General features: G+C 34.6%; 3 protein-coding genes and 2 long non-coding RNA genes across 11 annotated transcripts; 4 read left to right on the top strand and 1 right to left on the bottom strand.

Annotated features, from left to right (window-relative positions):
* Nucleotides 1–14,262: 14,262 nt before the first annotated feature.
* On the bottom strand, nucleotides 14,263–19,306 carry LOC103485774 (probable methyltransferase PMT2). 3 transcript variants are annotated; one of them, XM_008443478.3, is made up of 7 exons: nucleotides 18,994–19,306; nucleotides 17,719–18,370; nucleotides 17,392–17,602; nucleotides 16,972–17,266; nucleotides 16,477–16,866; nucleotides 15,958–16,035; nucleotides 14,263–14,875 (listed from the first exon to the last, which is right to left on the bottom strand). In XM_008443478.3, the coding sequence occupies exons 2-7, from the start codon at nucleotides 18,361–18,363 to the stop codon at nucleotides 14,644–14,646; spliced, it is 1,851 nt and encodes a 616-aa protein (XP_008441700.1). In that variant the 5' UTR covers nucleotides 18,364–18,370; nucleotides 18,994–19,306; the 3' UTR covers nucleotides 14,263–14,643. The 3 variants fall into 3 exon arrangements, with proteins under 3 accessions (XP_008441700.1, XP_008441701.1, XP_050940472.1); XM_008443479.3 differs by lacking the exon at nucleotides 18,994–19,306 and adding an exon at nucleotides 18,660–18,793; XM_051084515.1 differs by lacking the exon at nucleotides 18,994–19,306 and adding an exon at nucleotides 18,573–18,718.
* A 492-nt stretch (nucleotides 19,307–19,798) lies between these two features.
* On the top strand, nucleotides 19,799–21,421 carry LOC127149332 (uncharacterized). Its single transcript, XM_051084514.1, has 2 exons — nucleotides 19,799–20,912; nucleotides 21,176–21,421. The coding sequence occupies exons 1-2, from the start codon at nucleotides 20,199–20,201 to the stop codon at nucleotides 21,335–21,337; spliced, it is 876 nt and encodes a 291-aa protein (XP_050940471.1). The 5' UTR covers nucleotides 19,799–20,198; the 3' UTR covers nucleotides 21,338–21,421.
* Nucleotides 21,417–23,221, top strand: LOC127149331 (uncharacterized). The gene is made up of 5 exons (XM_051084513.1): nucleotides 21,417–21,738; nucleotides 21,827–21,892; nucleotides 21,971–22,360; nucleotides 22,448–22,543; nucleotides 22,635–23,221. The coding sequence occupies exons 1-5, from the start codon at nucleotides 21,436–21,438 to the stop codon at nucleotides 23,190–23,192; spliced, it is 1,413 nt and encodes a 470-aa protein (XP_050940470.1). The 5' UTR covers nucleotides 21,417–21,435; the 3' UTR covers nucleotides 23,193–23,221.
* Nucleotides 23,222–53,792: 30,571 nt separating this feature from the next.
* LOC127149330 (uncharacterized) lies at nucleotides 53,793–56,753 on the top strand. 4 transcript variants are annotated; one of them, XR_007820803.1, is made up of 5 exons: nucleotides 53,793–53,926; nucleotides 54,226–54,404; nucleotides 55,177–55,241; nucleotides 56,036–56,109; nucleotides 56,648–56,753. It is a non-coding gene; the product is annotated as an uncharacterized LOC127149330 (long non-coding RNA). The 4 variants fall into 4 exon arrangements; XR_007820801.1 differs by lacking the exon at nucleotides 53,793–53,926 and having other exon boundaries at nucleotides 54,034–54,404; XR_007820804.1 differs by lacking the exon at nucleotides 53,793–53,926 and having other exon boundaries at nucleotides 54,034–54,404; nucleotides 55,915–56,109.
* Nucleotides 56,754–68,145: 11,392 nt separating this feature from the next.
* Nucleotides 68,146–71,177, top strand: LOC127149329 (uncharacterized). Of its 2 annotated transcripts, none has more exons than XR_007820800.1 (7): nucleotides 68,146–68,238; nucleotides 68,383–68,510; nucleotides 68,602–68,696; nucleotides 68,794–69,044; nucleotides 69,124–69,503; nucleotides 70,838–70,930; nucleotides 71,033–71,177. It is a non-coding gene; the product is annotated as an uncharacterized LOC127149329 (long non-coding RNA). The 2 variants fall into 2 exon arrangements; XR_007820799.1 differs by having other exon boundaries at nucleotides 68,602–68,712.
* Nucleotides 71,178–72,089: the final 912 nt, after the last annotated feature.

Here is a 72,089-nt window from a genome sequence, read left to right as displayed (position 1 = left end):
TCGTCAACAACGCGCGTAATATATTTGCGATCGTTTATATTTGGCTATTGTTTGGTACACGATTGTTTAGATATGGCTACAATTTATTTTTCAATTCTATCGTTTAATTTTGTTACATGATCGTTTAATTTGGTTACATTTAAATTTGGTTATACGATTATTTAGATTTGGATTTGGCTATTGTTTGGTATAGGATCCTTTAGATATGGCTAAAATTTATTTTTTCAATTCTATCGTTTAATTTTGTTACACGATTGTTTAATTTGGTTACATTTAAATTTGGTTACACGATCGTTTAGATTTGGGTTTCGATTTTTTTTTTCAAATTTTGGTACACGATCGTTTAAATTTGGCTAAATGATTTTTTAAAATTCTTTTGCTACATGATCGTTTATTTTTTTTATACGATAGTTTAGATTTGTCTACACAATCGTTTAGATTTGGTTACACGATCGTTTAGATTTGACTAAACGATTTTTTTAAAATTATTTTACTACACGATCATTTTTTTTATACGATCGTTTAGATTTGTCTACCGATGATTTTTTTTTTTACACGATCGTTTACATTTGGCTACTTCAATCTGAATTATTTTTTTTCAAGATTTTTTATACACGATTTTTTAGATTTGCTATTTTTTTGTACACGGTCGTTTCGATTGATTATCCACATTCAAACGACGTAAAAAAAAAAAGAAAAGAAGAAAGATAATGGAAAGAAATCACAGCAAAAAGAAAAAGAGAAAAAGAAAGACGATGGAAAGATTAAACGACGTAAAAAGAATTAGAAAAGAAAAAAGACGAAGAAAATATTAAACAATGTAAAAAAGAATCAAAAAAGAAAAAAGGCATTGAAAGAATCACAAAATCAGAAAAGAAGAAAGACGATGGAAAGAAATCGCAGCGAAAAAAAAAGAAAAAAAAACGATGGAAAGATTTAACGAATTAAAAAAAGAATTGAAAAATAAGAAAGATTATGGAAAGAAATCGCAGAAAAAAAAAAAAAAGAAGAAAAGAAGAAAGACGATGAAAGAAATCGCAGGAGGAAGAATATGAAAGAAATCGCAGAAGGAAGAAGACGATTTCATCGCGAGGAAGAGAAAAAGATGGAAGGGCAAACCTAGAATATTTAAAAAATGGCTAACTTTATGGGCTTTGTTACCCGAGTTGTAAATACTTTGGTATTTTGTTACATGTATGTAAGTTTTCCATTATTTAAGGTTATTATATATTTTCTAGAAGATAAAGTGAGGGGGATTTGAGTTTTAAAAAATGAAGATTTGGTGGATTTTAAAGAAGAGAGAGACTAGAAGAATTTTTTTTGGAAAAGGATTGGGGGAAAAGAAAAGATGATAATAATAATAATTTATTATTATTAAGGCATTAAATAGGCTCCTTGGGAAGAGCACTATTCATCATGTAACGCCCCGAAAATTTAAGGTAAAATTTTCTCGTTTTATGCAAATTTTTCGGAATTCTAAAATGTTGGTGTAAGTTGATATAATAATAATATAATATTAATTATATTATTATTATTAATATTTATTTTATTTGTTATAATATTAATATTTGAATTATTATTATTATTGAATATTATAGTAATATTATTATTTTAAAACAATAAACATTATTATTACATAATATTAATTTATTATTTATTTAATATTAATATTATTAATATATTATTATTATTACTTTATTATTATTATTATTTATATTTAATATATATATTATTATTTATTTTAAATTATTAATATTATATAATTATTAAGAATTATATATATATATATATATATATATAATAAAAATTATTTTTTTTTTAAACAAACCCTAACGCGCGCCGTCTCTCTTCTCCCCCGATTTTTTTTTCTTTCTTTCTTCACTTTCGCTTCCTCCTTCTTCTCCACCGCGCGCCGCCCATCCATTTCCTCTTCTTCCTCCATCCTTCGCCCGACCACCGCCGCCCGTTCGCGCACAGCCCATCTCTCCCTCTTTTCTTCTCCTTCTTCTTCTTCTTTACAGCCCATCACCGACGACAGCAGACGTTCGTCCGCCGCGGCCTCCATCCATTTCCGTTTCGCCTCCAACCGCCGGCAGCCGATAACTCCCTCTCTCTCTCCGTTTCTGCCACCACCGTCATCCTCTCCGTCATCAGCTCGTGTTTCCGACGCCGACACGCCGTCGTTCGCCGGAAGGAAGAAGCCCCAGAACCGTGCTGCCGTTTTTCGTCCAACCCGACCCGGTTCCAAGCTGAACCGAACCCGTTCCCGGTCCGAGCCACACAAATCCGGGTGAGCCGAGCTGAGTGAGCCGAGCCGCGAGCCGAGCCGCGAGCCGAGCCGCGAGCCGAGCCGAGCCGAGCCACAAGCCGAGCCGAGCCGAGACCAAGCCGAGCCGAGCCGAGGTGGAGCCGAGCCGAGCCGAGCCGAGCGCCTTCAAGCCGAGCCGAGCTCCTTGTTTCACCAAGCCACCTAAGCCTTCCTTCCTCCGCTCCGGGTCACGGTGAGTCTTCGGTAAGGATTGTTTTCGATGAATCCCCTAATGTTGCTACATCCGATTAGAGTTTGAATATTGGAATAAGTTATGGCCCTACTTTTCTCCCTTGAAGGTAGTTCAGAGTTGACACTTGGGTTCTCGGGTCTCGCGGTAGGCCTGGTTGGAGATAGCTTCCTTTCCTTGGGTAAGTCAACGGATGTCGCTTCCGACCTTTTTAAACGACTTCTACTAAAGTCATCAACTAAAACTTTCGTGTTTCGTTAGGTGGATCTGTCGAGCGTAGATTTCGATCGAGGGGCATAACCGAGTATCAGGTAAGGGTGTTCCTACTACTGGACCCCGAGTCCAGGCTGAAACCGTAGTAATCCACAGGAGATTACACGTTAGTGACTGTACTGAATAACTGTATGCGTGTTGACTGTTAAGTACTGATATTATATTTTGTCTGATGTAAATATACTGTGACTGCTATTTGTGGATTGAGATTTTATGTTGATGGACCTTAAAGTTACGGTTCAGTATGTAATAAAACACTGGTCTGGATGTGGTTCATGGAGTTTGGACGGGGAAGGACAGTGAGTCTGGTTTTTGGTTGGTTAGTCGATTGGATCTAGGGTTTTCCCTAATGGGGTGCGAGTTGGTAATGCATATAGCAACTGAGGGTGTAGATGTTTAAACCTATACTATCTGACTGACAAAGCCTATGGCGGAACTGTAATATGAATGCCGTTGAGATGTGACTGATGTAGACAGTTTAGTATGGACTGAGGGGTAACGGTTAGCTTCGTCTATGGGGTAGTGTGCCTTACGGATATGTGCATCCTTCGGGAGCACTAGACTGATACGTGCATCCTTCGGGAGCACTAGACTGATACGTGCATCCTTCGGGAGCACTAGACTGATACGTGCATCCTTCGGGAGCACTAGACTGATACGTGCATCCTTCGGGAGCACTAGACTGATATGTGCATCCTTCGGGAGCACTAGACTGATATGTGCGTTCTACGGAACCACTAGACTGTTATGTAGGGTACCCCCGCATAGGAAGTTAACTGTTGTTCCCTAACGGGCCCAGTAGTGGGTCCCTTACTGGGTATGTTTATACTCACCCTTTCTCTTCTTTAACTTTTCAGGTAGGGGTACAGCGAGGGGCAGACCGACGAGAGGCAGGAAGGATGCGTGAAGGCCATATGGACGCGTTTGGTTTTCTTATCGCTTCCGCTATGTATTTTGTCAGAATATTTTGACTTGTGATTTTGAACTGGTGACTTGACATTTTTATTTTGTGAATTTTTGATTATTTAAAATAGGGCCCGAAACTGTCTTTTGTAAGATTTTTAATGTTTTTAATGAATCGCAACTGGTCCGTTTTAAATTTTATGTTGAATGGTCGAGTTTTGGTGTTTGGTAGTGACCTCAGCTTAGTCCGGAAAGTTGGGTCGTTACAGTTGGTATCAGAGCCTAAGTTTTAGGTTCTGTAGACTGACTTATAATGTGAGTCTGGGTTTTGTGTCCTTATGGCTGAAACGATCCTTGCCGCTCGTCAGGTACGCTCTCATGAAAGTATATGTATAACTCTACATGCATTACCTTACCTAAGTTAAACTGCAAATTCAATTACCATTTATGACTAAAGGAATCGTTTGGTGGTTGTTAGGGAAAATGCCACCAAGGAGAGGTGCACGTAGGGGTGGCCGAGGAGGCCGAGGAAGGGGAGCAGGACGCGTTCAACCTGAGGTGCAGCCTGTAGCCCAAGCCCCTGACCCGACTGCGCCAGTTACTCATGCGGACCTAGCCGCCATGGAGCAGAGGTTTAGAGATATGATTATGCAGATGCGGGAGCAGCAGAAGCCTGCCTCGCCAACTCCGGCGCCAGCTCCAGCGCCAGCTCCAGCACCAGTTCCTGCTCCAGCTCCGGCTCCGGTACCAGTTGCGCCCCAGTTTGTGCCGGATCAGTTGTCAGCAGAGGCTAAGCATCTGAGGGATTTCATGAAGTATAATCCCACGACGTTCGATGGGTCTTTGGAGGACCCCACCAGGGCTCAGATGTGGTTATCGTCCTTGGAAACCATATTCCGTTACATGAAATGCCCTGAGGATCAGAAGGTTCAGTGTGCTGTTTTTATGTTGACTGACAGAGGTACTGCATGGTGGGAGACTACAGAGAGGATGCTAGGTGGTGATGTGAGTCAGATCACGTGGCAGCAGTTCAAGGAGAGTTTCTATGCGAAATTCTTCTCTGCCAGTTTGAGAGATGCCAAGCGGCAGGAGTTTCTGAACTTAGAGCAGGGTGACATGACAGTGGAGCAGTATGATGCGGAGTTTGACATGTTATCCCGCTTCGCTCCCGAGATGATAGCGACCGAGGCGGCCAGAGCTGATAAGTTTGTTAGAGGCCTCCGACTGGACATTCAGGGTTTGGTCCGAGCTTTCAGACCCGCTAATCATGCCGATGCACTGCGCCTGGCAGTGGATCTCAGTTTACAGGAGAGGGCTAACTCGTCTAAGACCGCTGGTAGAGGTTCGACATCGGGACAGAAGAGGAAGGCTGAGCAGCAGCCTGTTCCAGTGCCACAGCGGAATTTCAGACCAGGTGGTGAGTTTCGCAGCTTCCAGCAGAAACCTTTTGAGGCAGGGGAGGCTGCCAGAGGAAAGCCGTTGTGTACCACTTGTGGGAAGCACCATCTGGGCCGTTGCTTATTCGGGACCAGGACCTGCTTTAAGTGCAGGCAAGAGGGTCATACAGCTGATAGATGCCCGTTGAGACTCACGGGGATCGCGCAGAATCAGGGAGCAGGTGCTCCACATCAGGGTAGAGTCTTTGCTACCAACAGGACTGAGGCTGAGAAGGCAGGCACAGTAGTGACAGGTACGCTCCCAGTGTTGGGGCATTACGCCTTAGTTTTGTTTGATTCGGGTTCGTCGCATTCTTTTATCTCGTCCGCATTTGTGTCGCATGCCCGCTTAGAGGTAGAACCCTTACACCATGTTCTATCAGTATCTACTCCTTCCGGGGAATGTATGTTGTCGAGGGAAAAGGTGAAAGCATGCCAGATTGAGATAGCAGGCCATGTGATTGAGGTAACGCTGATAGTCCTGGATATGCTGAACTTTGATGTAATCCTGGGTATGGATTGGTTGGCCGCTAACCACGCCAGCATAGATTGTTCACGTAAGGAGGTAACGTTTAACCCTCCCTCGATGGCCAGTTTTAAATTTAAGGGAGGAGGGTCAAAGTCGTTGCCTCAGGTAATCTCAGCCATCAGGGCCATGCTCAGTCAGGGTACTTGGGGTATCTTAGCGAGTGTGGTGGATACTAGAGAGGCGGATGTATCCCTGTCATCAGAACCAGTAGTGAGGGACTATCCGGACGTTTTTCCTGAGGAACTTCCAGGGTTACCTCCGCACAGAGAGGTTGAGTTTGCCATAGAGTTGGAGCCGGGCACGGTTCCTATATCCAGAGCCCCTTACAGGATGGCCCCCGCAGAACTGAAAGAACTGAAGGTACAGTTACAGGAATTGCTTGATAAGGGATTCATTCGACCGAGCGTGTCACCTTGGGGTGCGCCAGTTTTATTTGTTAAGAAGAAGGATGGATCGATGCGCCTATGCATTGACTATAGGGAGTTGAACAAAGTAACCGTCAAGAACAGATATCCCTTGCCCAGGATTGACGATCTATTTGACCAGTTACAGGGAGCCACAGTGTTCTCTAAGATTGATCTTCGGTCGGGATACCATCAGCTGAGAATTAAGGATGAGGATGTACCGAAGACAGCATTTCGTTCCAGATATGGACACTACGAGTTTATTGTGATGTCTTTTGGTTTGACGAATGCTCCGGCAGTATTTATGGACTTGATGAACAGAGTGTTTAGGGAGTTCCTAGATACTTTTGTGATCGTGTTTATCGACGATATCTTGATATACTCCAAGACGGAGGCCGAACATGAGGAGTATTTACGCATGGTTTTGCAGAAACTTCGGGATAATAAGTTGTATGCAAAGTTCTCGAAATGCGAGTTTTGGCTGAAGCAGGTGTCCTTTCTGGGCCACGTGGTTTCTAAGGCTGGAGTCTCTGTAGATCCAGCTAAGATAGAGGCAGTCACTGGTTGGACCCGACCTTCCACAGTCAGTGAGGTTCGTAGCTTTCTGGGTTTAGCAGGCTATTATCGACGGTTTGTGGAGAACTTTTCTCGTATAGCTACTCCTCTTACTCAGTTGACCAGAAAGGGAGTTCCTTTTGTTTGGAGCAAGGCATGTGAGGACAGTTTCCAGAACCTTAAACAGAAGCTAGTTACCGCGCCGGTTCTTACTGTACCTGATGGTTCTGGCAGTTTCGTGATTTATAGTGATGCTTCCAAGAAGGGTCTGGGTTGTGTTTTGATGCAGCAGGGTAAGGTGGTCGCTTATGCGTCTCGTCAGTTGAAGAGTCATGAGCAGAACTACCCTACACATGATCTAGAGTTGGCAGCAGTGGTTTTTGCTTTGAAAATATGGAGGCATTATTTATATGGTGAAAAGATACAGATATTCACAGATCATAAGAGCTTGAAATACTTCTTTACTCAGAAAGAATTGAATATGAGACAGCGAAGGTGGCTTGAGTTAGTGAAGGATTACGATTGTGAGATACTGTATCATCCAGGCAAGGCAAATGTGGTAGTTGATGCTCTTAGTAGGAAGGTATCACATTCAGCAGCACTTATTACCCGACAGGCCCCATTGCATCGGGATCTCGAGCGGGCTGAGATTGCAGTGTCAGTGGGGGCAGTTACTATGCAGTTAGCCCAGTTGATGGTACAGCCGACCTTGAGGCAAAGGATCATCGATGCTCAGAGTAACGATCCTTATCTGGTTGAGAAACGTGGCCTAGCAAAGGCAGGGCAAGCGGCTGAGTTCTCGTTATCCTCTGACGGTGGACTGTTGTTTGAAAGACGCCTCTGTGTTCCGTCAGATAGTGCGGTTAAGACAGAATTATTAACTGAGGCTCACAGTTCCCCATTTTCCATGCACCCAGGTAGTACGAAAATGTATCAGGACCTGAAGCGGGTTTATTGGTGGCGTAACATGAAGAGAGAAGTAGCAGAATTTGTTAGTAAATGCTTGGTGTGTCAGCAGGTTAAGGCACCAAGGCAGAAACCAGCGGGTTTATTACAACCCTTGAGCATACCGGAATGGAAGTGGGAGAACGTGTTCATGGATTTCATTACAGGGCTACCGAGAACTCTGAGGGGATTTACAGTGATTTGGGTTGTGATGGACAGACTTACTAAATCAGCGCACTTCGTTCCGGGTAAATCCACCTATACTGCTAGTAAGTGGGCACAGTTGTACATGTCTGAGATAGTGAGATTACACGGAGTGCCAGTGTCGATTGTTTATGATAGAGATGCCTGTTTCACTTCCAAATTTTGGAAGGGTTTGCAGACTGCTATGGGCACGAGGTTGGACTTTAGTACGGCTTTCCATCCACAGACTGACGGTCAGACTGAGCGTCTGAACCAGGTTTTAGAGGATATGTTGCGAGCGTGTGCATTGGAATTTCCAGGTAGCTGGGACTCCCACCTACATTTGATGGAATTTGCTTATAATAACAGTTATCAGGCTACTATTGGCATGGCACCGTTTGAGGCCCTGTACGGCAAATGTTGTAGATCCCCGGTTTGCTGGGGTGAGGTAGGTGAGCAGAGATTGATGGGTCCTGAGTTAGTTCAGTCTACTAACGAAGCGATTCAGAAGATTAGATCACGCATGCATACCGCTCAGAGTAGACAGAAGAGTTATGCAGATGTGAGGCGGAAGGACCTTGAGTTTGAGATAGGGGATAAGGTGTTCTTAAATGTAGCACCTATGAAAGGTGTCTTGCGTTTTGAAAGGAGGGGAAAGTTGAGTCCCCGTTTTGTTGGGCCGTTTGAGATTCTGGAGCGGATTGGCCCTGTAGCTTACCGCTTGGCGTTGCCTCCATCACTCTCGACAGTCCATGATGTGTTTCACGTTTCTATGTTGAGGAAGTACGTGCCAGATCCATCCCATGTAGTGGATTACGAGCCACTAGAGATTGATGAAAACTTGAGCTATGTTGAAAAACCTGTTGAGGTGCTTGCTAGAGAGGTGAAGACGTTGAGAAATAAAGAAATTCCCCTAGTTAAAGTCTTATGGCGGAATCACCGGGTAGAAGAGGCTACATGGGAGCGTGAAGATGACATGAGGTCCCGTTATCCCGAGCTGTTCGAGGAATAAAACTTTCGAGGACGAAAGTTCCCTAAGGAGGGAAGAATGTAACGCCCCGAAAATTTAAGGTAAAATTTTCTCGTTTTATGCAAATTTTTCGGAATTCTAAAATGTTGGTGTAAGTTGATATAATAATAATATAATATTAATTATATTATTATTATTAATATTTATTTTATTTGTTATAATATTAATATTTGAATTATTATTATTATTGAATATTATAGTAATATTATTATTTTAAAACAATAAACATTATTATTACATAATATTAATTTATTATTTATTTAATATTAATATTATTAATATATTATTATTATTACTTTATTATTATTATTATTTATATTTCATATATATTATTATTTATTTTAAATTATTAATATTATATAATTATTAAGAATTATATATATATATATATAATAAAAAATTTTTTTTTAAACAAACCCTAACGCGCGCCGTCTCTCTTCTCCCCCGATTTTTTTTTCTTTCTTTCTTCACTTTCGCTTCCTCCTTCTTCTCCACCGCGCGCCGCCCATCCATTTCCTCTTCTTCCTCCATCCTTCGCCCGACCACCGCCGCCCGTTCGCGCACAGCCCATCTCTCCTTCTTTTCTTCTCCTTCTTCTTCTTCTTTACAGCCCCTCACCGACGACAGCAGACGTTCGTCCGCCGCGGCCTCCATCCATTTCCGTTTCGCCTCCAACCGCCGGCAGCCGATAACTCCCTCTCTCTCTCCGTTTCTGCCACCACCGTCATCAGCTCGTGTTTCCGACGCCGACACGCCGTCGTTCGCCGGAAGGAAGAAGCCCCAGAACCGTGCTGCCGTTTTTCGTCCAACCCGACCCGGTTCCAAGCTGACCCGAACCCGTTCCCGGTCCGAGCCACACAAATCCGGGTGAGCCGAGCTGAGTGAGCCGAGCCGAGTGAGCCGCGAGCCGAGTGAGCCGAGCCGCGAGCCGAGTGAGCCGAGCCGAGTGAGCCGAGCCGCGAGCCGAGCCGAGCCGAGCCACAAGCCGAGCCGAGCCGAGACCAAGCCGAGCCGAGCCGAGGTGGAGCCGAGCCGAGCCGAGCCGAGCGCCTTCAAGCCGAGCCGAGCTCCTTGTTTCACCAAGCCACCTAAGCCTTCCTTCCTCCGCTCCGGGTCACGGTGAGTCTTCGGTAAGGATTGTTTTCGATGAATCCCCTAATGTTGCTACATCCGATTAGAGTTTGAATATTGGAATAAGTTATGGCCCTACTTTTCTCCCTTGAAGGTAGTTCAGAGTTGACACTTGGGTTCTCGGGTCTCGCGGTAGGCCTGGTTGGAGATAGCTTCCTTTCCTTGGGTAAGTCAACGGATGTCGCTTCCGACCTTTTTAAACGACTTCTACTAAAGTCATCAACTAAAACTTTCGTGTTTCGTTAGGTGGATCTGTCGAGCGTAGATTTCGATCGAGGGGCATAACCGAGTATCAGGTAAGGGTGTTCCTACTACTGGACCCCGAGTCCAGGCTGAAACCGTAGTAATCCACAGGGGATTACACGTTAGTGACTGTACTGAATAACTGTATGCGTGTTGACTGTTAAGTACTGATATTATATTTTGTCTGATGTAAATATACTGTGACTGCTATTTGTGGATTGAGATTTTATGTTGATGGACCTTAAAGTTACGGTTCAGTATGTAATAAAACACTGGTCTGGATGTGGTTCATGGAGTTTGGACGGGGAAGGACAGTGAGTCTGGTTTTTGGTTGGTTAGTCGATTGGATCTAGGGTTTTCCCTAATGGGGTGCGAGTTGGTAATGCATATAGCAACTGAGGGTGTAGATGTTTAAACCTATACTATCTGACTGACAAAGCCTATGGCAGAACTGTAATATGAATGCCGTTGAGATGTGACTGATGTAGACAGTTTAGTATGGACTGAGGGGTAACGGTTAGCTTCGTCTATGGGGTAGTGTGCCTTACGGATATGTGCATCCTTCGGGAGCACTAGACTGATACGTGCATCCTTCGGGAGCACTAGACTGATACGTGCATCCTTCGGGAGCACTAGACTGATACGTGCATCCTTCGGGAGCACTAGACTGATACGTGCATCCTTCGGGAGCACTAGACTGATATGTGCATCCTTCGGGAGCACTAGACTGATATGTGCATCCTTCGGGAGCACTAGACTGATATGTGCGTTCTACGGAACCACTAGACTGTTATGTAGGGTACCCCCGCATAGGAAGTTAACTGTTGTTCCCTAACGGGCCCAGTAGTGGGTCCCTTACTGGGTATGTTTATACTCACCCTTTCTCTTCTTTAACTTTTCAGGTAGGGGTACAGCGAGGGGCAGACCGACGAGAGGCAGGAAGGATGCGTGAAGGCCATATGGACGCGTCTGGTTTTCTTATCGCTTCCGCTATGTATTTTGTCAGAATATTTTGACTTGTGATTTTGAACTGGTGACTTGACATTTTTATTTTGTGAATTTTTGATTATTTAAAATAGGGCCCGAAACTGTCTTTTGTAAGATTTTTAATGTTTTTAATGAATCGCAACTGGTCCGTTTTAAATTTTATGTTGAATGGTCGAGTTTTGGTGTTTGGTAGTGACCTCAGCTTAGTCCGGAAAGTTGGGTCGTTACAGTTGGTATCAGAGCCTAAGTTTTAGGTTCTGTAGACTGACTTATAATGTGAGTCTGGGTTTTGTGTCCTTATGGCTGAAACGATCCTTGCCGCTCGTCAGGTACGCTCTCATGAAAGTATATGTATAACTCTACATGCATTACCTTACCTAAGTTAAACTGCAAATTCAATTACCATTTATGACTAAAGGAATCATTTATGACTGCAAATTGAGTTATTTACTTAGTATTCTACCCTTACTGTTTAGGATTATTCCTTGGAAGCTTGACCTAGCTGTTAGAATTACATTTGGTTAAGTTAATCTTCAGGTAAGAAATTCTCCTACTAGACCTTTGTATTGAAATGAGAGCTTGTATGAAATTCTTCTATTAAGCTGTGATGTAGCTGGTATGCATAATATGATCATATGTATGGTGATTGGTAGTCAGGATTATTTCACAGTTATGATGATTGATAAATCCAATTGAGATATGTTATGATGATAATATTTGAATATGAATGCTATGATTGATACTTATGCTATGTTTATGATGATGTGATGATATGTTCATGCTACAGATAGGGTGTACTGTTATCTTTAGCTATTAGAGTCGTACCCACATGGGTGTCTCTCAGGATCATCGCCTTTTTATGACTGTGTAGTCCGACGGGATCACTAGTCCAGTATGACATAGACATCATTATGAGTCATTCGACGGGATCACTCACAACCCGATTGTCTTAGTATTTCCCTCGGGTATACTAAAGACCATTTTGTCCTAGGTGTTCCTTTGGGTTTACCGATAACTAGAGATGTTCCTACGGGATCATAGATTGCACGTGTTCAGGAACGTGCCAGTTTAGGGGTACCATTTTACAGGACTCTACCAATAGGAAGTTAACAGGCACCTAACGAAACTAGTAGTGGGTCCCTTACTGAGTATATTTTTATACTCACTCTTTCTTGTTTAATTTTACAAGTAGAGGTAGAGGTAAGAGCAGAGGAAAGCTGGTAAATGACAAGAAGTGACTGTGGCAAACCATAGGAAACACTTTTGCTTCCACCTTATGTTATTTGTTCAAATTTCAATATTTATGAGTTTTTTTTCTCGTTTTAAACCTAGATAGGATTCGAGTTAGAATTTTATTTAAATTTATTTCTACATACATTTGTTTACGAGTTTAATGAGTAGTTAGAGGTTTTGTTTTATTTTCTATTTTTCATTTAAGAAAATTTATTTATCTTTTAATTAGTAATGGCATCGACTTAGTATAAAGAGTTGGGTCATTACGATCCTAATAGAGATTATAATAAAGGGGACACAATTTATCATCAAATTCTTTGGCATTATGTCATATCTAGCATTAGCCTTATTACTGTATATGCACCTTATCACCACTTTTTTTAATTGTCCTATTTTATTAACACTGCCGTGAATTACAATTCGTTATTTCTTTTTTCCAAACTATAATTCTATCGGCTGAGTAGTTTTACGCATTCTTCCAACTGTCCCATTATTTTACTAAACTAATTAGGTGGATAGTCATTTTAGAAAAGTCAAATCAAATGGAGGGCATTATAATAATCAGTCTGAGTTTATTGTGATGTTTTCTCATAACCATATGGCATTTATGAAAAATAACAGAGAAATTGGATAACATTTAAAAAGGGAAACTTATATAAAATAAATGTAATAAAACACCAAAATATTTACGATATAACAAAGCCCATAAAGTTAGTTATTTTTTAAATATTTCAGGTTTGTCCTTCTCTTATCGCGATTTCTCTGTCATTTCTTTTATCGTTTTCCTCTTCGATTTCTTTCATCATATTTCTTCTTTTCCTCTTCTTTTTTTATACGATTTATTTTCATCATCTTTCTTATTTTTTAATTAATTTTTTACGTCGTTAAATCTTTTCATCGTATTTCTTCTTCTTTTTTCACTGCAATTTCTTTTCATCATATTTCTTCTTTTCTGATTTTGTGATTTCTTTCAACCGTCTTTCTTTTTTTTTTATTCTTTTTTACATCATTTAATATTTACATCATCTTCTTTTCTGATTCTTTTTAACGTCATTTAATCTTTCTATCGTCTTTCTTTTCTTCTTTTCTTTTTTTACGCGTTTACACTTGAGTAATCAAATCCTAACGACTGTGATAAGACAAATAATCTTGAAAAACAAAATCATTTAAATTGAAGTAGTCAAATGTAAACGATCATATAAAAAAAATAAAAGATTGTGTATAAAGATTCTTGAAACAAAAATCATTTAGATTGAAGTAGCCAAATGTAAACGATAGTATGAAAAAATAAAAAATTGTATATAAAGAATCTTGAGAAAAAGTCATTTAGATTAAAGTAGTCAAATGTAAACGATCATATAAAAAAATAAACGATCGTGTACCAAAAGAATTTTAAAAAATTGTATACCAAATTTAAAGAAAAAACATTTAGTCCCCAAATCTAAACATCGTATAACAAAAGTAAACGATCAAATTAAAAAAAATAAATTGTAATCATATTTAAACAATTGCATATAAATTATAGTCATATCTAAACGATCGCGTATAAATTATAACCATATATAAAAGATCGTTTTGTAGTCCTATCTAAACAATCGCGTATAAATTATAGTCATATCTAAACGATCGCATATATATTAAACCATATCTAAATGATCGCGTATATATTAAACTATATCTAAACGATCGCATATATATTACGTGCGCGTTATTGACGACATAGTTGACAGGACATTTTTAGTATTTTACATGGTAGACCTCTAGGCTTTTTTCGTTTTTAAAATTGTTCTGTAAAGTGTAAATATTTTGCCACTATTTTATATTTTTGATAATTAGGTATTAAGACCTTTTCAAAAAGGTTGACCTACAACCCAAATTTCAACTCCAATAATGCTTTTAGCCAAATGGGCGGTTTTCCGTAACTTGAAAGATATAGGCATTAAATAAATTAGTGACATAATAAAATTACACAACCCGACTTGGATGGTTTTTGAACCGGACTTGGATGTTTCTCTCTTTTCGGAAAGGGGGGTATATGGATAATAAATTATGAGTACAAAATAAGGACATAAAAATGGGAGGTAAGGCATTGATTGTCTTTTGTCCATAAAAGGCTCAAAAAAAGAGGACCTAAATTGAAACAAAGCGCACCTGCAGCTAGTTGGGTCCGTGTATCCTCCACTTCCCTCCGTGGTGTGCGGCAAAAAAGACTACATTCGTGAGAGAAAAAGGCGCGGTTTGTTTGAGTGAGTGAGGGAATTTTGTAAGCAGCCATAGGTTTGAATAAGAGATTTCAGTGTGATGTGGAGTTGTTTCCACCTACAACCCAGTATTGTTTCACAGCAATCAGAACCTTCTCGGGCACAAGGGGGCCGTCCTCATGATCGACCATTTTTGCGTCCCATCTCATTCCTCCTATCATCTTCTTTACCTTAACAAGTACATCAACTTCGTCTCGGAATATCACCGCTCCTTCGGGTCTTAAAATCCTGTCCATCTCCAGAAGAATGTCCTCCATGTTGCACCTAACATAGATTACAACCAGACTTAATGGCTAGGCACAAATAAGAAAGCAAAAGATAGAGAACATTACATAAAATATATACGCACGCAGAGCAGATATATATTCTCGAATATATATGTTTCTCTAATTAATCCAACCATACAGTTTATTTAAAGAAAATATATATAACGGTTTATATCCAACAAAGCAAGGCACTCGATCTAGCTTAGGTATGAAGTGTGTGCGTGCTCAAGCATGGACCTTTTAGTGCACTTCCTTAAAACAATGCTAAAATGACCAAGGTCTATATTTGGAGTTCCCTAGATGGCAAGCATCACTCCTCTTTTTGGGCTCCAAATAATAAGATAGTCAACGGAAGTTCCAGAACTGGGCTAGTTCTTACATTACATATAGAAAGGAGACCATCTTACTATTATTATTCAAGCTATCTACTTTAATTTTTTAAATTGTGATATGTTAATGTGACTAACCTTCTTGCTCCTTGAAACTATCTATATGGCTGACAAAAACACATAATCAAATTCCTCGATTTCCATATCTATAAATGCCGCCTGTTGATGCTTAATGATATATGATGTGAAACATAATACACATACTAACGGTTAGTTCTGTTAGATTCGGTTTATTTTCTAAGAAAACCCAAAATCAACAGAATATCATCGATTTTCTCTAAACGCAAACCGGAACTGTCAAACTCAACAAGTTCCAACCCAAACCAATGACAGTATCAGTTGGTTTGAGTGGAACTATAAAAGTGAACGTTAAATTGGGTATATTTATTGTAAATTTGATCAGTAACACTTTAGCATGAAAAAGACATGATCGGAGTCCAAACACATTAAATTATCAATTAACCCAAAAGCTTAAGTTGATCTACTAGGGTGAATTAATAATATCAATATTTTATCATTTTGTTTAAAAAAAGAAAAAAGAAAAAAAAGCACGAATTGTAATAATAATAATAATTTGTGTAAAGTGCAATCTCATCCAACACCACCAATTATGTGTTAAATGTAAATTACGGAGGAAAAAAGAAAGATCACACATTTCAAAATTGATGCATATTCAAATTCAAGTACTTACTTGTCCTTGTACAAACTGAAAAGGCCATGGGCATGAATGAGATCATACGTCCTAGGATAAGTGGAGAAAGCTTCACACCTGAACCATAAAACAAAAAAGAAAACAGAGCACGTCTTCAAAATGCTAAACACCAGTAGAATGTAATAGGGAAATATTTTAAATAATTGAGAAACTAATTAATATAATGAAGTTCTGAAAAACCAGAACTTGAAAACAAATTCCTTTAAAAAATATCAGACGAATATGATAAAAGTTTTATGTTGGCTTATTATTTATTACCACATATATGTTTTGTGAAACTAGCAAGTAGTAAACAAGTCACTAAATGAAAAATATGAGAAATGCTTATTAGTTATTACCACATACAGTTTTTGTCATCTTATTATTCTAAAATGCTTAACCTGTATTGTCCTGGACTGTTAAGAAAAGCATTACGGTCTGAAATCATAAGTTTAAAAAATTGAACAATAAAATTATATAGACTACTAATGAAATAAGATGCATAAAGGAGAGAGATACCAGTCATGGTAGATGCCAATTAATCCTCGTTCAAAGATGGCACCAAGAGTATTTTTCTCAGCTATGGTGGGGACAACATTCATTACCCATAGTTTAGAAGATTCAAGGGCTGCAGCAAAGCTTCCCAAACCAGCATTCATATCCATAATATTACGATATCTTCCAGTATCAATAAGTTTATTGATCTTCTTATAAGCCTTCACATGCCTCTTCCATTTGTTGTTGTCCTCGTGATAGGCCTCGACAGAAATTCCAGGAACAGATCCACTAGAAATTCTGGGAGGTACATCATAAAGTCTTGAAGGAAATGTCTTCAGTTCACCACCAGCAACCTCATCAGAACTCTCAACAGTAGGATATGGAGTGACACAGGTCTCCATTTTTTCATACCTAAGTTGATCAAAGTAATTAGTAAACATCAAAGAACAGTTCAGTCAAAAGTAACGATTAGTTTTAGTTAAAGAGTTTTTTTATAAATAGAAATTGCAATTATACCAGACATCATCTGATACAGGAGATTTGCAAAAGATATCACGAGAATCATCCTGTCGATCAGGGCAGGAATCAGTATTTACTCTCTTCTGCCAAATAGCAATTTCACCCTTCTCAAACTTCTTTTCCCAGCAAAGAAGCTTGGCAATATCCTCAATCTTTCTCTGCTCCTCCTCAAGCTCATCTCTAGGACGCTGCCATGACTTATAATTGGTCTTCCAGTTGATTGGGGGACCTGAAAGCACCCAATACCCACCTGGCCTCAGAACTCGATCAACTTCCATTAGGTATGTTCCATCTGCAATGAAAGATATCACCTATAAAATTATCGACACTGATTGCCTTTCGTAAGGTACATTTTATAAGTTACAATTAACAGGAAAGGTCGAAAAAGAAACTAAATGCTCTAATTATAATTCTCACCGTTTCCACCCCAAGGAATTAAGCATCGAGAACAGTGAGCCATGTCAAAGGCTCTAGATGGGTAAGGCAGCTTAATAGTACCCAGAACACCAATAACTGCCGGCACTCCTCTTTCAAGAGCAAATTGAACCTGTGCTTCATGAGAATCTCGTGGTGCAAATGACATGGCTAGTACATTTCTACTTAGAAGATACGCACCCCAACTGGCAACCTAAGGGAACAGCCAATAGAAGAATAATAAACAAATGCATAAACCTAAGAGAATTTGAAGTGCATCACAGGAAAGTAAGAAAAAAGAAAGCATAAAGCATAACTAGAATAGCATACCCCGCAGCCAGTATCAAGAGCAGTCCTAACTGTCCCATTTTTAATAGGAATCACTGCAGCAAGTTGATCAATATACTTATCGGCCCCTTGAGGAAACTGAGTTCCCCCACCAGGAAATCTAAATACATTGCCTTCATACTGAATCCAGTTCTGTACAGCCTTCTCAACGGTCAAACTCTTATATGGGGCATTTGCAAATGGAACATAATCTCGACTTTTTGGCCAAGGGAAGGGAGTTACATATCCTTTGGGGGCTGGTATTAGGCAATGCAACTTCTCTTCCTCAGCTGGGCAATGTCTCTCACGATAAATCATGTTATTCCTGGGGAAAGTCATTGCACGCCTCTGATCTTGACAAGGGGTATAATCAGTGTATTGAGCATCACATGGCTCAAATATTTTCAATTGTGATTCCGAATCATTAGTCTCAGCCTCACCACCATGATGCGTCTCAAAATTTAAATTCGAAACAATATTACAATCCGATCCACTCTTAGTAATCTCCATAGCTATACTATCTCCCTTCCCGAACCCACTCCGTTGCCATGCGCCTAGTATGTAGAAGAAAAGACACAAACCTACAACTATAAAAATTTGGACAGAGCTCCTAGTCCTACCATCCGCTGAACTTGGTTTGGGTGCCATGATGCGCCTGCATGGTTTCCACACAATTGCTTCGTTACAAATGAGCATCAAAACAACCAAAGAAAAATATTCATACAAAGAAGATCCCCCACACAAATCGATGAAAATTCATACGGCAACAAAAAAAAATTCATTCATAAACATGTTCCATGCTTCTAACAGCTGTAGATTGTAATAGTAAATCCAAAGCAATTATTAGGTAGTATTACGTTTAGTAAGATGAAACAAACAAACCCTCGATCGACCCAGATCCGTAACAAGAGTGATGAAAAAGACAGGAAATACGAAAAATTCACCTTGTAAATCTCGCATCCCTAAAACTACCTTAACCCCTAAGAAACGAAAAAGTGAAAAAGGATACAAGTGTAGTATAATTAAAAGAGTGAAACACAATCCAACTACATATGCAATTAAATTCGAGGAGCCCCAGCAACGGAAATACACCCCGCAACCCACCCACCGACAACAAACAATAAATAAAAGAAAAAATTAAAAGGATTATCATTAAACACACAGATCAAGAAGAAAACAAGGAAAAGTAAATGGAAGAAGCATTAGAGATGGAAATGAGTAAAAAAGAAAAAGAATGAAAAGAAAGATGAATTAAGAAAGAAGAAGGAGAAGTCTGACCAATGGCAGGAAGTGGAGGGCAATGGAGGCCAGGTCAGAAAATCAGAATCAGAAGAAACAAGAGTTTGGGAAGATTAGAAAGTGGAATGTAAATGGAAATGGAGATGGAAAAGGAAGAGAGAATGGAAGAATAAGTAAGTAAGGAGGAAGCTAGAAGGAGAAAGGGATAGATAGATCTGTGGGAACTTCGAATTGTTCGGAGTATGTGTTATGACCGAAATAGAAGCGTACTGTCCTCCGAAACACACACGTCTCCGCCTTTCTCTCTCTATTTCTACCCCAACACAAATGACCGTATTTATTTATTTAATATAATTTTCCAATTAAATTAACAAATAAATGGGGTGTACTACTAATTAATTAAGCAAATAGAAGACAAATAATTGGAGTGGAGATCTCGGTCTAGTATACTGTTCCAACTTCAAAGCAAAACGACGTCGGATATGTGGGGGAGTGGGCCCGCACGCGCTTTGATTTGAACGAGTTGATTACGGACAAAACACTAAGATTGAGAGCTTTTGTGGGGCCTATCTTATCATTCATACACACCAATTGAATTGACGGCCACGATCACTTCCTCTATTTATCTGATCTGAATCTACACTCTCCTTTCTTTCTTCTCTTTTCTTTTCTTTTCTTTTCTCTTTTTTTTTTTTTTTCTTTTTTTCTTTATTTCTTTTTATTTCCGGATCTGGGTATGTCCATTATATTAGAGTACAAAACTCAACTTTCACTTTTTCATCTATATTTAAGGTTAACTTAAATATTTGAAAAACATGGAGTAACCCAATGAAAATGGGGAAATTGCCAAAAATAGGTTAAAAAAAGAGATTTAAATGAATTTTGGGACAAGTTTTCAAAAGAAAGACTTTTAGGACAATTTGGGTGTGAATAGACAAAAATGCCCTTCATTAAATTTCTATCGCTCTCTATTGATTGTTTCGCCTACCCACGTTCGCTTTCCCTTCTCTTTCGCATAGAACACCTGAAGTAAAAAAAAAAAAACATCTCCTTTCTTTGGCTTTTCAAATTTCCCGCTCTGCTCTTCGAAGATACTCCGACTGTTCGTCTGTCGTCGGTCCTCCAGTGCATTTCGTCGCTTCTCCTTTTCGAACCTAAGAATCAACTTTGAGCGTGTTCTCTTATTTCAGTGAGTTTTATCTGTAACCCATTTTCAATATATTTGCTTTTTCTTGGCTTGAATCATGACATCGACTTCAACATCGACCGACGGACCCTTCTACAAGATTAATCCTTCCCATCATTTTTATTCCCTAGTAAGCTGTTTGTCTCATTTGGAAAAGACAACACATAATATTAAGGCCAAACTCAAACCCGATCAATTAGCCTTATTTAGGAAAACAAAGTTTGGGCACTTTTTGGACCTAAATATTGTCTTCAATGGGCCACTCATCCACTACTTACTGTTAAGGGAGGTGGAAGATGAAGGAAAGGATTCTATAAGTTTCCTACTAGGGGGCGTTGTTTGTACTTTCGGTAGGAGAGAGTTTAACATCGTAACTGGACTATGGGGTCCTAAAGAGGACTATATTCAGTTGGGTGGGAACAGTCGACTGTTGGAGAAGTTTTTCAAAGACAAGGACTGTGTTTACGTTAGCGACTTAGAAGATATATTTTTGGAATACGAGGGTGATGACGATGATATCGTCAAATTAGCTTTAGTCTACTTTATAGAGATATCTTTGTTGGGAAAAGATAGGCGAACCAAAGTGGACATTGGTTTTTTGAAGATTGCTGATGATTGGAATTCATTTAATAATTATGATTGGGGTCGGATTGTTTTTGTACGCACGCTAAGTGCATTGAAAAGAGCCTTGGACAAGCAATATGCCAAGGGAAAGAAGAAATCAACACAGACAAAAAAATATACTATCAATGGATTTCCGCATGCATTACAGGTATTTGACTTCTTACTTCTTACTTCAAAACTTTAAAAAGATCGTTTAGTTATTTGAAACGATCGTTTAGTTATTTTAAACGATCGTTTAGTTATTTTAAACGATCGTTTAGTTATTTAAACGATCGTTTAGTTCTTTTTAACGATCGTTTAGTTATGTTAAATGATCGTATAGTTGTTTTCAAACGATTGTATAACCACTTGTTTATATATCTATATATATCTTGTGGCACTTTCTAAACTTGTTTGTCAAATGTGGAATAGGTTTGGGCATATGAGTCTATACCAACCATCATTGGATGTGGTGTAGATAAAGTAAACGATCATGCCATACCACGAATGCTGAGGTGGGTGTGCCAACAATCACCAAAGTCCCAAACTATAAGCCAGGTGTTTGACTCGCCAATGGTAAGTAGCAAGCAATAGTAACTTACTTAAGGATCGCGTGATTTTGTGCTTATTTCTTTGTCCTAAATACATTTGCCTTTTTCTATTTGCAGTTTATAATTAAGGCGGTCATTGAGATGACACCTGAAGAGGAGCAATTGAAAATTGCTTCAGGTGAACTTTTTGAAAACTTCCGCTCATCTACCATTATTCAGTCGAAGAATGGTGGTTCAAAAAGAGTACGAGAAGTTGTTAACGATGAAGATGAGTTGAAAAAGAGTAAGAAACAGAAGTCCAAGATTAAGATGAAAAAGGCTATTCGAAATCTCCAAGATCGAGTAGCGGTTGTTGAAGGCCAACTTAATACTATAAAATCCGATATTGACGAATTGAAGGGCCTGATGTCAACCATATTGAAGCACATTGGACTTCAAAGAAAGGTTAGGAATGAAACTGTTAAGTGTATTCACGTTAGTTGTTTCATATTTGGTAACCATGTTCTCGCTAATTCATTTTGAGGTTCCATAGGGTGACGAAGGGGACCACAAGGTGTCCGAAGGCTTGGAGGATGAACACATTGAAGTTAAAAAGAAGGTTTGGTTCCATGTTCATGCTAATATTGATGTTTAATTTCTATCATTATATACACTAATGCATTATGAGCTTCCATAGGGTGACGAAGATGTGTTGGAGAAGAAGGTTGATATTGGTTTAGAGGAGCCAATAGATGTCGTTGACGATGAGGACGTCATAGAGATAGAACCATTTCTCACTCAACGACCACACGTTCGGCCCGCCCGTAGGAAGCGTGCAAGTGTTTACCTATCAACCCCATTCACAACTCTACCTAAACGGTCTCTGACATCAACCACCAGCACCTCTGAGTCTGAAGCAATTGTTTATGATCCTATGCACAAAATACTTGACGTCCATTTAGATAGACTTCGAGCGTGGATTACAGACAAGCGTACAGACGATGAGCTGCGTGAAACCTTTCATGGGAAAAAATCGAAGGCTTTTTTCAGAGACTTGTTTATGTGTCGCCGGTGGTTGTCGGATGAGGTATGGGATTATCTTATCATTTATGCAATTATAATTTTATCATTGTTATGGTTCTATACATTTACTGCTTACTTTTGTTTGTATTAGCATTTGGATGCACTTTTTCTTTTCATTCGCTTGAAGATTAAGGCAGCCGGGATACCTTCTTCTCAGAACTTCACAACTGCGGACACAATCTTTATGGTTTGTAATCGTCTCGTTACTTTATGTATGTATTTGCGTTTGATATTTGTCTTTCGGTCTGATATTTGCGTTTGTATGTTTTTCTTTGCAGCGCATTTTAGTTTCGAAGTGGCCCCTATACAAAGAATGTATTAAAGAGAATCGCCCGTTTGACTGGGACGAAGAGTATAGGTTGGTTGACTATGTTGTCGGGTCAAAAGTGGACTTCCAAGATCCTTGGGCAAGTGTTGATTACGTTTACTCTCCATTCAATGTCCATGGCAACCATTGGGTTCTATTATGCTTGGATTTGGTAAGTTGTCAAGTGAAGGTATGGGATTCGCTTCCGTCACTTACAACTGCCGAAGAGATGACAAACATATTACTGCCCATTCGACAGTTGGTGCCAAAGTTGTTAGATAGTACTGGCTTCTTTGATAGGAGAGGTAGATCATCGACATACAAGGAACCTTGGCCAGTTGTCATTGTTGACCCAATTCCACTTCAACGAAATAATTGTGATTGTGGCGTATTCGCAATTAAGTATTTTGAGTACATAGCTGCTGGTGTTGGTTTAGATACATTATGTCAAGAAAACATGTCATACTTTAGAAAACAATTAGCATTTCAAGTATGGACCAACCAACACTCCTATGTATTGAAATATTAACATAAATCACAAGTATCAATTGGCTGTTCTATTATTGTGTATGTTGCATTTCAATTAGTAGTATCGATTATTCTCTATGTTGCAAAACTACTTGTAGCTAAACGATCGCTGAATTTTTTTATGATTTTAAGAATATCGTTTAGACTTTACCAAACGATCGTTTAGACTGTACCAAACGATCGTTTAGACTTTACCAAACGATCGTTTAGACTTTACTAAACGATCGCTTAATATTTTGACGTTTATTAAGAAGATCGTTTAGACATCGTTTATTAAGAAGATCGTTTACACTTACCGAACGATCGTTTAGACTTTACCAAACGATCGTTTAGACTTTACTAAACGATCGCTTAATATTTTGACATTTATTAAGAAGATCGTTTAGACATCGTTTATTAAGAAGATCGTTTATACATATGTGCGCGATGAGTATTTCTCTACACGAATATTTTGTGATATGTATCTAAACGAATACAAATATTAACTCAAATATTCTTTCTCAATTTTGGTCGCGTTTAATTGAAAATATCACAAAGTATTTATTTTATAACAAAGTTTAAAATTATAATATGTTATTCTCTCTATAAAAATTACATAAAAAAATTATATAAACGAATACAAATATTAACAAAAGTATTTATTGGCCCAAAGTTCCAGCACATGTTGTTGTCTAAACAGTTTCATGTTTGGCACAGTTAGACAACCAAGGTCACTAGCAGTTACAAGGCATTCAACAAATTTGGTACAGAAAATTCCACAATCCAATGAACGCCCTTTCTGTAATGTGGCCTTCGATCTGCGTATTGGCCAAGGGCCATATGTGAAACGATCTGAATGGAGGTTGACTCCAATTGCAATCGCGAGTGAGGCAATGCATCGTGCAGGCATTTGAAGAGCTTCATCAACAAGTTTCTGCTCAACATAATTTGGCATTGAGTCGAACACGTAGATCCTGCATTTTCTCATATCAGCTGCAATAGCCAACCAGTGTTCTTTTATGTTGATGCAGGTAATCACGTAGTTGACATCTCCCCACCCTGGTATGTCGTTGTAATCACCAACAGCAGTGTTGAAATAGTATTCGACATCTTTTTCTGTCCATATACTTAGGTGTGCTGTTGGGTCTGTCCATTCAGCTTTCTTATTATCTGGTGTCACCAGATGAGTATCAAAAATGTGGTTCCAAACAATGCAGTCTGGTTTATTGATTCCAGTCTTCAAGAACAAGTCAAAATTTAATCAGAATATAATGATGCAGTTTAACTTGTATACAAAAAAAAAAATTAAAGAATAACAACTTACCAGAAAAGAGGAATGTAATATTCTAAAAGAACGCTTGCAATGGTGCTTGAGATGCAACATTTTATTCTGCAAGTGGGCGAATAGCAGATCCAATGTCTACAAAGAAAAAATAAACGATCGTTTAATGAATGAAAGGAGAGGATAAGCGATCGCATAAGAAATGTACATGTGATCGTTTACGTAGTAAGCGATCGTGTAATATTAACTTAACGATCGTTTAGTTAATAGAAGCGATCGTTTAGTTAATAGAAGCGATCGTATATCAAATATAAGCGATCGTTTGGGAAGAGTACTTACGTCTCCATGTACCCATGTGTTTTCTTCAAGCTGTCTGAAAAAGTCTTTCTTTCTGGTTGTGGAGACTACTTTCCTTTCTTCATGGGTTGTTTTTCTTGATTTTTTCCATTGCAAGTATTCCTTCCATAATTTTGGATCCACTTTCCACATCGGATTATATGGATCTACTTCTCTGATTTCCACATCTGGGACAGGTGTTGTAGATACTGATATGATCTGAGCAGATGTTGTGGGTGGATTACCTTGTTCATCTTCATGTTGCACCTCTTTATTTGCTATTTTACATAGCTTTCTTCTCTTTATTGGTTTTTCTTCCACATCTTTATCAGGCACAGTTACTGGTTCTTTTTCAACCAAAGTAACTGCTTCATCATTTTTTTTCATCTCAACCTGTTTTTTTGTTGTTTCCTGCAATGTAATCGTATTAAACAAGTAACAAACTATTCATTCAAACGACTACAAATTTGTTGTGTATACATACCAGTTGAGATTCTTCATTTACAATTTGTACAGTTTGATCCATTGGAGCCAATTCACAAAGTGCAAGAGGTTGGCTCACATATGGAAGGGTAGTAATCATCTGTGGCAGGTCTGATTCTTTCTGAATTTGATGACTTAGACTATCCGATATATCTCTTATAGTCATTAGCAAGTCTGCATCCCTACCGTCTATGCTTATATCACTACCACGTTCCTCTTCATGTTCCCTAAACAAAATGAGAAGAAACATGAGAATAAGAAAAAAAAATACAATTGTTAGGTATTTATAAACTAGTAAACAATGAATGAAATGTTAACCTTTGGGTTTCCTCTTGACGTTCAGTATGTTGTTCTTCAGTAGGTTGTTGTTGAGTATGTTGTTCTTGAACAACATACTCATTGTCATTCTGATCAGTATGATCATTCCCTTGATTTTCAGTTTGATTCTAACAAACAAATAAAAACGAACATAAAATTAAAAAAATAATGTATTGTTAAACCATCGTGTATATAAAAGTAAACGATCGCGTAACTTTGATAAACGATCGTCTATCGAAGTTAAACGATCGAGTAACTTTGATAAACGATCGTCTATCAAAGTTATACGATCGTTTATCTAATGTATGATGAAAACAAATTTTACCTGGACCAATCTCTCCAGCATCTGCTTCATTTCATACAGCTCCAATGACTGCTTTGTGATTGTGTCATCCATCCTACAGACTATAGAAGTCAGTGTGGATAAATCCTTACGAACTTCTTTTATTTCCTTCTTCAGTTTCTTGTAGGATTTTGAATGACTTCGTTCTTCTTTGTCATTGGACTTCTTTGATCTGAAATGTTTCTTCTTGGTGATTGGATGCATTTCAGACTCCTCAGCCACTGTTTGACTTTGTTCCCTTTGGGGTGAGAGTTGTTCTCTTTGTGGAGATGAGTCTGATTGCTCCAATGATTTGTTGTTCATTGCTCCAATGGATTCATCCTCCTCCATTTGCATGTTATCATCCCCTCGAATTCGACTCTCCATGAAAGCCTTCTCTTGGGTTGACATCTTGAGTTTAGGTTGAACAACAGTCTGCAATGTAATTGTATTATTGGATTGTGTAATTATATTAAACGATGACTGACAGGTTTTACTTACATTTTTGTTGTCGAATATGTTATTCTGCAGCATTTTGTAAGATGGAGCTTGTGTACAATTCCATCTCAATATCCTTGGGATTAATCCCTTACTGTTTCTTGTGGCCAGGTGCTCATTTGCGGTTGAGAGTACTTCATAAGCCCACACCTACAACATTTAAACAAATATGTTAAACTTTGATGTTCAATTGGCATTTACTTAAAGTGTATGAAGAAATAAAAATCACCTGAAAAGCAAGGACGTAGCCTTTGATGTTATAGTATGACACTGCTTTGGAACTTCGTGTCTTCTTCAGCTCGTATGCTTCTTTTTTGCCTTGGAGACTTGTCTTTAAACTGTTGAGCAGACGAGTGTAGAAGAAAGTTGACCAATCGAAGCTTTTAAATGCTTCTTCATCATCAACTCTTCCCAAAATGTCCATGTCAAACTGTGTTTTCTTATCCTTCCCGACCATCACAGTTTCTATAAAGACGGCCAAGGCGACCTTCACAGCATCGTCATCATTTGTAAACTCAAAATTCTTGAAAATTTCCTCAATTTCCAAGCATGTTATTACTTTCTTATTTTCTGATCCGAATAGAAGACTTTGCAGTCGCTTGCTATCGCAATCTTTCTCCAATGGATTGTTTGTTGGCCACAATCCAGTTATGATGTTGAATTCCTTTTGGGTAAAACGGACGTTCTTCCCTAAAACCGAGAAACAGATTCCATCTGCGTTACCGTCTTCAGGTATCTGCCTCAGCAAGAAATGATGGATCAACTGGCCGTTGAATACCATGTTCACATTCAGCAATGGACCAAAAATTGTTTTTTCGAACATTTGCAGCTGGTCCTTGGTCAGTTTATCCTTAATAAGACTGCCAATCTTGTGCACTTGGCATGACACAGTGGCAGGGAAATACTTTTCGCTAGGTACAGCCATCCTGAAATGAATATAATATATTGAAGACAGAAGTCGAACCCGAAACCCTAAACGCTTCACAATAATAATATAAGAACACAGTGATAGTTTTTGAAGACAGAAGTTGAAACGTTTGAAATATAAACAAAGGAAAAGTGTAACGTTATAGTAGGAAAAGTTCGGGAAAATACCTTTTAACGTTGACGAAAACTATGGACTGAGACAAAAATGGTCTGAGAGAACAATGGACTGAGAGAAAACGAAGGTGTGATCAGTGCGGTTGTGTATTGCGTAGTGACGAAAAACGAAAAGTGAGAAGGCGGAACGTATATATATATCGGTCGTTTTTACCAAAGGGGCAATATTGTAAATTCGCATACTTTTTTTGAAATGTTGAATCGCGGTTGTAAACAATTCGCGGGTGTCTTTCGTTGTTTCAAAAGATCGTTTAGTTTATGTAAACGATCGTTTAGTTTTTTATAGTCGATCGTTTAGTTAATTTCAAACGATCGATTGGTTGTTTTAAACGATCGTTTAGTTTTGTTCGACCAATCGTTTAGTTTTGTTTAACTGATCGTTTAGTTAATTTCAAGGTATCGATTGGTTGTTTTAAACGATCGTTTAGTTTTGTTTGACCAATCGTTTAGTTTTGTTTCACCGATCGTTTAGTTTTGTTTTAAACTATCGTTTAGTTGTTTTCAAACGATCGTTTGGTTGTTCTTAACCGATCGTTTAGTTATTTTTAAACGATCGTTTACATATTTTTAAACGAACATTTAGTTATTTTTAAACGATCATAAAACCAGTGTTTGTGTTCTTAAATGAATAAGTCAATCGTTATTTTCGTCTTCTTCATCCATTTGGACGCACAGAAAGTAAGAATGTTGGGACAAATCATTAAGAAAACACATCATTAACAAACATTCATTAATTAGTGTAATACTTGGTACATTGGTAGGGAAATTTCTAATCTTGTATGCTCGACTTGTCGGTATATGAAATTGGATTGGTACACGTTAATCTGTTGTGACCTATTTGTTTACACCGACCACACTTATGCAATTTCGGAGCTTCACCAACACTTGGAATCCTCTTTTTCTTCGGTCGACCAACTCTTTTGACTACTTTTGGAGGTAAAACAGTCATATGTACGTAGTCTTCGCTTGTCTTCCAATCTGACTGATTCCCAACTGGGTAGACGGCCTCCGCATATGCAGCCAACAAACATTCATTAGTGTAATAATTAGCACATAAACTATAAACATTTATATTACGAACCCGTGCTGCAGCAATGGCATGTGAGCATGGTAGTTGCTCAGCTTGAAACTCCTTGCAAGTGCATTCTTTAGTCTGAAGGTTTACGACCTCCTCCTTATCTAAATCTTTGACATGAAATTGGTAACAGTCAATTGGGTTGACCTTCATTGTCAAAGCTCCTTCTTGTTTCTTTTGAATAACTAACTCTGCCCATTTGGTCAATGTAGACGTCACTTTAATGCCTTCTTCTCGACGCTCCCAAAACCAACGTTGTAGCAAAGCTCGAACATTTTCAAGGAATGAAGCAATAGGCAAATCTCTAGGTTCTTTCAGTATAGAATTCATGGACTCCGCTATATTTGTTGTCATCATGTTATACCGTCTTCCTGGGCAGTGAACACGAGACCATCGTGCTATTCCAACATCATTTAAATATTTCCCTGAACCATTAGGAAATGAAAGAAGATGTCTCCACGCTTCAACAAACGTTGATTCACGATATGTTCTCGATGCATTATAAAACAAAGTAGCAACCGTGTCATTCTTATATTTATCATGCAAATTTTGACTCAAATGTTGGACACAAAGGCCGTGGAATGCAGATGGGAAAACTGATGAAATACCCTTGGCGAAGCATGTTTTCCGATCTGTCACAAAGCCTAGATTAGGCACCTCCCCTATTGCACCTTTCAATTTTTCTAAGAACCACTGTATTGAGTCATCTGTTTCTCTATCAACTACTCCAAAGGCTAGAGGATAGATCTGATTGTTACCATCTAAACAAACGGCCACTATCAACTGACCCCGATATTTGTTCTTAAGAAATGTTCCGTCCATGACTATGACCGGTCTAATGCAATTTAAGAATCCTCTAACACATGCACCAACAGCCATAAAAAGATATTTAAAGAAACGATCATCTTCGAGTTCCATGTGAAATATTGTACCTGAATTTGTAAATTTGAGTGCTTCACCATATCTACGCAAAAGATTATATGACTCTTCAGGAGACCCTCGCACTCGTTCATATGCATTTTCTCTGGCACGCCATGCTTTCTCATAACTCATATTTATGCCATAGTCTTGCCTCATGTCTTCTATGATATCACGTGGTTTGTATATGCGACCGGGCCCCTTGAATTTGGACTTGATTAATTCTCCAACAACCCAAGATTTTGCTTGCCTATGGTCACGATTCAAAAACTCAAGAGAACATGAATGAACTTTCACATACTTTTTAATCTTGAATATATTTGAATCCTTCAGTCTAACCGCTCGCAATCTCCAACCACACTTGTTGTCGATGCATCTAACGAAAAGAACCTCTTTTGTAGACTTTTTTACTACAAACTGAAAATTTTTTTTCATTGCCAACACACTTAATCTCATTGACAAATCTCTCTTGCAAAAAAATATTTGTCCTACATCCAACTCTTCACTTGTAGAGCTTTCTTCCGACCAGCCACTTCCTTTTGTCTTCAACTTCCGACTAGAGGACCTGTAGTCAACTTTACCTTTTCCTTTGCAATCTTTTGTAGGAGCATCTCTTTGTTCTGGGATGTCAAACAATTCATTGTACATCTCAACTGACTCCAATGTAAAAGTATCATCTATTGAATGATATGACTCATATGATTCCCATATAGCCGAATTGGTCCCTATCATGTTATGACACAAGCCACCCTCGACTTCACCAATATCAACTTCATTCTCATCTAATCTATCCATTCCAATTGGAGGAGGATGAGGGTTTAAATTTTGAACTTGGTTGCTCCCAGATACTGAATTGTAATCTTTGTTTAACACTTTCATGCTTCGATTGCTTGTAGGCTCAAACGATAGGTATAGGGGGACCTCCAATGGATTTTCACTAAGAATATAAAACTTCAAATCACGGTCATTGCTTAACTCAAATGGAGGAGCTTCCTTTTCCCCTTTGATCTCATATATACATCTTATCTTTATGTCAAACTTTGTAGGGTCAACTTCTGCAAGGTCATATAGTTCAGACTGTAAATCTTTGTGTGTTATTTCTTTAGGGACAACAATGCCTTTTAACACTCCTCCTTCATATTTTCTTCGTCCCTCATCCCATTCACCACCGTGACGCACTAAAATCCGAACATGTGCCATCCTTAAACTACCTTAAGTACTTTTGTATCTTAAAAAATTGATTTGAACTTAAGAACCTACAAAATGCGTGCAAGATGTAAAGAAATGAATTAGGAGGTGTACCAATTTGATTTTGAAATAAATAGTGGAAGTTTGGAACGTGCGAGATGTGTGCGAGATGTGTGCGAGATACGTGCGAGATGTGTGCGAGATACGTGCGAGATAAAGCATGAGGGCCTAAGAGAGTTACTAAACATGCAAAGAATAGCTCTAAATGGATTAGGAGGTGTACCAAGTTGATTTTGAAATAAATAGTGAAAGTTCGGAACGTGCGAGATGTGTGCGAGATACGTGCGAGATACGTGCGAGATAAAGCATGAGGGCCTAAGAGAGTTACTAAACATGCAAAGAATAGCTCTAAATGGATTAGGAGGTGTACCAAGTTGATTTTGAAATAAATAGTGAAAGTTTGGAACGTGCGAGATACGTGCGAGATAAGTGCGAGATAAAAAAAAAATGCGAGATAAAAAAAAAAAACCTTAATTCCTTCTATTCCTATTGCTTACTCCTCCTCTATTTGATCCAACTAAATCCTCATCCTCTAGTTCAATTCATTTTTCACTAGCCATTGAACATTGAACTTTCTAAGAACCTAAAACCAAAATTTGACTAAACTAATTTACGGCAAATAAGTCCAATTCCAAAAACCAGACAATTACGGATGAAAATAGCACCAAATACCCTAACAAACATTTACTTACAGCAGATAAATTGAAAATCGGTTATACATGAAACTCACCTAAATAAGACGCTCGAAGTTGATTGAATGGTCCGAATAGGAGCGACGAAATGCACTGGACAACGACCGACGAAGGGCAAGCGACGAAGGGCAAGCGACGAAGGGCAAACGACGATGGGCAAGCGACGATGGGCAAGTGACGATGAACAACTGACGATGGCCGGAGTAGGTTCAAGTGTTCTACACGAAAGAAAAGAGAAGGGAAACGGAACTATACGCGAAAGAGAACGAATCAGAGAAGGGAAAGCAACGTGGAAGAGGGAAAGGAAAGGAAGGGCATTTTTGTCTATTCACACCCAAATTGTCCTAAAAGTCTTTCTTTTGAAAACTTGTCCCAAAATTCATTTAAATCTCTTTTTTTAACCTATTTTTGGCAAACGACGTCGGATATGTGGGGGAGTGGGCCCGCACGCGCTTTGATTTGAACGAGTTGATTACGGACAAAACACTAAGATTGAGAGCTTTTGTGGGGCCTATCTTATCATTCATACACACCAATTGAATTGACGGCCACGATCACTTCCTCTATTTATCTGATCTGAATCTACACTCTCCTTTCTTTCTTCTCTTTTCTTTTCTTTTCTTTTCTCTTTTTTTTTTTTTCTTTTTTTCTTTATTTCTTTTTATTTCCGGATCTGGGTATGTCCATTATATTAGAGTACAAAACTCAACTTTCACTTTTTCATCTATATTTAAGGTTAACTTAAATATTTGAAAAACATGGAGTAACCCAATGAAAATGCTATGATAAAATACATTTTCTCCTATCATCCTCAAATTTGAAAAGACTTTAAAGAACCTAGACTTGTTAAACAAAAATTGGATTGTGTATATTAAAAGATGATCATGTTTTAAAATCATACAAATTTATTGTCACTATCTCTCCTGACGCGAAAGACACTGCAACATTCGATTTAGAGCCCTTTGACAAACTTGCTCTATTTTGCATGTGTTTAGACTATCCACATCCTCAACAACCTGTTTTCAGCTCGAAAACTATCTTATTTAAACCTTTGCTGGAATCATTCTTAGACTGCACTAGAACATCGTTACTGCTTAACTTACACTTGCGCAATCCAATTAGTATTAACACATCCTTAATATGCACTTGCCACAAGCTAAGATTGATTCTTCCATCAAATAACTTTATTGATAAACATATAAAGTAGTCTATCTTAATCTATCATGATTTATCATAATATAGATAGATTGTGATATTTTGCTATATTTGTAAATATCTTCAAAAATATTGTGATTTAACCTAATCAATTTTAAGGATGATAATTACGTTTTAGTTTAAAATTACAAAAAAAAAGTTGATGGTATGGAACTTGCACCCAATGCAAAATATAAAAATGAAAAATTAGGCTCATGATCTAACATTTTAAAATTAGCGTAATTACAAATTAACAAGTCCAACTCAATTGAAATTTTCGAATGATCAAAATGCCCTAATAGTTAAAAATGTGGAACTGCATTTGATTACCTTTTGATTTTATCTGATTGTCATCTAATACCACTAATTATCAATGATATCTATTGCTATTTTATTGTTATCTGATTATTGTATGATTGTTATTTGATATTAATTGTTATCTGGTTATTAATGATATCTATTTACCATCTCATTGTTACTTAATTAATATTGATTGTTATTTAATTGCAAATAATATCGATTGTTATCTAACGACCACACTTTTTTTTTATAATTATTAAGTTGTCACATCCCACCGCATGCATCCTAACCTCGCAATGTGGCACGCGCGCGACTTAAGGCCTTGGTGCCTCTATTAAACTTCAAAGAACTTGATCTTAAGTCCTTGAGTCTTAAAACTTGGCTTTATTGCCTAGTTCAATCTTAAGTCCTTTGCTACTAAGCAATAAAGAAACAAAAAGCAAAGTAAAAATATAACAAAACTTCTCTTTTCATTAACTTAAGTCATACGTTTTGCAATACAATTTACATGTTTCTTAAGGTATATGAACTATAACAATAAACTTTAAACGCCTTGCACAGCTTCATTGCATGGTAGCTCGTCTTTTTTTACCCAACTTGGCCGTAACGCCTAACAATCCTGGGTAGGAAAAATTTCAACTATAAGTCAAATACTTAGTTAGTGATATTTTGAAATCCTTTTAGGAGAAAACAACACATTCAATTAACAAAGTTTGTAAAACAGGCTCTCAGCCCTCATTTCATAAAACATATAAATCACATATTAGCCTTACTTATTCCTTACCACCAAGAACATAAACCCCTCACACGCATAGCCTACTATGATGATCGCATCATCATCAGCATCTTTTGAGAATTTCTTAATTCATTTCTTGTTGCTCAGGCTACTAACACACCACATTGGTCAGCCTCTTACCGCCACGTGGTCTGCTCACCCCGCCCTATGGTTACCTTGACTCACTATGTCACTTAATTAGCTAGCTTATTGATAAGAATAAGACTAATAGTTTACCTCAACACAATATACAATCATAAAATATGATTTTAACTTGAAACATATAAACTCTTTTAGAAATCATGCTTCATATAAACATTAACGTATATTACACTATACAAGACAACATAAAATCTAGAAGAAAATCTTTTAAATCTTTAAACATCCAAAATCAACTCACAACACTAAGTATTTCCTTTTTCCTCAGAACGCCTAGTCTCGTTTCTTTTCTTTTCTCGTCAAATGCTTAGCTTCTTCCTTTCAGCAGAGTACTCCTTATAATTTTAGCTTAATCCTTCTTCTTCAGACCTTTCTCCCTATATTTACACTAATCCCAAATTAGATTAGTCATTCATAAGTGATTTTATTAACTTGTCGGCTCCTGCTTAAAGTGCTACATGTGTAAGCTTAATAACTTTTCAAACCATGTTTTTGCTTAAACTTTTAACGTGATCCTTTAAGTACAATTAATAAATTTCCCAAAAAATTCTTAACTCTTTAACGCTTAACTTCAACTCGTGTTGAACTTCAACCTGCCTACTTAGCTTTGTTCCCCTTCTCCTTCTCCTCCATCGCCTATCTTCAATGCCAAGCATCAAAACGCCTAATTCAAAATTCATTATAAACAAACTCTTATTTTGTTTGACACTTCAATTCCAAACACGAGTCTCACATAAGTAGAATATGATAACCATCTCATTACCTTCCAGCTCTCGTCAATTATCAAGTAGTTTTTAATTATCTCATATTTTCATGCGATTACCTTTCATTGTTAATTGGTAAGGATTTTTTTATTGCATTATGAATGTGATTTGATTACCTTACAATTTTTTTGTAAATTGCTAAGTAGTTTCTGATTACCATCCATTATTGCAATCTACAAACACGTCTATCATCCCATTATCACTATGAAAAATGATCAAAGGAAGCTCAACCATAATGAAAGACTAAGATAGTCCTTTGATTATTGTCTGATTGTTATTTTGTTACCTTCTGATTGTCATCTGATTGCTCTACTTCTTTTCAATTTTAGTTAGCTCATGAGATAGTCATTTAGTTACCTTCCCATTAACATTTGACTTTTTTTTTTTTTGTCATAGTAATTTTTTATATATAAATAAATCATGGGAGTACTTGATATCTTATAAAACTCATATGACGATCACAAACTACTAATTATTACATAGAAAATAAGATAGTAATTAGATGATAATAAAAAGAGAATTAAAGTCTTTGTGATGAATTCCCACATCTCAAACCATATATATCTTCCCATGTAACTCAATAAGTAAGTCCAACTATTCCACCAAAATGTAATCAATCCGATTGACATTTTATTATCATATGATTGCCATTTGATTGAGTTTTTAAACACTAATTAAAAGTATTTAACTAGACTAAAACCAATAATATTTTGCAAATAAGTTCATTTTCATTATTTTTAGGACTCCATCGTGATTCACATAAAAAGAGAAGGAAATTGGTGTTGCTTCGGAAGAAAAACGGACAATTAGAAAGAGCAAATAACTTCTTTTTTTTTTTTTTTGCTAACACTAAATATTATTTTTGAAAAATTAGAAATACTACCTTCAATTGAAATGGGTTTACAACTTGCAAACTCCAAACAAAAACACAAATTGAAACAACCAACAAAATAATTAAAAACTATAATCCTTATCCTTGCTATATTAAATATTAGTTATTGTTTAATTTAGAAAAAGAAAAAAATCATTTATATTCAATTTGTAAAAAAATTATTAATTATAATTTTTATAATTGATTTATTATGTTTATTTATTTATTTAATATAAAGAACAAAATAAATATTAACGGTTCATTATCTCTTCAAATTCTTACCTCCATTATAGAATGATTTAACTATTCATTTCAATAATTTAATTTCTAAAAATTATGAATTTATATTAATTAATGATGAGATCTCAAAAGTCGGTGTAATGTTTTATTTTCTTCAACTATATATAAAGATATCTCTTCAACCATTTTTTTTCAAACACTTGAATTTCTCCCTACTTAGTTTGATTTTCTTATATTTTACTCGTCACGTGTGTTTTCTCTTTATGGCAAAAGTATATGTTTTTTTCTTATACTAATTTCTAATTTTCTATTATATAATATTGATTGATTCAACCCTCATCATTTATATTTGACTTTATTTTTATGTTGCAATATATTTAATTTTTTATGCTATAATATGTTAATACTTGATGATTTAAGAGAAAAATTTGAAGATATAAATATAAGAAAATAGAAAAATGATACAATGTTAACTGCGACTTCAAGCTCTAACAATGTTTTGAGTTATATTATTATCATAGTTGTTGCTAAAGTGGTGTGAGAAACTTATGTATCCATTCTTCTTTTTAGTAATGAGAGAGAACTCACATACAATATATGTGTATATATATCTCTTATCTTTGGAAGTAAAAATGTAATTTTTCAAATGATTTATTATAATATAGTTTTACCTTTTTAATAAATATTTCTATGTAGTTGAAAATAAACTAACTGTTTTTCTTTCTTTTTTCTTATCCATTTTGTTGGTGGTTCAAGTTCAAGGTGGATTTTCTTATTTCTCTTTTCTTTTTTGTTATATTTTATTTTTAGATTTGGATTGTTCTATTGAAATTTGTGAAGTCATTTTTATAAAATTTATTTCTAGATCACATTTAGAACTACATTTTGCCGAGCATAATTAATGCGAATATGTGATCTAAGAATTTTTTTAAGTGACATTCATAAAAATTGTTACAATGGAACAAAAATGAAGAATAAGTAGATGCTTGGAGATCGATTGTTATGGTTGAAGAGGTAATTTATCTCTCTCTCTATATTAATGTTTACTTCTAAATTACAATTGTAGTACATTGTTTAATCTCATTTTAAGTTACTCTTAGTGGTAAAAAAGAACATAGCTCATTTATCATCAAAGTGTATTAGTTATACTAAAAAAGTTACTCTTAGTAACGTATTATTTTGTTTAGTAATATTTAAATATAAAAAGGCAACAATATAATTTTTACACGTACAACGCATGTTAATATTTTCTAGTGCTTTTAAAAGAGACAATAATGCCAGTTTTTTTAAAAAGGCAATTAACTGAGTCAAGATTTATTTTATCTAATCAATAATGGCAATAATGTTTTTTCCTCTCCAACCTCCATACTCTCCTACTGCTTCAATCATTTTCTTGTTTGGTTTACGATCGTCCTAATAACTATTTCCTCAACTAAACACAATGAAAACCTAGAATTTTTTAAATCAAAATCGAAAAATATAAAAAAGAATGGAAAGATGAAAGCGTGATTCCTTATTAATCAAAAAGATAAATTGAAATCATATTTGAAGGAAGCAAAAATCGAACGAGGTGTTTTCTTTAGCATAAGAAAATTTCAGAGTAAATTATGAAAGAATAAGAGTTGAGAGAGAGACACGTGTTCGCAAATGAGGATAATTTTGGTATTTATAAAAGTAAAATAATATTATTTTGATTTACCTAATATTATTAACAATTTTTTAAATATATATTAAACAAAAGTAATACGATTTTAGTTAAAAGGTGTGCTACCTGATTCAAATCCCCATACATTTATATGCCAAAAATTTAAAATACTCAAGCTGGCAGAATATTTATGATGGCAACTTGTAAGATTTTCCATTTCTCTAGAAAAAAAAAGTCATTTTCAATTTTCAAAATTATTTTAATTATTAAAAATAATATCGACTAAGTTAGAATAGATGTCTGTATTGTAATCTATTATAATAAAAATACAATTTTATTATATTTGTAAATAGGTTAGTTCAATCTACCGTATGGATTATACGTAAAAAGATCTCAATTTTTTATTGGAAAATTGGAAATTTCTTTTGAAGAAATGTAAAAGAAAGACTAAAATAAAGATGAGTATATAAAATTGAAAAGAACACTTCTAATGGGATGCATCAATTATTAATACAGTACATATAATCAATTAGTTTAATAGTAAAAGGGGAAGTGAGAAGACATGGGGCAGTATGGAGGGTTAGTCGGTGGGCAACATAGAGATTCACATAAAAATTGGCTGACAATTAACATGTGACCCGTTCTCCACCAACAAGAAATAATGCCCTCTTTCAAACAACAAATTAAGACATTTTATCAAATTTTAATGTCAAACTCAGAGTTTCTTTTTTAAATAAATTAATTCTTGTATTGATCATTTCTTTTAATAAATTAATTCTTATATTCAACCACACAAACCCTTTTTTCTTTTTTCTTTTTTTTTTAAGAATAAACAAAACCACACTAACAATGTCACATAACCTCATCCTATAGAGTCGAGGAAAACCAAACAGAAACCACTATCCCAACACTTCCACCTTCTTCAAAGCTACCAAGATGATGAGCCACCCACCCTTTGCAAAGTAAAAGCATTTCCTAAAATCCAATACCTGAGCGGTTGCAGTCAAACACTCACCATTCATTTGAATTGACTTAACAAAAAAATATTTTAAAAAATTTAATATTTTCTTTTTGAAAATTGTTTAAAATACATTTAAAAAACTATTTTAAGTGACTTACAAACACCCTAGATTTTTTCAAAATAACTTATTTTTAAATTAAACGTTTGAAAATGTAATCTAAATACATCATCAATCTTAACAAGAAAATTACTCAACTCATAACAATCTTGATTAAAATAGCCCAAACAAGAAATAAGATCATAACAATCAGACTCAACCATAACAAGATAAAGCAGGTTAACCACACAAACTCTGGTTAGGTGAAATAACTTTGATCTTCAAGTTGCATACTTTGGTGAACTGAACTCTAAGATAAACTCACAAAATTTATAATTCATAGATAACAAATTCAACATATATTCTCAATTTAAAATATTTATAATCATTCAACCTTGGTTAAATTATAAGTTGGGTCTTGAAACTTATGTTTTTGTAACGTTCCAATTCCAAGTAAATTTAATTTAAGCAAAGTTGCAAATATATAAATTAGATGAAAAGTATTAACATAGATAACAACACTTTACAAAAATTGTAAATAAAATAAAATCTACCAATAATAGAAGTCTATCATTTTACTATCACATTTTTTGATTTTAATGATACAATAAAATAATGAAATTTGAGATAGAGAGAGAAAAATGTGTCATAAATGTAAAAAAGATGCGTGTTTTGGGGTAAAAATGTGAATTTTCGAACTATAGTAATTTATGACACTTTTTAATTGTCACCCATTTATGATATTTAATAAATATCATTAAATCAATTTAATTATTTTTTAAATAAGAAATGTATGTTAAAATTTGGAAAATTGTATTGGATAGCATGATGAGAATATGTTTTAGCAATTATGGCATATACTTTTTAAATTTTGCAAATATGACAAATTTAATCTCTAAAATATTATGGAGATATTTTCTACTTAAAATTTTGGGGCGACAAGAAGAATAGTAAAATCTAAGGTTTACTTTGGATAAATGTCAAATTTATTTTTAAATTGTCAAAATAGCAAAACAGTTAATTTCCACATAATAAATAGGATAACTATGCCTTAGATGCCCCTACCTACTTTACAATATAGACTCCTAAATACAATAGTAAGAAAAACCACAAATACCCTGTAATTAATACATACTATGCACTCCCTTCAATTTTCTAGTTTTTCCTCCCAAAAAAATAAACCATCTTTTGTAAAGCTTTCCGGCGTATTTGTTCTTCCGTTTTTTAAAAAACGTTTTCCGGCACATTTCCACCGTCGCTTTTCTACCATAGCTTTCTCTTCCGTTTTTCCACCGTCGCTTTCTCTTTCGTTTGCCACCGTCGCTTTCTCTTCTGTCGCTTTTCCACCATCGATTTCTCTTCCGTCGCTTTTCCACTGTTTGCACACCCTTCCTTTTTTTAATCGGTTTGCCCACCCAAAGTATCGGTGAGTTATTTCGTTTCACGCTTCTGTTCCTTCTTCAACCTTTGGATTTTTCCTCTGTTTTCTGCATGTATCGGTAAAAAATACCGAGTTATCAAAATTTTCTTCAAATTTTCTCCGGTTCTAACATTCTTCAAATTTTCAAATGGCTTTCCACCCGCATCGTCGCTTTCCACCTTCTTCTTTTAGTACAATTTTTCGTTTTCCTTAATTCCGGTTGATTGTCTTTCGTGAATCTTCTATTTTTGTTTCCCTTAATTCCGGTTGGTTGGCAAAATTAAAGATAGATCATATTTTATTTGGCATGATTTTAGGGAGGGTTGGGATTTGATTCTAAATTTAAATTTTCATTATATTTGTCATAATTTTAGGGAATGGTTGGAATTTGAATTTGAATTTTACTTGAGATTTGAAATTTAAATCTTTTAAATGATTTTTCGTTACTTTTTTAATATTTTTGTTAATAGTTAATTATTGCATCATCTTTATCATTATTTTAAGAAGTATTCATTGCATTAAAATTATAGGACGTTAATAGCTAAAGTTTGAATATATAATTATTAAAGGTAAAAATCGGAATAATTAGGGGATATTGAAACCAATTGAATATGTTTAGGGATCTTTGAAAGAATATAATAATTTTTTGATTTAGTTAATAATTATCATAAGTGGGTGTGTTCACAAATACACTGTAATCGAATATGTGATATTTTATTTGATTTTTCTATCTCCTTAAATATACTGTATTTGAATCTGGACAGTTCTCATCCGTTGAGTTTTATTTGATCATTGTCGGGGAATTTCGATATAAGTAACATAATCCAAGACACATCCTTATCATCAACAATCCGAATGAGTTTCAAATTGTTGCAATCTTTCCAGTAAACGGTCAACCTAGAGACATAAACTTTTGAATTTGGAAAAAGTCTACGTTGGATACAATTTGCAAATTCTTGAAATGCGGATGAAACTGGAACATATACATCAAGGAGGCGATAGTCAATATACCGGCAGGACTCAATCCATCTACCATCGAATACGGTCTTCACTCGTTGTAAACCCATGGAAAAAATTCAAAGGGAACACATTTATCAAATAAAGTATTCACTGCTAGATTGTATATAGGAGGGATGAATATTAAATTAAATTATTGTTTCATATATTATACGGGTACCTGTTTCATTTGTAGGGATCACGTTTTAATTTGATGTAATGGTCGGATATTACGAAAATATGGTAGACAAGGGCAAAGAAATAAAATGTATATAGCATAATCTTATGAATATAATGTTGGGAAGACAATATTAGTTATTTTTCTAAAGTAGTTTAGAATATAAAGATGTTAAAATTTCAAAAATAATATGTTTTGCTCCGTTCTTCGTTGAAATTTATGTTTTAATGGCCATGAACGTTCCGGTGAAATTTCAAAAAGATTGTCTTTCGGTGAATCTTGTGTTTGGTTTCGATTAATTCCGGTTTGTTGGCAACATTAAAGATAGATCACAATTTTAGGGATATTCCCAATTTTAGGGATAATTCCGGTTTGTGTTTTGGCATGATTTTAGGGATAGTTGGGATTTGAATCTAAACTTATGTATTCCCATTATATTTGCCGTAATTTTAGGGAATGGTTGGAATTTAAATTTGAATTTTGAATGTTTTAAATGCTTTTCCGTTAGGTTTTTTTTAATGTTTTTGTATATGGTTAATTATTGCATCATGTTTATCATTATTTTAGGAAGGAAGAATTCATTGCATTAAAATTTTAGAACCTAATCATTGCGTTAATAGCTATTGAAGGAAAAAATCGGTAGCTAAAGTTTGAATATATAATTATTGAAGGGAAAAATTGGAATAATTAGAGGATATTGAAATCAATTGAATATGGTTAGGGATCTTTGAAATAATATAATAATTATTTGATTTGGTTAATAATTATCATAAGTGGGTGTCTTTACAGATACACTGTAATCGCGGCTATGTGATGTTTTGTTTGATTTCCTAGGTTCCTTAAATATACTGTATTTGATTATAGACAGTTCTCATCCGTTGAGGGACATTTTCGATTGAAAAAAGTTGAAAATTATTCCAGGCAGCTAGTTTTTCTATAAATAAATAAAAAAATAAAAACAGTTTGCTATTTTAACAATTTCCATTCTTATGTTTTTCGTTTCCACGGATTCCCCTAAAAATTTTTATTATTCTCAAACTGGCCCATACATTCTTCTCTCTTTGTTGATCATCTCCCTTTAATGCTTCATCTTCCACTTTCTCTTCTTCTTTTTTGTAAACCTCTATATCATACTTGTATTCATAATAAAAAATTAATCTAATAATAAAAAATGTTTGTTTTTCTCAAATACAATTTTTCGGTTGATTTTTCGTAGGTTCTCTAAAAATTTAAAAAAACTATCGTTCGTTCAATCTTTATTTTCGGCATTTTTATCTCCTTTTTCTTTTCACCATTTTTTATCATCATCTTTTGTTAAATTTAAGTTCTTTCTTCAAACTTTTTCAAATGGTTGCTTTCAAACACAACAACATTTTCACTTTTTAAAATACATTCCATCTTAAATATTTATTATTCTCAAACTACCATTCAATAATCTATTTCTTCTTCCGTTTTTAATATCTTAATCATCTCATATTTCTTCTCCCACTTTTTAAGGCCTCAATCATTATTTTTTCTCCCACTTTGTATCAGTTTTGTATATTAGTATTGTGATGTACTTATATTATATGTATTAGTTGATTGATATATTTACTACATGATTTCCATTTTTTTCAAATTTTATGCAATTCAATGTAGCATTATTAAGTATATGAATGAAGTAACTTAGTGTAGCAAATATATAATATGTATCAAGATATACTAGTGAAATATATTAAGTGTATCATCAGAATCTCAAGTGTATCAAGTGTGTTTTAATCAATCGAGCGTATCGGTAGATATAGAAAATATACCAACAGTACATCAATGACATTAAACATATGAACTGCATCAAGTGTATTAAATCTGTCGATTGTATCGATGAAAGTATAAAATATTTATCAATAGTGTATTAAGTGTATCAAACTTATTAAGTGCATTAAACCTAATCGAGTGTATCGATAATGTAATGTATCATGCTTAGTGCATCAAGTGTCGTTAATTAATTAAGTGTATTTTCAAAGTTTAACAAATGTATCAACAACATATCAAGGTATATAAAACCAATGATGTGTATCAATTATTGTTAAATTCATCTTGTATATTTGCAAAGCATAACAAGTGTATTAACAACACATCGCAACACATCGAGTGTATTAATCACACATCGAGTGATGAGTGAAAATGTTGATAATTCTAATGGGTAGATTTGTAATTTTTTATTTTTCAAATACGGGTTGGGTTTGAATTTTGTCATTTTTGTAAATTTAAAAATGGCGTGCTATGAAACTAATTTATCAAACTAATTTTGCTAAATTTGCAAAAGCGCCTTCAAAACTTTCCCTCTTTTTTCAATATCTTTTTCGATCATTTAATTTTAATATATTAAAAATATTTTCTTTCATCTCTCTCTTAATTTCTCTTTTCTTTCATCTTCGTTATCCAAAAAAATCCATCTCCCTCTTACTTTCCCTTCTCTCTTCAATATTCCTTTACGAACCACTCTACCATAAAAATCTCAACGAACTCTCTCTCTACCAAGTCTACAATCGTCGTCCACACGTCGCCCACCACTTCTTACACTGGTTAGTGGAGGATAAATGACCATGGCATTGGAAGAGAATGAAATGAACCACTCCAATTTCATCTAATTTAACATGAAATTAAAATTTAGAAAAAAAAATAGAATTCAACAATAATTACTTAGAATTTTGAAATTTTCCTTTTGGTTTTGGATTATTTTCATTGATTTCAAACGGTAGACGATCACGAGAGTCCAACGTAATTGTGGGATTAGATTAGTGATTGATTTTATGAGTTTTTGAGAGTAAACGTGAATATGCAAATTTTCCACAAATTTCAAAATTCTCATCAAATTCCAAAATTGTTACTACAATTAAGGAACATCTTTCAGTATTTATAAGGAAATTAAGGTGATCAAAAATTAATTGTGACACTTAATCAAAAGGTGAAAGGGGAGGAAAAAATCTCACCTCTTCATGAAATTCAAATATTTGAATTTCAATTTGATTTTTCAAAATTGATTTTCTAAATATCCATTTTTTAATTATTTTATTATTTAATAATAATTAATATAAATAAAATAATAATATTAAATCAAATACCGATTAATCCAATTGAATTAATTCGAATATTTATTTGAGTTTTTCAATATTTAAATCTTATTTATATATCACCCGATTCTCAAAAAATTCGTTAATTATATTAATAAAAATTAATTCGAACTCTTCGAGTTTTTTTATCACATTGTTCTAAATTTTATTACCATAATGAGCTAGTAGAGGGACCTAGTGGACTTATAGATCATGATCACCAACAATTCAAGATTATCTGACTAAATTCTTTTATACCAAACTAATTGACATTCATTAACTAACGGGTCATTCCACTAAAATTCCGTAGTTGCACTCCTCTCACTATAGATATATTTATGTCCACTTGATATAACCATGAATAGTAATTTAACCCTTCATAGGCTATTCATAATCTCAACTAGGTCAATTTACCATTTTATCCTTGAGATTACTTCTTGTTCCTTAAGTACCACTAATCCTCTAATGAACAACTTGTTTAAGGTTCAACTTGTAAATTAAATCCCTTTCGAGCCAATGAGAGGGTGAGGCTCTTGTTCAAAACCTGAATTCAGTGCATAAGGGTACAACTTATCTACTGACTCTAAAGAGGTCAGGAGTGAACTCCATCTTTCACCCTATGTCCCCAATTAACTATCTACCCAGTCTTACCCATATGTGAAATGAGAGGCATATTGGGCCAACACTAATGAGCTATCCTCACTTATGCAGATTTAAGGATAATCCCTTGTGAAGAGGAGTTCATAGTTAAATCAAGATTAAGGTTAAGTTATTCAGGTCATCAAATTAAAAGAAATAGTCAGTTTTAAAACGTCAATTGTGTTATAATGTAAAAATGACTACTAAATGTCCAGTTTTATGCAAACTCTTTACATAGAATATCCCCACTTTTATGTCTCTACATGAACGATTCAAGATCACATTGTTTGTACTAACTACAAAGCAGGCTTGCAGGTCGCATTCATAGTGCTACCAGAATAAGGCACCCAACCTTATTCATATACCATAGAAACCGTTTAGGCTATGAATTTGAACTTGATCCACATTTATATCTCAACATAAAGTTCAAGTCTACAAGATAGCTTCGGGACCTTAGTTTATTGGATTCAAGATTATAGTATTCTATTTTACTAACAAATAATTGCAACAGTTAGATTGTTGGTTCCGTTGTTTAATTTCACCACAGATTCGATGTACATTAGTCATGCTATGACTGCTTGGAGGTCCTTCGTTGGCCTATGTCTAGGAGATTGGTAACGTTTGGAGTAAGCTTGATGTATTTTTCTAAAAAGATTTGGTTACACCCTTTAATGTTTGGGCATTTTCTTAGGATATTTTAGAATACTCATTAGCTTTTGACTCAAAGTGGCTGATGGCCATTGTGTTTTAGTGTTGGATTTAAGCTTCAGAGGAGTTTTAAAAGTTTTTTGGGGTGCTGTTTAACAGCATTAGCTTGTGAGTACTTTACTTTAAATGATTTCTAAAGAAATTTACATGTTTAATTGCATTTAGAGGCTTTCTCAAATGTTTATGGTCTCCAAGTTAAGGTACGAGCTTATTTAAATGTTTTCATGGAATAATGTTTGTACTATACAATTACCTCTGAATGTGCAAATTTGCTTCCCAATCCAATTACTTATGTGAAGGGGGCCTATTGCAATTACATCAGTGAAGATTTTGTTGCCTATGAGAAATGGTTCAGTAATATCTGACCTATGATACGAGTGTATAGTAGAAGACGGTATAATATGATTAAATGTTATTGATGTTTGAAGGATCTTATGAAAAGCTTCTATAAATTTACTGCACTATGTTTATAAAGATTTCTATGCTAAAATTATTGAGCATAACTATTTGGAAACGATGTTTTGAAAATATCACTCACTTGACATTTTAAGCTCATTCTTTCAAAATGTTGTCACTTTCTAGGTAAGGGTCATGTTGCCCTAAGTTGAGCGTATTGCTGCCATGCCAACCAGTTTCTTAAGAAGAAATTACAAATTATTATAGATAAGCAATACTGAGATTGGTGGAGGTTGTATAGAGAATTGTATAGAAATCTAGATAGTCAAAATCTCTATAAGTAAAATTATGTATAGTTTAATATTGTAATGAGTTGGCCTGCACTTGAATATCATTAAGATTAGAATGAGGTTTATGTTTTTGCTAGTTTTTTTAAAAGATTAAACGAGTAGGATCGACAGGTATCATCGAGGTAAGAGATGTTATCGATTGACCTCATGTTGTCTCTTGGGTCATGAGTAGATGATACACGAGGGGTGTGATAGAGTGCAAGCAAGAAAAAGATTAGGGGTTTTCAAGTCAAAGAAGAGCAGAAAAACTCATGCAAATGCAACCATTGTAGAATCTTGATTCAATATATAGATCTTTGGTTTCTAATTTAGTTTGTGCTACACAAGAAGAACTAAAAGGTGAGACTTGACTTTTTTGAAAGTTTACTCATTTTTTAACAATTTTTTTTTTGAAGAAAGCTTGAGAAATTTTGATGTTAAGTTAATGAAATTTTAAGAGAAAGACAGAGCGTAGAATTTTCACGTAGATCAGAAGAGTCTCTGGTTGTTTTACCATCCTAGAATGAGGTTGTGATCCGAAGAGTCTTTGATATTTTTGTAAAGTTTATTCAATTTCCTATAACTTTTATGAAGAACTCGTGAGCCAATTATTACTGAATGTAGGTTTAATTTCAGGAAACAAAGTAGAGTGTAGCAAAAAACATGAAATTAGAGTAGCTGTGTTTCGAGGGCTTTCTAGATAAACTCACTGAGAATCTCATTTTCATTCCTTCAAGTAAGTTGTAGAAGATTCCAAAATAAAGAGTTTGGTATAAAGTACATAAATGTTGATCAATTATTGAGAAAGTTATGAGTATTTAAAAAAAGTATGGAATGTGATTTTACTCCTTACGATTGGAATTCAATAGCGATATGTTTAGTACTTGATCTTTAATATGTCATAAAAAGTACGTAATTTGAAATTACATAAAAAGATGAGAATGTTCGAGGGTTCTAATTCTTAGTTTTATTTGCTTGTTAGGCCGACACTACAAGAACGCACAAAATTCCGTCGGGGTAAGTGACGTCGGGAAACATCACATGCCGACGCCGTAAGGGGGTGTCGACAAAGAGTGAATATTTCCCCATGTTGGACATCTGATGTCAGGAAATGCCAGACCATCTCTGATGCCATACACATAAACGTTGTGGAAAAGGAAATAATTAAATAATGATTTCCTTTTCCTCGACACCATGCATTCATACTACTACAAAAATGAGTTTAATTGACGCTTACAGTTTTGAAATACTTGATGTTTTTAATAAAAACTGTCAAGTAAAATGAAAAAAACATTAAGAATAACAAAAACAAAAACAAAAAAAAAAAAAAAAAAAAAAAACAAACAAAAACAAAAATGAAAAAAAAAAAAAGAAAAACGCATAATTTTTCAAAATTTTCAATATTTGACAAGTTTGCGCAAGTACTTGGACATGTTTTAAAGGTCAATTATTACCTTTTCTTAAATAAAATTTTCCATTTTTCTCTAAAAAAAGGTTATTCCTATTGTAAATATAATGATATATTATAAATGTAGATATCTATAACCTACATAGGTTACAATTTTCATATAACTCTTACATTCAATTCCATATTGTAACATCCATCCCATTGAATTCCATAATGTAACTTATACCATAAGATGTCATATAAATAGAGGAGTGTGATGCCATTGTAAGACACACCACAATTGAGTTCAATTGTCTTCTCTTCTCCTTCTCTTCTCTATTCTTCTCTTTGTTTTGTTTCATTATTCTTTATTTCATAACACGTTATCAACACGACACTCTACAATTTTATTATTTGCAAAAGGTAGGTTATAATTTTAGTTTGTTTTTATGGTATTTGTGAATATTGCATGAAACAATCCATGTATACATCATGCATAGTTTAAATGTTTAAGAATGTAATATTTTATACCTATTGCATGTTGTAATTTTACATATTACGTTTACATAGTTATTGTTTGTTAAAAAATATTTTTAGTTCATGATAAGATTATGATTTAGTTCATCTTTAATTTCTTTATGATTTATATGTTTGGTTCTTATATCAACTATTTTAAGATATATGTACAGTTTATGGGTTTTTTATCATTTGTGTTTATAATTTAGTTGTTTACTTTCTATTAGTATAAGTTTTGTAATTGTTTTTATGATCTAAATGCTTTTATCAATTTACTTAAGTATGTTGTAAAATTAACATTTTTGGTGTGTATTGTTGTTAATTTTCCATAATATGATATGTAATTTTTATTTGTAATTTTAATTATTGTACATTAACATGCATGTTTTGAATTATTATATATGAGTTCTATTGATTTTTGTATCATGTGCATAATATGATATTTATCTAAGTTGTCTTAGAATGCATGTTTGACATGTTTATTAAATTTCTAATATAAGTTAGTTTATTTGTTCTTTGTTATAGTTTTACCATGTCAAGTCTTACCAAATTAGAATTTCTAGCTCTTGATATCAATGGTGATAATTATTTATCATGGGTGCTTGATACTGAAATTCATTTGGATGCCATGAATCTTGGAGAAATGATTAAAGAAGGAAACACGACTTCAAGTCAAGAAAAGGCGAAAGCCATGATTTTTCTTCGACATCATCTTCATGAGGGACTAAAGATTGAATATCTTACGATAAAAGATCCCTATAAACTATGACAAAGTTTAAAAGAAAGGTATGATCATAAAAAAATGTTATTCTTCCTAAAGCTCGATATGATTGGATGCACTTAAGGTTGCAAGATTTTAAATCAGTAAGTGATTAAAAGATCCCTATAAACTATGACAAAGTTTAAAAGAAAGGTATGATCATAAAAAAAATGTTATTCTTCCTAAAGCTCGATATGATTGGATGCACTTAAGGTTGCAAGATTTTAAATCAGTAAGTGATTATAATTCCGCATTATTTAAAATTTGTTCAAAATTATTGTTATGCGGAGAAAAAGTTACTGATGAAGATATGTTAGAGAAAATCTTTTCAACATTTCATGTCGAATATGCTCCTGCAGCAGCATTATCAAGAAAGAGGTTTTAAAAAGTATTCTGAACTCATATCATGTCTTCTTGTGGCTGAACAAAACAATGAGTTATTAATGAAATACCATGAATCTCGACCAACTGAAGCAACACCATTCCCTGAAGAGAATGTTGTATTTTTAAATAATATTAATGATCGAGGTCGAGGTCGTGGTCGTAATTGTGGTCGAGGTCGTGACAGTGGTAGAAGAAGAAGTAATTATACTTTACGTGGTAATAATAATTTAGATTTCAAGAAAACCACAAATGATGATCATAGAAGGAAGACTCCACAAAATAAGAAAATTAAAAATGGTGAAAATCAATGCTTCCGTTGTGGTATGAAAGGTCATTGGACTCGTACTTGTCGTACATCCAAGCACTTAGTCGACCTCTATCAAGCCTCATTGGAGGAAAAAGGGAAGAATGTGGAAGTAAACTTTGCCTATCAAGATGATGTATTTGACCCTTCCAACATGACTCATTTGGATGTGGCGGACTTCTTTGAGTCTCCCGAAGAGAAAAATGATGTTAATGAAGGAGTAGCAAACAATGCTTGAAGCAAATGTCAATACAATATCAGGTTCTACAAACTTGATTGAAGGTTTTAGTAGAGCAAACCTTATTTTGCCTAGAGGAACAAAATTCACAATTAGTAATGCTTTGTTCTCTAGTAAGTAAAAAAAAAACTTATTGAGTTTCAAAGAAACTCATTGAGTTTCAAAGAAACTCATTGAGTTTCAAAGATATACGTCAAAATAGTTATCATGTTGAAACTAACAATAAAAATAATATAGAATATCTTTATATTACATTTATTGTTTCACATGAGAAGCGTATATTGGAAACATTGTCTACATTTTCTTCTGGATTATATTATACTCATATACGAGGAATTGAAACATATGCCACCATGAACCCGAAGTTCATGAATTTAAATATGTTTACTGTTTGACATGATCGATTTGGTCATCCCGGGTCAATAATGATGAGAAGAATTATTGGAAATTCTCACGGACATCCACTAAAGAACCAGAAGATTCTTCAATCCAATGAATTATCATGTATTGCTTGTTCTCAAGGAAAATTAATTATTAGGCCATCACTAGCCAAAGTGGGAGTTGAGTCACCTACATTTTTAGAATGAATTCATGGTGACATATGTGGACCAATCAATCCACCAAGTGGACCATTTAGATATTTCATGGTTTTAATTGACGCATCAAGTAGATGGTCACATGTGTGTTTATTATCAAGTCGAAACCTTGCATTTGCACGATTACTTGCTCAAATAATCAAATTAAGAGCACAATTTTCGGATTATATAATAAAAAACTTTCGACTTGATAATGCTGGTGAATTTACATCCCAAGCATTTAATAGTTATTGCATGTCAACTGGGATAAATATTGAACATCCTGTAGCTCATGTTCATACACAAAATGGTTTGGTAGAATCATTTATCAAGCATTTATAATTGATTGCCAGACCATTACTTATGAGAGAAAAACTTCCATTATCTATATGGGGTCATGCTATTCTGCATGCAGCGCCACTTATACGCATAAGACCGACATCTTATTATAAGTATTCCCCAACACAATTAGCTTATGGCCAAGAAACAAATATTTCTCATTTGCGAATTTTTGGTTGTGCAATATATGTTCTAATTTTCCCACCACAACGTACTAAAATGGGACCTCAAAGAAGGTTAGAAATATATGTCGGATTTAAATCCCTATCAATTATTAGATATCTTGAACCCTTGACGGGGGATGTATTTACTACACGATTCGCTGATTGTCATTTTAATGTGACAAATTTTCCAATAGTAGGGGGAGGAATTAAGAAGTTGGAAAATGAAATTGACTGGAATGTATCGTTATTGTCTCATTTAGATCCTCGTACAAAGCAATGTGAACTAGAAGTTCAAAAGATAATTCATTTACAAAGTGTAGCAAACCAAATGCCAGATACATTTCCAGATACTAAGAAAGTGACCAAGTCATATATTCCAGATGCAAATGCTCCATCTAGAATTGAAATCCCAACTCAACAAGTTGATACAATTAATCAGCGTTGTGCCAAAAGCGTGGTAGATCGATGGGTTCAAAGGATAAAAATGCCCGAAAAAGAAAAGTGACCAGTAGTCGAAATGACTTAATTGACAATAGAAACATTCAAGAAAAAGTCATGGACACGACTAGTGGTAAAAATATGGAAGAGACTCAAGTATATGAAGATAACAATGAGATCTCGATAGATTATACCATGACAGGAAAAGGTGGAATAGAATTAGTGTAGTTGTGGATAACATTTTTGCGTATAATGTTTCACATAATATCATTCATGAAAATGAGGATTATGAACCTAAATCTGTTGACGAATGTCGTAATAGAAAGGATTGACCCAAGTGGAAAGAAGTCATCCAAGCAGAACTAAACTCACTCACGAAACGTGAAGTTTTTGGACCTGTAGTTTATACACCTAAAGGTGTAAAACCTGTGGGATTTAAACGGGTATTTGAAAATAATGAGGTCACTAGATATAAAGCACGACTTGTTGCACAAGGATTTTCTCAAAGACCAGGCATTGATTGTGAGGAAACATATTCTCCTATGGTGGATGCTATTACATTAAGATATTTAATTAGTCTGATTGTATGTAAAAATCTTGATATGCATCTTATGGATGTAGTTACAACATACTTGTATGGATCTTTGGAAAATGAAATCTATATGAAAATCCCTGAAGGATTTAAGATACCTGAATCATATAATTTAAACTGTAGAGAATTATATTCAATCAAATTACAAAGATCTTTATATGGATTGAAACAATCAGGACGAATGTGGTACAATCGCTTAAGTGAATATTTATTGAAAGAAGGTTATCAAAATAATCCAATTTGTCAATGTGTTTTTTATTAAGAAATCACAGTCAGGATTTGCGATTATAACTGTATATGTTGATGATTTAAATATAATTGAAACTCCTGAAGAGCTTTCAAAGACAATAGAATATCTCAAAAACGAATTTGAAATGAAAGATCTTGGTAAGACAAAATTTTGTCTTGGCTTACAAATCGAGCATTTAGCCGATGAAATTTTTATTCATCAATCGACATATACAGAAAAACTTTTAAAAAGATTCTACATGGACAAAGCACACCCATTGAACATTCCAATGGTGGTTCGATCACTAGATGTAAAAAAGAATATCTTTCGACCTCGAGAAGATAATGAAGAGTTACTTGGTCTTGAAGTACCGTTCCTTAGTGCAATAGATACACTAATGTATCTTGCTAATAACACAAGACCGATATAGCATTTTCAGTAAATTTGTTGGCAAGATATAGTTCTTCTCCAACAAAAAGACATCGGAATGGAGTTAAGCATGTACTTCGTTATCTTTGAGGGACAATTGATATGAGTTTGTTTTATTCAAATAAATCAAACTTTGATCTAGTTGGTTATGCAGATGCTGGATATTTATCTGATCCACACAAAGCAAGATCTCAAACAGGTTATCTGTTTACATGTGGAGGAACTACTATATCTTGGTATCTGTAAAGCAAACCATGACGGCCACTTCATCGAATCATGCAGAAATTCTAGCAATTCATGAAGCTAGTAGAGAATGTGTATGGTTGAGGTTAATGACTCATCATATTTGAGAAACATGTGGTTTGTCTTTTAGTAAAAATTTACCAACAATATTATTTGAAGAAAATACCGCATGTATAGCACAAATCAAAGGAGAGTATATAAAAGGAGATAGAACAAAGCATATCTCACCAAAACTCTTCTATACGTATGACCTTGAAGAAAATGGTGACATCAGTGTTCAACAAATTTCTTCAAAAGACAACTTGGCGGACTTATTCACAAAAGCATTACCCGCATCAACATTTGAAAAGCTAGTGCACAACATTGGAATGCGACGACTCAAAGAACTTAAGTGATGTATCCATAAGGGGGAGTAGAAATATTTCCTTAAGAAATAGGAGTACTGCATTTTTTTCCTTTGACTATAATTTTTCTCATTGAATTTTCCTAGCAAGGTTTTTATGAGGTAGTTATTAATGTATAAAAATGATGTACTCTTTTTCCTTCACTAGGATTTTTTTTCCATCGGGTTTTTTTCCTAGTAAGGTTTTAACGAGGTATTTATTTTTATTTAATATGGATATCTAAGGGGGAGTATTGTAAATATAATAATATATTATAAATGTAGATATCCATAACCTACATAGGTTAGGGTCTAGGTTATGGATATCTACATTTATCCATAACCTACATAGGTTACAATTTTCATATAACTCTCACATTCAATTCCATATTGTAACATCCATCCCATTGAATTCCATAACGTAACTTATACCATAAGATGTCCTATAAATAGAGGAGTGTGGTGCCATTGTAAGACACACCACAATTGAGTTCAATTGTCTTCTCTTCTCCTTCTCTTCTCTATTCTTCTCTTTGTTTTGTTTCATTATTCTTTATTTCATAACAATTCCCAAATTTTCCATTCATTTCTCCCCTTCGTATACCCAAATTTCCTTCCCAAGCACGGGATTTTCCTAAATTTCTCCATCGCCCTACGGACAAATAGCTCTGACAAATAATTGTATGGAGAGCAATAACAATATTCTTCTTTTCTTTCCTCTCAAACCTCACCCATGGTGGTATGTAATCTTTCTTCTTTCATCTTTAATCTCTCTTTACTTACCCCTGATTTTGATTTTCCCATTTCTTCCTTTCTGGGTTTCTCTTCATCTTTTTTTTTTTTTTTTTTTTTTTTTTTTTTCCGTTTTCTTGTCCTTTTCCCTTTCTATTTTCCTATTCCTCTCAAATGAGGATTCATAAGTTTGAGGGTTTGCTGGGTCTGCTTTCTAAGGGAAGAAAACTCCGTCGTAATTTATTTTGGTTTTGTGTAAAAAATATCGAGATGCACTTGAGATGTTTGAAAATTTTGAACTGGAAGGTGGTTTTTACGTTGGTAGCTTCAGATCCCTCCATCGTCTCAAGTTTGTGACTTCGTCCCAAGCTTCACTGCTTGTGACTCGGCACCGGCCAAACGTGACTCCGCAAGTTCGAGATCTGCCGCCCGTGTCTCTGCCCCAAGGTCCACCACAATGTGACTCCGCTGCAAGCTGCCAAATCGTAAGTTTATCGATATCAATGATATTCGTAAAATCTTGCCTCAAAGATATTTGTTAAAATTCCTTTTTGAGTTTTTATGTGTATGGGGTTTGACGATTTTTTTAAAATTTCTTTTTATGCATTGTGATTTATGTTGATGTAGGTTTCCAATCCTTAAATTATCAGCACACAATTTCATAACATGTTCAACTTGTATTTATTTAATTTGGGTTGGCACTTCAAAATCTTGATTGATTGTAATATCTAAATTAATTACTTAATATCGGCCAAGCTTCATTGTGCTTTAATAGTGCTACCGGTTCTTAAAATGTATGGGTCATATTCTTTTGTCCTATTTGATACATGAGATGCAAACATAAATCTGAAGCAAAAAAATGGATAATTTACTCTAAATCTCATGGAGTAAATACGAAACATGCCAATGCAATACTCATTTTATATTTTACGATGGATATTTTTTTTTGGAAGTGTTGCATTGAACAGAGAATTGCTTCGTGACAATAATTTTAATATGTTTAATGTTTTTTCTTCCATGAACCATAAGGATTTGAGTAATTGGGCATCTCCATCATATGGGGTAAACAAATGCCATAATTAATGTCAAGTGATTGATTTCATATAGTCCATTTCATAACAATGTATCTTGACTACATCTCAATAATCTAATGAATCTTCTATTCTCTCATAATATTTTGGTTAAGTTTGCGAAACTATCGGGTACCAATGTCTAAATTATGGAAGCTAGATGTGACTCATGTTATTGCGTCCGCAGATGAGAATGGTGCATGCACTCAGACATATGAAGTCCTTGTGGGGATATTGAATGGAATATGGATTGTAAGTACAATTCTAATGATGTTTTTTTCTTTTTGAAATTATGCTTTCATTTAGATGAAAGTTGAAGTAATCATCAATATTAGATGTGATCTGAATTTTATATGATTCTTTTTAGTTGTTTATTTTTGTGCTTTGCACCAGTTGGCTCACTCCGCTTTGGGCCATTTATAGTTCCTTTTTAGAGGAAGGACGTATGTTATGCCATTTTTCTTATTCTTTCTTCTTCTATATATATATATATATATATATATATATATATATATATATATATATATATATATTTAAGAGCATATACAACTCTATCTATTTCATAAGATACAAATATCATAATTTGTACTGTAGATAGATATACATACATTATGTCTGAAGTATTAGGCTATGAGCCAGATATTATAAAAATGGAGTCTGGACAGAAACAATTCGAGAATGGATATTTTCTGCTATTCACTACTATAGAAAAAAAATCATATCATAGAAAAAAAAATCATATCTTTTTGTTTTGTTAATTTTTCTATGCACTTGGTTGTTCGTATTTGTTTTATAAATTTTTTGTGCACTTGGTTGATCGGCATGTCTTGTTCCTTTAATCTGCACAACTGACTTAATTTTCAACATTTAAAGCTTTGTAAGAATTAATGTATTTTGACTAGTTATATTTAAATTGTTGTTTCAGGGATTTCATGGCTTTTTATGCATCCTCCAAAACTTGCCTGGCTTTAAAGTCTCATTTGAGCATATAATGCTTAAACTAAAGGCATTGATCTTCTTAATAAACATTGGATAACTATTTTCAGGATATGGCATGACTCATTAGCAAAATTAATCGCTCATCCATTGGTCCCTTGCCATCTTGCTATTCTCCATCCCTGTAAGTCTAAAATTATAGTTTAATTAAGTTTATTGCATTTCGATATGATGTTGTGAAAAGTCAAATTTCCCTAGAATTTATTTATTTTGTTAAGCAAACCAAGCTTTCATTGAAAAGGATGATATTATTTACAAAGGTATACAAGTAGCCGAACTCACAAAAAGAGTTCTCATTGAAATTAAAGATTTGATTGCCAAGCTTTCTTTCTTTCTTTCTTTTTCCAGTTTGTTTTTTTATGCTTGCGTTCCTTAGTTTTTGAGGAACCTATTTCATTAATCAATCCCACTTTAGTTTCCTTATTTTCCAAATTGTGAACAACTTTTATTAACAAGTCGATAGAGTTTGTTGTTTTAGATTTCCAAAAGGTTCATTTATTATTTTGCATTTATGACCACAGCTGCACATTATAGCCAACATACATATTTTCGTTAACGAAGAGATAATATGTTTGAAGAATTAACTTCATGAATTGAGACGACTCAATTCATGATTTCATGTGGGGTCTAATGTTGAAATCCTTATTCTTTTCTACACGTAGGAAAACACTTATTAAGAGCATGTTGCGAAAGAATTCAGAGCATATAGGCCAAATGTTACCTTTTTCTCATATTTACAGTTTACGGACTTTAAGATTTTCATATTAGACATATATAGAGTTAGGCTGACAATTTTTCCATATGGTAAAAGTTTGAGCTATTGTAATTAAGTATGTAATGTTAATTATATGTATGGTTCAATGATATATGCAATTTATTGAAATATTAGTTCATTGATGGAAAGTTTTGGTTGATTCAATTGTTCAATTAATATGATTAGTTTAGCAACTTTGTGAAATCTCAAAGGCTCTACGAAGGACTTCAAAACAGGTGCAATAAAATTATATGGATATTTCAAATTGTACAATTTTTCATTTGAAAAAATAAAAAAGTCAAGTATAATTTTACTTGACGATTAAAAACTATAAAAAACCCTCTTGTTCTTGACACTACATTACTTGACGCATTGAAAAGCATTAAGTAAACCAATACTTGATAGGTAAAAATGTCAAGTAAATCTTTTGCTGTAGTAGATAGGTCGGGAATGGGTTTGCTATGCCTGATGTGGACATTTACGGTGTTGGGAGAAAGGAATAATTATTTCCTTTTTCCTGACGCCATGCATATATACGTTGGGAATTAGGTGTCCATTATCGACGTATACGTTGATCGCGTCAGGGAAAAGGAAACAATTAAATAATTAGTTTGTTTTTCTCCGATGCCATGAATACAACGTCGAGAGTTGAGGTTACTGTTCTCGACGTCGTAAGTCAAACGTCGAGAAGCTGGAGCACTATACCCTACCTCAGGAATAATGGGGATCTCTCAACGTTTTTGTTGTGCGTCTTTTTTTAGTCTTTTTTTGTTTTTTTATGTATTAAAGAAATGTAGGTTTAAAATGTATATTGAATGTTTAGAGGTTTAGGGTTGAAATTGTTGAAATATATGTTTAAATGTATATTGGAATTGTTAGAGGTTTAGGTTTGAAATTGTTGAATTTGTTAAAATATTTCAAATTGTTGACATTGGAATTGTTGAAATTGTTGAAATTGTTTTAATTGTTGAAGTTGTTGGGAGGGGACTATAATGGATTAGGACCTATAATAGATTGAGAAAGTTGTTTGTTGGAAGTGTTAGTTGAAGCATTTTAATTAATTTATTATGTATCTTCTGCAATTATGGTAGCCTTTAGTTTTAATTTGTTATTATGTTTTGTTTGTTGAAATTGTTGCTCTAGGAGAGCTAAAATGGATTATAGTGGGCCTATAATGGATTATAAAGTTTGTTGGAAATGTTAGGTAGCTTGTATAGATTGAAGTAACTTGTGATTACTTTGTTTTGGCTATTCTGTAATTATAGTAGCCTCTTGAGTTTAAACTTAGCTTTAGTGAAAGTTGGGAGATTGGATACTTATGCGATGTAGGTTATTCATGGAGTAAGTTTGAGCATTTGAGAAGAGGAATATAAGACTAATAAAATCTATTTATGTTTTAGGTCTTTAACGATGGACAAAGTTTGAATGAAACTTAGGAATAAATTCTCGTTTGAGTATAGGGAAGGAGTGTTCCAATTTTTAGAGGTTGCAAAGTCCCACGTCGATGATTATGGACGAATAAAGTATCCATGCAAGAGATGTATGAACTCAATTTAGGACTCATTAAAAGGTGTGGAGCGACGTCTTTTAATAATTGAAATATCCTCTCTTATATAGACTATGTGTATCATGGAGAGCCAGTGAACTTGCATAGAGGTATAGAAAGATTTAATGAGGGAACTAGTAGTAACCCTTTTGATAAAGGAACTAGCAGTAAACTTTTTCACTAAGAAAATAAAATGTTAGGTATGTTGATTTACAAGCTTCGATTGAACATGAAGAAGAAACGAAGCAAGATTTGAAGAATGAGATGTCGTTTAATATTTGTGTAGAACAAGAGACAACAAACATATTTCAGAAGTTATCGAATGAAGCACTGAATGAGCTATACCCTGGTTGTTCAGAATTTTTGTCCTTGAACTTTTTGGTTAAGTTGATGCATATCAAGGTTCTCAATGGTTGGAGTAACAAGTCCTTTCGAGATGTTATAAGAATTGTTAAAAGCAGTGTTTTCAATTGGCACTACTATCCCTAGTTCATTCTACGAAGCCAAACGACAACTACGTGATTTAGGTTAGAGATACAAAACTATTCATCAGTGTAAGTACAACTGTGTATTGTACTAGAAGGAATTTGGCGATTGGCAACATTGTTTAACTTGTGGTGAGTCTCGGTAGAAGGTTAGTCATAACAAAGGGAGATCTTTTTTTTGTATAAGGTATTTTGCGACTTTCGTTGATTGTCAAGATTATCATGATTGTTTGTATCGTAAGAAGACTCGTTTAACATGAGATGACATAAGGAGAAACGAGTTGAAGTAGAGTATGTGTTGAGACATCCTGCTGATGTAGAGGGATGGAAGCATTTTGATTGTGAATTTTCCAATTTTTCTTTAGATTCACGGCACGTTCATTTGGGACCACCTTCAGATGGGTTTAATCTGTTTGGGAATATGAGTACCTCGTATAGTATATACCTTGTGGTGTTAATTTCTTATAATTTGCCACCTTGGAAATGCACGAAAGAGTCTAATTTCTTCATGTCATTGCTCATATAGGGTCCAAGATCTCTTGGTAGAAAAATTGATGTTACATACAATCGTTGATTGAAGAATTAAAGGAGTTATGGACTTTTGGTATGCATACTTATGATTCTCTTATCGGTCAGTTCTTTCAATTGTATGCAGTTTTGTTGTGGATAATTAATGACTTTTCAACGTATGTTGACTTATTCGGGTGGAGTACAAAAGGGTATTAGGCATGTTCCATATGCATGAGAGATAGATCGCCATTCTGGATAAGAGGAAAAATATCTTTCATGTGAAATTGACGCTATTTTTAAGAGAACCATGTTTGGCATAGAAGTAAGCTACATGATGAAAAGGATGAGCGTAAGTCTCCTTTAGTTGTACTTAATGGGCATTATATTTTGGAACAACTAGATTTGTTGGAGTTTCCAGGTATGAGTAAACATCATTCACTAAATGATAACAAAAGAAAGAGAGCTCTTAATTGGACTAAAAGAAGTATCTTTTTCCAACTTTTTTTTTATTAGGCAAGACTACTTCTACGTTATTAATTGGATGTAATGCATATTGAAAAGAATTTTTTGTAGCAACTTGGTTGGAACACTGTTGAATATTGAAGGAAAAACGAAGATACCACGAATGCTCAGTTGGACCTATAAGATTTGAAAATAAGAAAGGGTTTACACCTAATAGAAGCCAGAAACAAATTTGTGAAGCCGCATGCAATGTACATGTGACTAGTAGTGAGCGAGTTGTGTTTTGCAAGTATATGAAATTAGTTAAGTTTCCCAATAGATTCGTTTATAATATTTCACGATGTGTGAATGCAGAGACGAGAAAATATCATGTCTTAAAACACACGACTGTCATGTTTTGCTACATCGACTTCTCCTTATTTATGTTCGGGTATATCTAACGAAAGATGTGTCCACTGCTGTAACTAAATTGTGTGGTTTTCTTTACTTGTGCGCAAGAACGATACGAATAAGTGATTTGGATCGATTGCAATCAGGTATCATAATCATACTTTATAAATTAGAAAGAATATTTTCACTTGTCTTCTTCGACGTAATGATACACCTTGCCGTTCACCTACCATACGAAATCAAAGTTGTTGGTCCGATCTCTTACAGTTGGATGTTATCCCATTGAAAGAAGTTTACGTACATTAAAACAATTTGTTCGAAACAAAGCACGTCTTGAAGGATATATTGTAGAAGCATATGTGATGAATGAATCATGGATTTTTTGTTCGAGATATCTAAGTGGGATTGAAGCTCGATTCATTAGAGATGAGACTTTTTGTTCGAGATATCTCATGATTTCTTCTCACTTGTGATGGGACCTTCACTTGAGGTTTGCTCTTACATTGGATGCATTGTGGTGGAGTACAATTTTACAAGGTACAACATGATTCATGATGCACTATACAAAACATTGGAGTCATGGTAGTCAATAAAAACAGTGGCAGGGGAAGCATCAACAACAATTTCAATTGTGTTTTAGGTGAAACATTTCACGTTCAATATTCGTTGGGACAACGTGTTTGGCTATTTAAGTGAAATGGTTTGACATGGACAACAACAGAATCCATAGGACACACGTGGAATTAAGGTTCAAATCAATTAACATGTCACATTTTTTGTTTTCTGAGGAATCAGTCACTGTGGCATTCCATATACATCAAGTCTTTTACTCGAAGGCCCAAAAAATGGTACCAATTGAAAATTTGTTCAAGTGGTTCAAAATAAACGTATATGGATGTGTCTGAAGTGGATGATGTTAAGAATGAGTAATTGAATGTATCGAAAATCATTGTTGGATATCGTGTGGATGAATACATTGAGGATGACACTCTATGCAGACACGACGTTGATTCTGTTTGTTTTAATGTTCTAAAACTCATATATAGTAAATATAATCTATTGTCTGTTATTAATAAAATGTTATTATTATAATTTCAATAAGCGTAATTGATTATATTATTAGTTTTGTCTTAATAACCTTAATCCAATAAACTAACATCCTAAGTTGTTTGACGAGTCTTAAACAATATCTAAATATATATAGGGATAAATGTTTGAGATCAGCTTAAAGGGTCTATAGTATAGGGATAAAGTTGGGTACCTTATCTTGGTAACATTAGGGATTCAGCTCACTTTGTATTTGATACAAACGTAATAATCCAACTCATTCATGTAGGTTACATGCAAGTAAGGGTATCTTATGCAACGAGTTTGCATAAGACCGGACCAAGAAATAGTAACCATTAGATGTAACTCATTCATGTAGGTTATATGCAAGTAAGAGTATCCTAAGCAATGAGTTTGCATAAGACCGGACCAAGAAATAGTAACCATTAGAAATCCTAAGTGTATTATGAAATCCTATCTGGAAGGGATTGCTCTTTGATTTGTACGAATAAAAGTGGGAAGATTGTCGACTCAATATGCTTTTTATCATTTTGAGGACAAAACCAAGTGGGAAGCTGAGAACATAATCACATAAGATTGAATTCACTTCTTACCAACTTTAGGGTAAGTAGATGAGCTTTCCTTATCAGTCTTTGGGACTTGAACAAAGGGCTCTACCCTTTCTATGGCATATGAGAGATTTCTGTTTAGTGGTTGGATCATAAACAAGTTGTTTATTAGAGGAGCACTGGTAATTAAGGACTAGAAGTAGCTAAGGGGTATAACGGTAATTTGACCCAGCTGGTATTACGAACACTTGTGAAGGACTAACTCACTGTTATTGGTCTATATCAATGGACACAAAAATATATGTACAATGAGAAGAGTTCAACTCTAAGTCTTTCGTGGAGTGTACACACAGTTAACGAATATTGATTAATGTGATTAATGAGTTTAGCCAGTTAATCTCATATCATTGTAGCTTTTGATATGTTGGTCTATTAGATTCCATTCCTAACTCGTAAAGGGTAATGATATTTGTTTATATCGGTTGTAATTTGAAATGATCAAATTTACTTTGGAAATTAATATAATGTATGATGATACATTCAAATATAAAGTTTATATTTTAATTAAACTTTATTATATAAATTTAATTTTGGATATTATTCAAAACTAATTTATAAGAGAATAAAATAGGGGCATTTTCAATTATAGCAAAATAAACTGAAATATATTGTAGCAAAAATTTAAATTTTATCAATGATAGAAACTGATAAACTTCTATTACTGTCTATCAGTGTCACTGATAGAAACATATCAGTTTCTATCAATATCTATCATTGATAGAATATGACATATTCTTATATTTTGAAAATAGTTTGTTTAATTTTCTATTTTTGATAATTTCTCAATAAAAGATTTGAATGAGTTCAAATATTAATTTAATGTGAATTAGATATATATTAAAACTATAGGTTAAAATTTAATGTGTATATGATACACATTAAAAACTATAGGTTATGAGAGAAATTTATATTTGTATATGATTCAAATTTGGATTAAATTAATATCAGATATTTAATTTAGTAATGAATTAATTGGAGAATCAATTAATAGTTTACTTTTGTTTTATTTAATTAAATTTGATTTAATTATATTAATTAAATTCAAACTATAGGATAGGTGAGAGATGAATATTAATTAAATATGATTTAATTAATTATTTATTTTATATTAATTTAATTTAATTTGTTAAATTAGTAGGGAACATGAGTGGTTTCCCTGCGTTCCCATATACTCTTTAAGAAGAGGAAGCATGTATGAAAAAAAAAAAAACAGATAAGTTCTAGGAATTCCGCGTATTAACACTAGAAGAAATTTGGTCTTTAATGTCGGTTTAAAACTGACATTAAAAGTCTTTAATGTCGGATGACAACCAACATCTTTACCAGCGTTATTAAAGGCCTTTAATGTCGGTTGGGCTTTACTGTCGGTTTAAAAAGGACATTAAAGGCCTCTTTAATGTCGGTTTTCAACCGACATCTTTGGTAGTGTTATTGAAGTCCTTTAATGTCAGTGGGCTTTAATGTCGTTTTAAAACCGACATTAAAAAGGCCAACAATGTCGATTTATAACCGACATTATAAATCCCAATAATGTCAGTTTAAAACCGACATTAAAGCCTTATTTTGGATCCATTTTTACAAATTTATTTTTATTTAATTGTTGCATTATTGTCCATTTTTTATAAACCAACATTAGATTCATGTAGATAAATATTTTTTCGCTCCAACAAATCAATATAATCAATATTATTTTAGAAACTATAATATTTGTCTTTTACATTTGTATACATAAAATGAAATTTTAATATTGTGTTTATATATACATTCTACAGCGGTACATGAAACAAAATCCTAATACAAGACCTAAATAAGAAATCCTAAACGCCTTCTCAGTCTTCATCCTTCAGTAATAGCCTGGGTATCTACACAATCACTTAGCTTTCAACCCGATACGTCTTCAATCATTCTACAAGCAATATCAAAATAAACCATTAATCTTCAAAATTATTCTAACAGAATCAACAATAATTGTAACCCAAATTTGACATCCTTTTCTCCCTCCTCTTTCTTTTTGGCACCTGAAACCATATCAACATTAAAACACATGAAACAAAGGGGATAAATAAAAAATACAATTATAAAGTGATGAAGCACAAATAAAGGTATTAATAGAACTAGAATACAAGTCTCTTTTCATTCCCTTAAATACTGCATATTGTTTATTGATCTCGGCCATGGCCTTTTCTACAAAGGCATCCACCTTGTCATTGTATTTCTCGTAGAACATGGGCACAATGAAGAGCACGATAACTTCTGTTACACGTTGATTTGATAAAAAAAAAGTAAATAAAAGGCAAGACTTCAAAGAAGTAAAAGGAATACAAATTTATTAAAATGTATAACTAAACCTTATTCATCCATCTAGAGTTGTCATATCGGTCCAACAATCGTAGCAAGAATCTCCACTATCAATAATAACACGTACACAACAAATAATAATGTATAATTTTTTTTAGCAAGAAACTAGAAGATATATAAGGTATACTTGAATATCTCAACTAGGTTGGTATATTCTTAACACCCTTAACATATATCAAACTAAAATAGAAATTTTTTCCATAATTTAAAAAAAAACCAAAAGAGTACATGAAGAACATAACATAGCCACCAACTTTATCAGTAATATTCACCTCACCACGAGATAACAATTGGCCCAAAGAAGAGCTTACAGTTGTTCAGAATGGAATTGTTTAAACTACATATATACGTACATACTCTTCATTATTAAATCTCTTTTGTTTGTCCCTCTACAGAGCATCTTACTCTTAATTTTATAAAATTACTCATCAACAACAACATTGTTTTTATAGAGAAAGTTAAACAATGGAGAAAAAAATGACATGACGCGCAAACAAAAATTCCTAAGTACTTGAATTTTGGAACTTGAAATAACTGCCGTAAAATTGAACCATTTGAGATATATATACCTAGCTAAACAAAGTCCTCCTAACTAACAATATTCTCTTAAGGGCAAAAAAGCAAGTTCCAATTATGAAATTTTAACTACAAATACTTGCAATACAAAATTCTTTTTCTCGAACAAAAAGAAGTTTCTATCAACCTTAAGGAAGTCTAAGCACCTGGTTTGAAAATATTAGAACTTACTTTCACAATATTTTAGCTGGAGAAGAGAGCTCGTCGATTTTGTTACTGTCAAATCTTGACAGTCATTGTGACTTGCTAAAGCAGCTAAACCAATAGCATTTGATACAGCCAAGGCAGACTGGTACCAACTTCTTATGAGCTTTCAACGTTCTTGTCTTGTTTTCTGTCATGTCCCAAAGCTCCAGTGACTAAAAGCCAACAATTCCATTTAAAACAGAACAATCTCAATGTTAAAACTTTGGTGTTAAATAATATCAGAAGACAGAAAGTGTGCAAAATCAATTGCAGTTATATCAAGTAATCTTATCCAATAAGAGTATTTGTCAAGTCATCTTATTATCACATCATTAAATGTTTCTAACTGTTCAGGTGGATTAGTAATTGCAAGCAACAATGCAAAAAAATTATAGAAGTTAAACAATCCCATGTGCAATATGAGACTGTAAGCATGAAACAACTTGAAATGGCTTTTAAGGACCAAAGCATTATAGATATATTACTTGCTTCTAGAGAATATTGCCAACTTTTCACTCAAGAGTTAATAAAATAGCATGTGAAATTAAATATTAGTGACTAACCTCATGAGAGCCAATGATCAAAACAAGTATGAAATGTGTTTCCATTGCATTTCAACTCATGAATGCAGTCTCTCCTCTGCTACCAGAACCAAATTTCCATACTTTAGCTACATCGTCATTGGTAGATGCTATAAAATGTCTCAGAGCTAATAATGAGATTTGAGTGCAAAAAACTAGAAATATATAAATGTCTTTTTAGCATAAGAATCTAACGAGGGACCAAAGTTCACCTAGTAGAACACTTTCACACCGTTTGCATCATACCAAACTTGGATTTGAGAGCAGACAAAGTAAGATAAATTTCAATGATAGCATGAAAATATGTGAATAACAAATATCCATAATGAGAAAATATTCAACGACTTCATTATATTCAAGAGAATCGTATGACTACATGAGGCATCAATAACTTTGACTCTAGAGCCCTAAGCATTAATGATTTCCAAATGCATTAAGATATTGATTGCCTTAGGTCAAACATAGCTTTCTAAATTTTATAATAACTAACAAATAATAATAATCAGAACATTACCCTTTGGTTGCCCTACTTGTATACAACTTGGTGTGGGATGAATAGCCTTGTTCATAAGCAACAAGCACAACTCATCACCTAAAATTATACCTGGACCTTCAACCTTTGGTTAATTTTCCAAGTAAATTTCACACAGTTGTACAGAACCTATACCTATAGAACAAATCTCGTTCTCATACAATGATGTATTGATTAATATTGCATTGCAAATAAACCTATGGTAGATGTCACAGAATAAATTGTATTTCAAGTATCAGGCATCAAAGCCACCTCTCTACAGTTTATGTTCGTTAATATGTACTTGAAGAGTAAAAAAGAATAGAGTTAGTATTTTGATCAAGGAAGTTCAAGAGTTTTGAAAATTTTCTCTTGACATAGCAAGCTCGAAGTCTCCAACAATGTAGCCTCTGCAACACAGTTTTTGTGATTTCTTCCTCTGACAACCCCATCTCTATCAAGTTCAACCTAAAATTTTTTTTCAAGAAATTCAGTATTCAACCATTATTCCCAAAAAGGAAGACAGAATATAGATTACCACAAGCTCAAAAATGCAATTTAACCATATGGTAAATAGTTGGAAAAAAGCCATTGAAAATCTAGTTCTCATCCCTGTTATCACAAGAAAACTTTAACCATTCTTTCACAGATCTTGTACACTCAAACTTGCAAAAGTTGAGAAGTAAATGTCAGGAACAAACTCATCCTCATCTCATTTTACAGAACTTATTGAGGAAAGGATTGTAGAGACCTTTTTGTTGAAAAAGATAACCATAAACTAAAACGACATGTGATTTTATGTATACATAACCTTCCTTTTAATGAAAAGACATGGAAGAACATACCATCATCCAGAATACCAACCCACAAAAGGGAACACAATAGAATAAAAGGGTGCTAGGCTATCAGCAAAGCAAAGAAAAACGAACATGAGAGGAGAGGAGATAACCAACCTCATAGCTCACTAGTCACAAATCTTTGATCTCTGAACTCCTAAAAAGTCTAAACATCCTCTCAAGTCAAATCCCTCAAAGAAAGGGACAAACACTCAACCGAATGATTTTGCCCACCCCAGAATCCTCGAAAGCAATTTATTTTTATAGCTAAGCAGATTGAGACTTAGGAAGTGGTACAGAAATACGCAAATTTTTGTCACGGAACGTATGCAAGGAAGTAAGATGAAAATGCAAAGTTGTAGGAAAAAAATTCATTAGGGAGAGATTAGTGAGAGAAGGTCTATTAATACTAATAGAGAAATCAGTAAAAGAAAAGGTGCGTTTTATGAGATTAAAGATCATTTTAGCCAAAATCAGATGATGGAAGCACATGTGAGTATTATTATCCTCTTCCTAGGAAACTTATAGTCGTCACAGACAAATTATGGAACACTTCTAATCTATCAAACCATTGAAAACACTTAAACAACATACAGTTATAGCCACTTCCAATATAGCATTCCAATGTTTTGTTATTAAGAATGTGAATCTAACCTGGTGGAAGGGATTGCTTCAACTTGTCCACTTTTTCAGAGTCGAAAACATAAAGAGTATAAAGATTTATGAAGCATCGAACTTTGAACTTCACCACATCTTCGCTCCTCTTAATTTTCACAGAACGAGCATCCTTCCTTTTACATTGAAAACACAGAGTATAAAGATATTTGCTCGACGACGCTTGAAGGCAAATGAGTGTGAGAGGAAATCAACCAACGGCTACCCGAGCGAGCGACATGATGATCGGCATCCTGTGGCGTATGGTTGAGGGAGACGGCATGACTGTGTTTTAGGTCTTGGGTGAAAAAGAGAGAGTTTAGAGAAAATTAGTGGGAGGCTAAGAGAAGCTTCCCCCACTTTTTCCCATTTGTATTTTCCTTACCATCCTTTTCTTATAATTACCTTTAATGTTGGTTTTAAAAAGTGGATCTTTAATGTAGATTTAAAATCGATATTGATCCTTTATCTTTGATGTCGGTTTAAAACTGACATTAAAGATCCACTTTTTTAAAACGACATTAAAGGCCCGTGTTCATTTTTTCTAACCGACATCATTGGTCATATTTCTTGTAGTGTAAGAATTCTTTTAAAGAAAAATCTTTTCTCAAAACTTCCCTTCCAATTTTGGTTCACACAAACCAAAATTTCATTATCAGATAATAAGAAGATCTCCAAGTGGTAGTACCCCAATTTGGCATTTGACAGATGTAGAGTCATCAACGAGAGTAAGCTTTCTTCTTTGTATTATATTTTTATAGCATGCTTAGCCTTATAATTTGTTTCTGTAATTGCTTTTGCCAATGTACTGGTATTTTTAGGTTCCCAAATTAACTTGAGTAATGGTTCTATTTAATTATTCCGTTGCTTAGGGCTCTTATCCCTTCGGATCCTACAATGGTGGAAAGATCGATTATGTTGACGACTTCATAAACGATGATGATGAACAATTATCATCTCAAAGTGGATAAAGTGACAACGAATAACAATGATGAATCATGTATCCACATATTTCTTTTTATATATATATATATATATTTAGTTTGATATATTCTCATTTGTTTAATTAATTTTTGGTTTTATGTCCACAGGTACTATGTCATTAATTTTCAACGGTTTCCAAGAGTCGGATGATCTATTTCTAGAGTTTGACGATTTGTTGAATAACACGAAAGGATTGACCTCGGTGAGCCATACTTCAAGTTAGTCCTGTTACATAAACATTTACATTAACAATTGCATAAACATGAAGTTTTGTTTTTTATAGTGCTCTGTTTTTGTAGATGGCTCTCAACCCATTCGCACTCTAAGAAGACATCAGCACTCTCGAAACCCTATGCTGGAGAGATACGTATAGCAGAATGGGAAGATCCCAATATTAATCACCTCAAGAGCGAATAAGCTAATCTTACCACATGTTGATCGGCTCAACAACACCATCGGTATGCTTACGCAAGATACATTTCAAATCCGTTGACTTAAGTGGCGTAATGTTCCTCTAGAGTACATTGAGGTCATTAAGGACTGCTTATAGGTAAGTTTATAAATTACGTTACATATATGTTAAACCTACATATACAGAAACCTAAACCATATGTTCTTTCCTTTTGTAGTAATGGTTTGTGCTCGATTTCACAGATCAAGCACTTACTCAATTAGTTAAGCATCAAATGCTCAGCACATAGAAAGAGTTCAGGGGAGACAACCATAGACATTTCAAGAAGTTCAGCAACCATGAACAAGCACGTGCCAACCTACCACACAAATTGGTGAATCGTGTGGAAGATTGACACTTCCTCTGCAATCACAGACTAATAAAGCTTCTAGGGTGAAACAACCTTACAACCACAGTAGTGGATCCAAGTTATTCCTACAACGACAATATGAGCTCACTAAACAACGAGGTCAACCAATGGATCGTGTGAAGTTGTATAGAGAAACACATACAAATGAAAGTGACTAATTCATTTCACAGGCGGCCCTAGATACACATGTAAGTTTATGAAAATCTTTTCTTGTATCACTACAAAAAATCAGACTTTTTCCAATGCATCAAACGATGTCGACATAAAAAACATCGAAAATAAGGGGCTATTCTAATGCATAAATCAAGGCCTCGGGAATAAGGGTCTATTCCCGACGGCAAAATAATGCGTCGTGAAAGGTGTCGAAAAATATGGGTTTTCCCGATGCCATGCATAGTGCGTCGGGAAAGGCATCGGGAATACCCCTTATTTCCGATGTGTTAATTTGTGCATCGGGACATTTTATGGGTTTTCCCGACGCACTATGCATCGCATCGGGAAAGGCATCAATAATAAGTGGTATTCCTAACGCTCATTAAATGCGTCGAGAAAACTGATGTTTTCTCTATTCCGTGTTGGGGATTTCCCGATGTTTTCGGGCAACGTTGGGAAATCTCCTATATATTTCATTTTGATTCTGTTTTAAACAAAATCGAAACGAAGAAGAAAAAAAATCCCCTTCCTCGTCGCCACTGCTGCCCTTCCTCGCCGCTCGTCCATCCTGCACCGCTTCCCTTTCTCGTCGCCGTCCGTTGTCGTCTGTCACCATATAGGCAAGTTTAAAATAAGTTTACTTTAGGTTTAGAATTTAGTTTAGGGTTTTTTTTTAAAAAATTGTTTTAAAATTTTGTTTTGGATTAGATTTTTGAATTGAAATGTTGTTAGTGTGTAGTATTGTTAGTGTAATTGAAATTTGAATTGGGGGGGGGGGGGAAGGGGTTATGGTTGAATTCAAATGAAAAGGGGGAGGGGGTTATGGTTGAATTCCAATTTTAATGAAGGAGGGAGGGTTATGGTTGCATTGAAATTTGAATGGGAGGGGGGAAGGAGTTATGGTTGAATTCAAATTTTAATGAAGGTGGATGGTTATGGTTGCATTGAAATTTGAATAGGAGGGGGGAGGGGTTATGGTTGAATTCAAATTTTAATAAAGGGGGGAGGGTTATGGTTGCATTGACATTTGAATGGGTGGGGGGAAGGGTTTATGGTTGAATTCAAATTTTAATGAAGGGGGGTTATGGTTGCATTCCAATTTGAAGGGGGGTTAATGGTATCCTGTTTGTGTTGAATAACTTGGTTGTTGATTTCACTTGGCTATTCTGCAGTTATGGTAGCCTTTTTTTGTGTTGAATATGTTTCTATTTGGGATGACTATCCTACAGTTATGGTAGCCTTGTTTGTTTTGAATTTGTTTCATGTTTGGATGGCTTGTAAGGTAGCGTTGTTGGAAGGGGTAGGTAGGATGCGAAGATTTTTGAAGTATTTTGTTGTTAATAATTAGGTTGTGTTGGCTATTCTGCAGTTATGTTAGCTTCACGAGTGGAATGAATGCAAAAGTCGATAGAAGACTTGACTCAGGCACAACAAGGACAACCCCATGATCCTTAGCTTTGCGGTACGTATATATGTCTGCATTATTCTTAAGTTTTTGCAATGATAGTATGTAATGAACATATAGATATATGTACTAAACTTACTTACTTTTGTATCATTGTAGGACCTAAGGTGTAGAATGGCGCGTACGAGCCTCGTTAGGAGACGTATGACTTTGTTTGCAGTTTTTTGTATTATGAAAACTACATTTTTTGTATTATGAACATTATTAATTGTGTTTTTTAAACTTATTAACTATCTTTCTTTTTAATTTGTGTTTTTATTTATTAATTTATAATGAACTTTTTTTAATTTAATTCAAAACGTCAGAAAAATATTTGAGCAATTCGAATGTCGTTATTTTACAAAAATATTTAAGGAAAAAATTAAAAATTACATATTTTTAAAAAAATATATGTAAAAAGGAATTACCAACGCAACAAAACATCAGGAATAGGATGCACAAAAACGTCGAAAGAAATCATTCCAGAATTCTCGACACCGGTGGTTTCGTCGCCAAAATGGCATCAGGAGAAGAATTCCCGACGCCGTAGATGGCATCGGGAAACACGATGTTGGGAGAGGCATTCTTGACACGTGTCGGGAATGCCTCTCCCAACTCACTTTTTCCGACGTGTGGCTTGATGCCGCGAAAAACGTCGGCATATCCTTTCCCGATGATTTTTTCACTTTCCTCGACGTTTTTGTGTGTCAGAAGTACCCCCGTCTGTTGTAGTGTATTTTCTACTTTTAATTGTCAATTCATAACTTAAAACTTTTAGTGTAGAATCAAATGCTGGAACTCTAGTCCCAACCCACCCCAGAAAGTTTTCAACCTCTCTTCGAGAACGAGATATGTGAGATCGTTTTTGGTAGACAACTAGACTACTTAAAAGGTCTTGTCGGGGCCCTAAGCCAGAGTCTTGAAAGGCTGGTAGCAGTTCCTCGATTGTCTTCATACGAAAAAGAGATGCACTCCATCGAGGTTAGTGAACTAAGAGCTAGCTTTGAAAACACTCAACAATTAATTGAAGAACAATGAAGAACGTCAAAATTGCATGCCCGACAAATGGAAGAAATGAAGAAGATGATTGGGAAAATGAGTCGAACACAGAGAGGATCTTGAACACTTAGGTACGTATTTTTCAACTTTTAAGTTGTTTAATTTGTTATCAGTGATA

This window comes from Cucumis melo, chromosome 5 (genome assembly GCF_025177605.1).
Source record: "Cucumis melo cultivar AY chromosome 5, USDA_Cmelo_AY_1.0, whole genome shotgun sequence".
Lineage (NCBI taxonomy): Eukaryota > Viridiplantae > Streptophyta > Magnoliopsida > Cucurbitales > Cucurbitaceae > Cucumis > Cucumis melo.
The sequence above is the reverse complement of the archived record's forward strand: the minus strand, read 5'-3'. Positions and strand labels throughout refer to the sequence as shown.

Coding starts and splice junctions, on each gene's coding strand:
- LOC103485774 (XM_008443478.3), bottom strand. CDS start 18,363: ATGGCACCCAAACCAAGTTCAGCGGATGGTAGGACTAGGAGCTCTGTC. Junction 17,267..17,391: donor AATTCCTTGGGGTGGAAACG/GTGAGAATTATA, acceptor CTTTCATTGCAG/ATGGAACATACCTAATGGAA. Junction 16,036..16,476: donor ATTGGCATCTACCATGACTG/GTATCTCTCTCC, acceptor TTTATGGTTCAG/GTGTGAAGCTTTCTCCACTT.
- LOC127149332 (XM_051084514.1), top strand. CDS start 20,199: ATGACATCGACTTCAACATCGACCGACGGACCCTTCTACAAGATTAAT. Junction 20,913..21,175: donor GATTTCCGCATGCATTACAG/GTATTTGACTTC, acceptor AATGTGGAATAG/GTTTGGGCATATGAGTCTAT.
- LOC127149331 (XM_051084513.1), top strand. CDS start 21,436: ATGACACCTGAAGAGGAGCAATTGAAAATTGCTTCAGGTGAACTTTTT. Junction 22,361..22,447: donor GCCGGTGGTTGTCGGATGAG/GTATGGGATTAT, acceptor TGTTTGTATTAG/CATTTGGATGCACTTTTTCT. Junction 22,544..22,634: donor CTGCGGACACAATCTTTATG/GTTTGTAATCGT, acceptor TTTTCTTTGCAG/CGCATTTTAGTTTCGAAGTG.